Source organism: Zootoca vivipara, chromosome 15, assembly GCF_963506605.1.
Source record: "Zootoca vivipara chromosome 15, rZooViv1.1, whole genome shotgun sequence".
NCBI lineage: Eukaryota > Metazoa > Chordata > Lepidosauria > Squamata > Lacertidae > Zootoca > Zootoca vivipara.
In genome coordinates this window covers 43,021,144-43,078,008 of record NC_083290.1, presented here as the reverse complement: position 1 = coordinate 43,078,008, position 56,865 = coordinate 43,021,144, and the positions used below count along the sequence as shown (strand labels likewise).

General features: G+C 44.9%; 2 protein-coding genes across 2 annotated transcripts; both read left to right on the top strand.

The window, feature by feature from the left end:
- The first annotated feature begins 639 nt into the window (after positions 1–639).
- CHMP7 (charged multivesicular body protein 7) lies at positions 640–28,620 on the top strand. Its single transcript, XM_035139449.2, has 10 exons — positions 640–1,024; positions 6,721–6,895; positions 9,132–9,317; positions 10,475–10,608; positions 12,176–12,224; positions 14,406–14,525; positions 23,750–23,848; positions 24,893–24,953; positions 26,497–26,682; positions 28,392–28,620. The coding sequence occupies exons 1-10, from the start codon at positions 735–737 to the stop codon at positions 28,457–28,459; spliced, it is 1,368 nt and encodes a 455-aa protein (XP_034995340.2). The 5' UTR covers positions 640–734; the 3' UTR covers positions 28,460–28,620.
- Positions 28,621–38,513: 9,893 nt separating this feature from the next.
- LOC118096970 (D(1) dopamine receptor-like) lies at positions 38,514–43,440 on the top strand. Its single transcript, XM_035139450.2, has one exon. It carries the CDS (start codon positions 42,032–42,034, stop codon positions 43,397–43,399), a length of 1,368 nt encoding a protein of 455 aa, XP_034995341.2. The 5' UTR covers positions 38,514–42,031; the 3' UTR covers positions 43,400–43,440.
- The last annotated feature ends 13,425 nt before the right edge of the window (positions 43,441–56,865 follow it).

Genomic DNA, 56,865 nt, shown 5'->3' with positions numbered 1-56,865 from the left:
GCGGTATATAAATTTATGTAATCATCATCATCATCTGCCAGGCTAAAGAGGCGCGTCTTTAACGTGGAAGGCTCCAGAGAATAGCGCTTCTTCAGTAGGCTGGGCTTTCTGTTGTAACCTACAAACGTTTTATGAGTTTTTTTTAAAAAATTATTATTATTGGACAAGGATCTAAACTACCCTCTGCCCCTAGCGGGACTACACTGCTGGTTTGTCGTTGTGAGCCGCTGAGTCGCACAGTTTGCACGTGCAAGTTGCATCCGGACCTGTCTTTGCCTTGGAGTTTTTCGTATCTGCTACCCGAAGGGATGGCAGACAGCGCCGGCGCCGGTGGGAGGGCAGTTTTCGCCCCTTTAAAACATCTCCCGCTTTCCCGCCCCCACGAAAAAAAGCCTGTAATCGCTTTCTTCCAGCGCTAACTCTTAGTTTCGAGACGGAGAATTCACCGCGAACATGATGGATTTTATTATTTGCTACGCATAGCACAACCTGCCTAGGTGGGGTGGGGTGGCGGAGGGGAGGGTAATCGCACAAGAACCCGGAGGCTCCCGCTGCACACAACCGAATCGCACCTCTACACTTTTCTTTTCTCCGCATCTGGATTCCCGCGAAGCGCCTCGCCCCTGTGCGCATGCCGGACGGTGTGGAAAGGCGCATGCGCCCTCCCACCGACGAAGAAACGTTTGGCCGAGCGAGAGGAGATAGGCCGCGTCCGAAGCCGGGGGCTGGCCTAGATGTCTTCCCCGGAGGAGGCGCAGGTTGCGCCGGCCGCGGAGGGTGACCTGCCCCCGGAGTGGGAGACGGATGAAGAGCGCATGGCTTTCCTGTTCTCGGCCTTCAAGCAGAGCCGGGAGGTCAACGCCACTGAGTGGGATAGCAAGATGGTCTTCTGGAGCGAGCTGGTGCTGAAGTGGGGGCGGCGCCGGGGAGGGATCCGCACCTGCCTGCGAGAGCTCCAGCAAGCCTTCGAGCGGCGGGGGAGCGTCCCCCTGGGCCTGGGCACCGTCCTGCGAGAGCTGCTCAGGTACCGCCCCCCCGGGTGGCTTTTCTCTCTTTTCTCGGCTCCCGCCACCTCCTTTCAGTCTGCAGCTGTGCCTCTGAGCGCATGCAGAGTGAAGTTATTTCCCTGCTGGGAGACCCGCGCGCGGAGGGAGGGGATTCACTGCGGTGGGTGGGTGTGCTTCTAGAGGGAGGAGGAACAAAGGACGAAGAAAGAAGGGGGCAAGATAACACTTGTTGTTTGTTTATTACCCAAACTTTTCCCTATTAGGGACTCAAGGCGGTTTGCAGATAAAAATAACAGCTAAAGAACATGGGGGAAATCCCACAATCATTAAATAGCAATTAAACAGTTACATGAGCAAAACTATCAATATCTATAGCTCTCTATGTATCTATATAAGCTATTAAAATATACAGATAAGTACAATAAAAATAGCACAGCACCAGCTGTTTCATTAAAAGCAGTCTGTTCCCAAAAGCTTGTTGGAACAAGAAAGGCTTCACCTGCTGGCAAAAGGACCATAATATGTGATTTAGTAACCTATTAGTTCAGTTCTATTTAAACATCCATCAAGGCATGACTGCATATTAATGTCAACCAAAATATTTATGTTGATGGCTAGCAACTCCATTCAGCTCAACTCTTTGTCAAATAAATTAAAAAATTCATTCTAGTAGCACCTTAGAGACCAACTAAGTTTGTTATTGGTATGAGCTTTTGTGTGCATGCACACTTCATTTTGTTTTGACTACGGCAGACCAACACGGCTACCTACCTGTAACACGGCAGGTTACAAAGCAGCGTTGATTTTTATAGATGCAGAGAAGGCCTTCGATAATATTTCATGGAATTTTATGAAAAATTTGGAAAATATGGAGGTTGGACAAGGTATAACAAATGGTATAAGAGCAATCTATTCAGAACAAAAAGCTAAAATTATTGTGAACAATGTGGTCTCAGATGAAATTTGAATTGAAAAAGGCACCAGGCACCCTCTGCTTTTTATTACAGTCCTGGAGGTTTTGCTGAACATGATAAGAGAAAATGAAGAAGTGAAAGGAATAGTAGGTTCGAAGCAGTATAAATTAAAAGCCTTCGCTGATGATTTAGTATTGACTTTACAGGACCCGGAGACCAGTGCAGTAAAAGCCCTGGAACTGATCCAAGAGTTCGGGCAGCTTGCAGGATTCAAATTGAATAAAATAAAAACCAAAGTATTGGGTAAAAATTTAACACCAGATATTAAATTTTCAGGAGGTTACAGGTTTGACATTTGTTAAAAAGTTGAAATACCTGGGTGTAAATATGACTGCGAAGAATATTAATTTGTTTAAAAATAATTATAATAAATTATGGAATGAGATTAAGCATGACCTAGAAGGGTGGTCTAATTTGAAATGGTCCTTAATGGGCCAAATATCGGTGATAAAAATGAATGTATTGCCAATAATGCTGTTTTTATTTCAAGCGTTACCAATTGTTGATAATGTGGGTTGTTTTAAGGAATGGCAAAAGGTTCTATCAAAGTTCATATGGCAAGGGAAAAAACCAAGAATTGAATATAAACTTCTCACAGATGCTAAAGAAAGAGGTGGTTTCTCCCTGCCAGATTTGAAGTTATATTTTGAAGCTGCAGCCTTTTGTTGGATGAGAGATTGGTTTTTGTTAGAAAACGCTGATGTAGATTTGGAAGGTCATGATAATGTATTTGGATGGCATGCATATTTATGGTATGATAAAGTCAAGGTCCATAAAGGTTTTAAAAGTCATATTATTAGAAAATCCTTGTATAATGTATGGATCAGATATAAAGATTTGCTTGAACCGAGAACACTCAGATGGATTTCACCTTTAGAGGCTAAGATACAGAAAAGACTGAATATGGAAACCAAGTGGTTAAAATACAAAGATATTTTGGTGGAGGAAGGAGATCATATCAAATTAAAATCTTATGAAATGTTGAAGAATAATCTAAACGATTGGTTACAATATTATCAAATTAATGAAGTGTATAAAATCGATTAAAAAGTTGGTTTTCTTTGTTTTTGTGTATTTTGTATTTTTTGTAGTTTGTATTCTTTGTATGTTTCTGCTTTTGTATTTTTGTTTGTTACAAATAATAAATATATTTAAAAAACAAAACAAATGACAGGTAGGTAGCCGTGTTGGTCTGCCATAGTCGAAACAAAATAAAAAAAATCCTTCCAGTAGCACCTTAGAGACGACAAACTTAGTTGGTCTCTAAGGTGCTACAGGAAGGATTTTTTTATTTTGTGTTAGTTCTCTCTTGCTTTTTTGTTTCTCTGTAAGGTACTTAGGGAGCCCTTTGCCTAAAGAATGTGGTTAATAAATAAAATTAACTCTGCTGTTGTGAATAAAATTAGCCAAGATTTCTGGCCATATGAGAATTTTACTGGTCTTTAACATCATTATCATCATCTTCTTCTTCTTCCTCCTCCTCATCTTTAATATTCTACAAGGCTCTTGTTTTCCTGCCACTGCTACTCCTCCAGAAGCTGGTGTGCTTATCTTGTAGGCATTTGAGTGATCTTTGCATAAAAATTTCATGGACTTTAGCCCAGTTAGGGAATGCACATAACGCACTGGCTAAACAAGTGAAAGGAGAGCTTGTGGATAACTCAGCTCTGCTCTCCCTACAGGGTCCCTAATGTAGTAGCTCTCAACACCCTCCAACTCTTTTAAGGGCAACTATAGGCTTTAAGGTGGCACAAAATTGACTGACTGACTGACTGACTTACTTACTCTCCCATTCTTTTAGGGCTAGCCATTACAAAACATTTTATAATATATATATTTTTAAGAAAACAAAGCAATGAACAAACATAACAAAACTTGGCATATTAGGGAGCTATAATATCCCGGTCCCAAACTGTTCTGAGCTTTGTTTACATCTGGCATCAGAAGTCACCTGTGTGATACCTTTCATATATTATTGGACTACCGCAATTTTTTCTCAGGTTTTAGATCAGGGACCCCAAACTAAGGCCCAGGGGCCGGATGCGGCCCAATTGCCTTCTAAATCTGGCCCGCGGACAGTCCGGGAATCGGCATGTTTTTACATGAGTAGAATTTAAAATGCATCTCTGGGTTATTTGTGGGGCCTGCCTAGTGTTTTTACATGAATAGAATGTGTCCCTTTATTTAAAATGTGTCTCTGGGTTATTTGTGGGGCATAGGAATTCATTCACATTTCCCCCCCAAAATATAGTCTTCCCCCCCACAAGGTCTGAGGGACAGTGGACCGGCCCCCTGCTGAAAAAGTTTGCTGAACCCTGCTTTAGATAGTCAGTAGGGACCCTCTGTCTCATGGGCTCCCCAGGGCTCCCCATTTGGCCCACTAGGCTATTCTGGCTAAGCCACGCACACCAGCTCGGTGGCACTTGCAAAATTCTGTGAGTAGTATGTTGGGAGGCTCTCTACAAGCACTGACAACCAGCTAGTTGAACATGCTTGCAGGGAGCTCTGTGCTGTGCTTTGAAGGCCTTATGAGGAACGGTTGAAGGAGCTGGGTATGTTTAGCTTGGGAAAAAGGAGTCTGAGAGGAGATATGATAGCCATCTTCAAATATCTCAAGGGCTCGAACCAATGGCCTCAAGACAAGAAAGGAGATTGCAACCAAATATCAGGAAGAACATCTGACAGTATGAGCTGTTTGACAGTGGAATGGACTCCCTAAGGACTCACCTTCCTTGGAGGTTTTTAAGCAGAGCTTGGATGGCCATCTGCCATGGATGCTTTAGCTGAGCTTCCTGCATTGCAGGGGGTTGGACCCTTGGGGTCCCTTCCAACTCTACAGTTCTGTAAGGGGAGATAACAGTCGAACATCCCAGCCAGATCCAGCTCCCCACCCTGTCCTGGAGAGTGATCTGTCTTAGCGTGTTTATTTTACAAGCTGAAAACTTGGACTCCCATGTTTGCCTAACGTTTGGAGTTGGTATCTATTAATTGTTTCTAAAGAGCTTATGAAATGGAAAATTTTCTGTGGCGAAAATAAACACTGGAAAATGTTATGCCCCACATTACTGCTTTTCAGCCATTTCCAATAATAACGGGATGAAACAAACTCACTGCATTGAGATTGAGTTTGCAGCTTTTAGTATACTAACCTGCTCTGTCAAAAAAAGTTCTTCTGCCATTATTTTAAAGTTCCACCTTATTTTACAGACTAAACTTAAATCCCCATGCACTCACTTTCCTCAGCATCTTTCTCTGCGGGTGCAACGGGGGCATGCCCAGTATTTTCTTGTGACCCTGATATATTGTCCCTTATTGCTTCCTGCATTTGTTCCCACTTGTTGTTCTTACATTTTGATAATCCAAAGGTAAATTACAAATATCAGGAAGTAAGATACTCATGTTAATATTGCATACATTATTTGTATACATAAATTGTTTTAAATAACTTAATTGACTGAATAAATAATAACTTAATTGACTAAATAAATAAGAACTTAATTGACTAAAGGTTGATAGGTGCAATACAATAATAAATAAATAAATAAGTAAATAAATAATGTAATACAGTATTTGTACCCCGCCCATCCAGCTAGGTTTCCCCAGCTACTCTGGGTGGGGGATATCTCAATCTTCTTCGATGTGAAAGAATGAAATGCATAGCCTGTTAAAAGTTAAAGTTTCACTCTGTTTTCTATGTCTCCCATTGATTAAAAAAGGGTTTCTGTTCCTCCATTTCATTATTCTAATAAAATGTGAACAAGTTCCGTTGTTCCAACTGTTAAATACCTGATATTAGTTTTTCCAGCCCCCACAGCAACAATGTTTCAGTGTATTTAGCACTCAAATATTTCTTGGTCTTTTCCAATGGCCTATGTACTGCAGAACTACAGTCGTACCTCGGGTTACGACCACCTCGGTTTGCGAACAATTCGGGTTATGAACTGCGCAAACCCGGAAGTGTTTCGCCGTGTGCGCAGAAGCGGCACGCGCGGTCTGCGCATGCGCAAAGCGCGAAAATAGCGCTTTGCGCATGCGCAAAATGGCGCTTCGGGTCGCGTTCGGGTTTACGAACTGCGATCCGGAACGGATCGTGTTCGTAACCCGAGGTATTACTGTATACAGTGGTATCTCTACTTACGAATGTTTCTACTTACGAACGGAGCTCCGTCCGCCATCTTGGATGCGGTTTAGGTAGGATTGTTTCTACTTACGAATTTTTAGATAGGGTTGCTTTGACTTACGATTTTTTTCTCCCAATGCATTCCTATGGGATTCGACTTATGAATGTGCGTTCGGAATGCATTAAATTCGTAAGTAGAGGTACCACTGTACTTAACTCCGAAGTCCCCATAGTACAGGGTGAGTCTTTTAAAAGAGGCCCTGTGGAACATGTGTACTCTGTATCCACGGGGCTTCTTTTAAAGGACTCACCCTGCATCAACCTTTTAAAGTGGTAGTCTCATTTTTTAAAGACCTGGAGCCCATCTTTAATCCAAACCTCTACTTGGAGACCCATTCCTTATTATTATTACAATATGTTTGCATGGTGGTAGTGCTGCTGTTGCCCATCTTGAAGACTACTGTTTTACAGTATCCTCTGCATTTATCATACCCATACTTCTTCAGTACAAGACAGCAGTAGCATGGCCGTCACAGAAGGCTGATTATTGTCAATTTAGGTAAGTATTCCCTTTGGCTTTGCTGAAACTTACAGCATTTATATATTGCTCTTCCCTCAGACGTGGCAAATTGCAGCGGGAATCTGACTTCATGACCAGCGTAGACAGCAGCTGGATCTCCTGGGGCGTCGGGGTCTTCATTCTGAAGCCACTGAAGTGGACCCTGTCTAGTGTGTTAGGTGACAGCAAAGTGCCAGAGGAGGAGGAAATTCTGATCTATGTGGAGTTACTTCAGGTAGGCTTTCTGATGCTTGGCGATCCCATATCATGAGGATGTTGGGGAGAGCTGATGGTTTCTGTTATGCAATGGTGAAAAATATTGTTGAGTGTGTGGGAAACACTTGAAGGGACCTGTAGCTGAAGAAACCCGTAGTTGTTTTTGATATACAGTGTTACCTCAGTTTTCGAGTGTCTTGGAAGCTGAATGTTTCGGAACCTGAACACCGAAAACCCGGAAGTAATTGCTTCCGTTTTTGAACGTGCCTCAGAAGTCGAATGGCTTCCGCTGCGTTTTTTCCCTTTTTTCTCCATTGAGTTTGCTGACCGCCCCTTGCGCCTCGGTTGTCGAACATTTCGGAGGTCGAACGGTCTTCCGGAATGAATTACGTTTGACAACCAAGGTTACCACTATATGTTCAGGAAACCACTCAGAGGATCCCTCATACAGACATACCCAACAGTTCATAGCGCTGTTGTGGATTACCAGGAACATGGATATTTAATGAATGTGTACTGCAAATTCTCCTCATGCTTTTTCAGAGCTCTCTACCATACTTGCAAAGGATTTCCATCTTTATACCTTATTGTATTTCTTGATTAGTTTTAAGTTCAGGTATCTGCTCTCTGTGGTGCAACTTGAACCATGTAAATATAAAAAAAATTCCTTCAGTAGCACCTTAAAGACAAACTAATTCCAGGATACAGGTAGGTAGCCGTGTTGGTCTGAGTCGAAGCAAAATAGAAAAAAAATCCTGTGTGAAGAGCAGGAATTTTTGAAGAAGTGTGCATGCACACGAAAGCTCATACCAAAATAAAAACTTAGTTGGTCTTTAAGGTGCTACTGAAGGAATTTTTTTCTATTTTAATTCCAGAATGTCTTCAGTCAAGTGTAATTTACAGTAAGCCAGCCAATCACTACAGCTTTAACTCAACATTGCACTACGCTAAGAACAGCATATATCTTTCCTATTCAGTATCATCTTGCTTAAATATTCAAGTGACTAATTTTTGAAAGAAGCCTATTTTCTCACCTGTGTAGTTTGAGAATAGAATAGAATTATTGAATAGAATTTTTCCATTGCAATTTGTGATCATATTCTGACTGGGAATCAGTAGGAATCCTTCAGAAAGTGAAGGAAGAGCTGTAGGCCAGCTCACTTCAATAAACATGTTCCATTATATATTTGAGGAAGCAGAGAAATCTGCACCAGATTAGTAGTTCTCCTTGTCACCCTACGACCCTCAAGTGTTATTGTATCTCTGCTTTAATATTTAAAAGTTTCTCATTTGCTCTTCACACCCAGAAACCTTAAAGATGAAGATAATCTTAGGAAGTAGCAGAGTGAAAATTAATACCGTGTTTCTCATATTATAAGACATGTCTTATATTTATTTTTTCCTCAGAAAAAACCACTATGGCTTATTTTCAAGGGATGTCTTATTTTTTTCCTCCTCCTCCTGCCACGGCTGGCATTGCTGCTGCGCCTATCACTATGTCTTATTTTCGGGGTATGGCTTATATTCCTTGAATGCTTAAAATCCTGCTATGGCTTATTTTATGGGTATGTCTTAAAATATGAGAAACAGGGTACTATTTTTAAAAATCATTTTTATATTGTTCTGCTGCTGAAAAAACTCCCCCAGGTTGTTGGTTTGGGTTTTTTTTTGGTTTGTTTGTTTTTTGAGATCAGTAGTAAAGAAGATAGTCCTTGCTCTCAGGCTTTCAACCTAAAATACATGATACAGTAGGGGAAAGGGATGAAGATGTAAAACAGGTGAACTCAGCAACTTGTTTTTATAGTTAAATGGCTCTTATAATTGCCAGCTTCAATAGAAACAATTTGGAGAAAGGAGGAACCAAAGTGAGCTGGCCGCTTAGCAGAGTGGCCTTGCTTCTGGTCTTTCCCTGTGCTGGCCATAGTTGTTCTTTAACTGCATACCTTATTTATAAGACATGCGTGCTGACTTAAACTAACTGTTTATTTGCTGCAAGCTAGAGACCAGAAACAGGTGGGCTACCAATTATCTAATGATATTCAAATCTAGTCTGTAACTGAACAGTAAAAACAACTGATCTAAACTGTGGTGGGCTCTGTACTGTATTGTGAATGAGGTTTGAATGTCATGTGTAGCAATGCCTTGCCATTTCTAAGTCAAGTTAGGATATTAAGCAATTCTGGCTTAGTTTGTGCATGGTACCCACAACAGAGGCAGGGAATAAAGAGTTCAGTGCAAATGGTTATTTTCTTTAGGAAAAGGCAGAAGAAGTGTATCATCTCTACCAGAATTCCACGCTTTCTTCACACCCTGTGGTTGGCCTGTCAGAGCTGCGTTCCCTGTGCACTAACATTTGTTCGGACGAAAGGACGTTCTGTCTGGTGCTGCTGCAGCTGCAGAAGGAGAAAAGGGTCACGGTGCTGGAGCAGAATGGCAATAAGGTAGGGTTTTCATATTTTGAAGAGCAAGAAAGAGGACACATTTGCTGACTTCTACTTTAAACTATGGATTGCTATGATGAGATTCATTTTACATACCCATGAAAAAGAAGACATGTCCTGGAAAAAGAAGGATATATGGCAACCCTAATAAAGAGTTAAAATGTGAGTTGCATTTTTGAGAGTTGTGCTGTCTCTGAATGGAAATAAGTTGGGCCAAATAAAGCCAGTCTTCCATTTGCCCTGTGCTCACTCATTCGGCAAAAGGTTTCCTCCTCTAAAATGAAAACCCAAAGGCAGCATTAAAAAGGGAAACATGGGCTTCTGGGCAGGGGAAGGGTTGGTCATATCCTCATCTATAATATACTGTCATCCCACCTCCTCCAAATAATTCCGAGGTTGTGGGAATTTGAACTTATTTGGCTATGACGTATGGAGTGAACATCCTAATAGTTGAAAAGGCTTGGTGAGGATTGCAGAAATGCAGTGGAGGTCTTCTATTTTCTTCTAATCGTACTTCAGGCAGTATCTTGTACTGCCCTGAAATTACAAGATAGCTGATTGAGGAGGGATGGTGGGGTCTACTATATATACTTTAAAATGTGGTTCATAATTTTACAGAACTTGGATAATGTGAGATAGTCAGTGTTTCACAAATGAAGACAGAGACATGCTTGTAACAGCGTTGGTGCAAAAATTATTGACTCCCCAAACCTATGTTGCTGAAATGTCTTCTCTGATGGCTGTATTCACTTATTCTTCAGTACACTTCCCTCTTTAGATACCAAGCTGATGTTTGTTCTTTTGGTTAGAGATAGGCTAGAAAAAACACACGTTATCCTACAATTTGTTAGCAACATATTCAAATAGGAATGACAGCTTAAGCACTACATCGTGCCTTAATGGTCATGCATGTGCTTTTACATATTTGCATTAGAGATAAGATGCATCCACCTTGCAGCTCAAATTTTAATTTCTGTCAACCAGGGAAAAAGATGCTGAAACCTGAAGAAGTCCAGCAACTCTAATAAAGTATCTCTAAAATACAAAAATAGGGACATATACTGGAAAGCAGAAAGTCTTCCTGGGAAATAAGAGACAATTGGACCTTAAGATGATGGGATGAGATCTTACTATGTCATAATGAAATTCTCTTTCAGATAATGAAATTTGCTCGAGGTCTTCATTCCAAAGTATCTCCAGTGAATGATGTTGACATCGGGGTTTATCAGCTCATGCAAAGTGAACAGCTGCTGTCTCGGAAAGTGGAGTCCCTGGCACAAGAAGCAGAGAGGTAATATGGGGTGTGTGTCCTTTACATCCTTAAAGCTGTCAGTTATGTCACAACTCATGCATTGCTGAGCTGTGGTCCTTCAGGCAAGGGGCATCTTTTAATCAATTTTTATTAAAAGTTTTCCGCCAAACTAATTTAGAGAAAAGAAAAAAGGAAGAATAAGAATATAAAGAAGAAAGAGAAGGAAAAAAGAGAGAAAGTGAATGCAAAGCCCTCTATCAGAATTATATCTTGACCTTTATTCCACACACAGAAGAGTGAACTCTCCCAGCTCTCACCTGTGTGCTTCTCCTTCTTTCCCCAGCCTCCCAACGTGGGAGAGCCTCTCTACCCTGCTCTTCACACAGGGCCCCCCCATCTTCCGCCCATCACCTTCCTGTGTGTATCTTCATTAATCCAAAATAGGGAACTTCAAAAAGCAAAACATAAATGTAGATAGAATTAACCAAAGAAAAACAAGAATTGGAGATCATAGAAAGAAAAGAAAAGAAAAGAAAAAGAAGGGCAATTGTGTATATGACAGTTATTCAAAGTATGCACTCCAGAATAACAATCTAACTGTATTATACAGCTGTTTCTCAGTCTACTGTACTAGGTGTTATTTTCTCATTCTTCCATTGTGGACATCTCAAATTCACCCTTTCCTACTCAAAAGTCAAAAAGTAGCTCTTCAGTTATTATAATTAAATGTCTTAAATAGTCCTCTAATCTAATATGATGAATTTCCCCCCAAGGGTTCCGAGAAATCTAAAAAGCGTAATAGTTCATATTTATTTGCTTGTTGTGTCTTCATTACTTTGTACTCAGTTCCATATATTTCAGTCCCATTTCATGTTGACCATGCTTATTCTTAACTTAAAGAAAAAAGGGGAAATCCTTCTACTTTTTCCACTTTTCATCGAAACCAATTTTCAAAAGCTTTGAGGCTTTTTCTTCTTTATTCACTTCAATTTGTACACAAGGCCATTTCTCTCTCAGTGCCATCTCTGGTTGTCTCTTAATGTCCATGTTCATACATACATTCATTTCTTCCGGCATCACAACAACATATTTCAATTCATCATCTGCTGCTATCCATTTTGCCTTTATCTTCTCATATTCCATCAGAAGAGGTTCCATCTCTTTTTCCACAGGTCCTGTGTGTTCTTTAGTCTGATGCGTTTCTCATCCAATCTCTTTTAATGTTCAATGCATCTCAGCTCTTAATTTTGTCAGCTGTTCATCCAGCAGCCGCTGCATGACACCAACAATAGATGAGGCATTTAGCGTTGCCTTTTGCCATATTGGGTTCTATTCATCTCCCCCTTGGGCAGTCTCTGTATCCAGGAACTTGTGCATGTTCAGGCAAGGGGCATCTTCACTACTGAACTACAGTTAAGGCATTTGACCTGGTTTTTATAAAGCTGCTTTATAAAAGGGTACAAAAAATATGAGAGATCTACAATTGCTTCAGTAGTGATACTGAGATGCACCACATGTGTGGGGCTACAATCTCCCATCAGTCTAAGAATGACCACTTAATAAGTAATAAATAAGAAACTGAACTGCTTACACTTTGCTTTTGTAGATGTAAAGAGGAGGCCCGGAGTGCATGTAGAGCTGGGAAAAAGCAGCTGGTAAGTCCTGTGTTTTCTTAACTAAGCAACCCAAAGTTGTGTGGGATGTGTACGTCCAAAGCCAACCTGCTTCAAAGGTAATGTGTTTAGCACATAGGTTTAGCACATGGGTAGGCAAGCTAAGGCCCGGGGGCCAGATCCGGCCCAATCGCCTTCTAAATACGGCCTATGGACAGTCTGGGAATCAGCATGTTTTTACATGAGTAGAATGTGTGCTTTTATTTAAAATGCATCTCTGAGTTATTTGTGGCGCATAGGTATTCGTTCATATTTTTCCCCAAAATATGCTAGCCATAGCCTCCAGAAGATCAAAAGTGATCATGAGGTTCTGGGCAGGAAGTTGAAGCAATTAAATGCACAAATTTTCATCTCATCTGTCCTCCCAGTTGAACGACGTGGCCCAGGGAGAGGGTAAAATAGGGGAAGTGAACAACTGGCTTCGCAAATGGTGCAGGCAGGAACCTTCTAGCGCAAATGGTGCAGGTTGTGGGTCCCCTCTAGCGCTATGATTCTATGTTGATTGGTCAGAGTTCAAGGTTAATCAGGTGTTTCTGCAATATCTTAGAATCATAGAGTTGGAAGAGACCACGAATTCCTATGTCCCACAAACAACCCAAAGATGCATTTTAAATTAAAGGACACAAAAATATTCAATATCCAAAAATATTCAATATCCAGTCCAACCCCCTGCCATGCAGGAAACACCATCAAATCATTCCTGACATATGGCTGTCAAGCCTCTGCTTAAAGACCTCCAAAGAAGGAGACTCCACCACACTCCTTGGCAGCAAATTCCACTGTCGAACAGCTCTTACTGTCAGGAAGTTCTTCCTAATGTTTAGGTGGAATCTTAGGTGGAATCTTCTTTCTTGTAGTTTGAATCCATTGCTCCGTGTCCGCTTCTCTGGAGCAACAGAAAACAACCTTTCCCCCTGGGCACCACAGTTCAAGGAGGATACTGACAAGCTGGGACGTGTCCAGAGGATGCCTTATGAGGAACGGCTTAGGGAGCTGGGTATGTTTAGCCTGGAGAAGAGAAGGTTAAGGGGTGATATGATAGCCCTGTTCAAATATATAAAAGGATGTCATATAGAGGAGGGGGAAAGGTTGTTTTCTGTTGCTCCAGAGAAGCGGACATGGAGCAATGGATTCAAACTACAAGAAAGAAGATTCCATCTAAACACTAGGAAGAACTTCCTGACAGTAAGAGCTGTTCGACAGTGGAATTTGCTGACAAGGAGTGTGGTGGAGTCTCTTCCTTTGGAGGTCTTTAAGCAGAGGCTTGACAGCCATATGTCAGGAATGCTTTGATGGTGTTTCCTGCATGGCAGGGGGTTGGACTGGATGGCCCTTGTGGTATCTTCCAATTCTATGATTCATTTTGTAGTATGGGGTCTAATGTGTCTTCTGTCAAAGTATTGCTTCGTTTATAAAAATGTTGTGCTTTCTTGGGTGTTCAGAGCATAGTCTCTTCTTTCTTTAGCTAATAGAACTATTACTTTACCTGTTGAATATTTTTGGTGACAAGAATAATTGTTACCATTCAATGATAGTGTTGAAATAAACAAAACCCTCTTCCTTTTTTTGCTTTGAGAAACAATGCTGCCTTACTTGTACCACTTAGGCCAGGCTTAGGCACGGTCTGGGAATCAGCGTGTTTTTACATGAGTAGAATGTGTCCTTTAATTTAAAATGCATCTCTGGGTTGTTTGTGGGGCATAGGAATTCGTTCATTCCCCCCCCCCCCAGTATAGTCTGGCCCACCACATGGTCTGAGGGACGGTGGACCAACCCATGGCTGAAAAAGGTTGCTGACCCCCGACTTAGGCACTTCAGAAGAAACATACACACAAAGTAAATTGTACCGGTACTTTCCTCTGCCTCTTTACAGTTTCAGGACTTTTCTGTGTAACTTGCTAAATGCTGTGTATTTTACTCTCCAGCTCCGAAATGCACATTTACCTTAAAAAATAATAATATCAGCAACAGGGGCAATTACTTCTCCCTCTCTCCCAGCAGCTAGCAGACAAATGCAGTCTTAAGGATTCACTTAGCTGGATCAGCTTTGAAAGGAAGACAACCACTGTGCATGTCCTCCTGCACTGAGATGACTGTTTTAAATAGGGAGTTATTTCAGGCTGCTCTTGATGGCTGATCAAAACTGTGCCTTTATGTTCTTAGGCGCTTAGGTCTTTGAAGTCGAAACGAAGAACAGAAAGACGTATTGCAGAACTTCACTCCAAGCTGGACGTAGTACAAGGCATCCTGGACCGGATCTACGCCTCTCAAACAGATCAAATGGTATTGCTTTACTTGATGTGTCTCCATTGACTCTGCTTTGCTCTGTTTAATTTTTCTGTCTAAGATTGTGTGGCGATGCCCCGAGTCCTCCCCGCGAGAAATAAAGACACCAGACACAGGATATAAGGTTAATGGGCATGGAAAGGCCACAACTTTATTGATTACGACTGTAGAGGGGTATTGGCATAGGCATTGGATCTAACCGACTATATCTGACTCCAGCCCGCTCTGCTGGCAGTCTGTGAAGGGTTAACCACCGTTGGATGAGTCCTGCGATGCACATCAACTAGGAACTCATCCTGGGGCCACCATTAGGGGCGAGCCCTCAGGCCCTCACCTACCACGGCTTCGGACATGGCAACGCCCCGGACTCCTTAGGGGAGTACCCTTCGCATTTTGGGGAGGTGATGGCAGCAACCTCCCCCCCGCACCTGTACCTTCTTGAGATAATCCAATGCCTACCGCCAAAACCCCGAGTTGTGACGATTTGCATACGCGGCAGGCAAAAACCACAAGGCCAGAGCCAATTTGCCAAGTGGGAAAAATCCTACCAGGTCCCAGATGGTGACCCATAAACGTGCGCAGCAACGTCAAGAGCAGACCTGCCTAAAAAGAGGGTGGGTGGGTGGGAAAAGCAGATCGGGTCCGGAACCAAGAGGACGTCTTCCTGCCGCGCGCTCCCTTAAATACACAGCTAATCCGCCGGGGAGCATCCTGATTGGGTGAGCCAAGGGAGCGTCGCGGCAGCAAAGGAACCAATGGGCTGGGGGGAATGCTAGCCATTCCCCCCGCACGAGAAGGACTCGTGGGCCCACAACATCTCCTCCCCCCGAAGAGGGAAGAGATTTTGTGTGGCGATGCCCCGAGTCCTCCCCGCGAGAAATAAAGACACCAGACACAGGATATAAGGTTAATGGGCATGGAAAGGCCACAACTTTATTGATTACGACTGTAGAGGGGTATTGGCATAGGCATTGGATCTAACCGACTATATCTGACTCCAGCCCGCTCTGCTGGCAGTCTGTGAAGGGTTAACCACCGTTGGATGAGTCCTGCGATGCACATCAACTAGGAACTCATCCTGGGGCCACCATTAGGGGCGAGCCCTCAGGCCCTCACCTACCACGGCTTCGGACATGGCAACGCCCCGGACTCCTTAGGGGAGTACCCTTCGCATTTTGGGGAGGTGATGGCAGCAACCTCCCCCCCGCACCTGTACCTTCTTGAGATAATCCAATGCCTACCGCCAATCGAGCCCCGAAAGGGGTTCGCCGCCAATACCCTTACAGTCGCAACCAATTCCTAATAGCACCTAGTATATCAGAAATCCAAATGTCATTCCCATCATCAGAAAGATGGACGCCATCATCACGGTATAACGAAAGCTCATCGAACCTAATGTTCGGGTGCGGTATATAATGTCCATTCGAGGCCAAAACCTTTCTGGCCACAGCGATATCCAGAAACTTCCTTGCTTTGTTTACAGCAGCGGGCGAAAAGCAGTCGCGCCAAATCCGCCTCTCCATCAGTGAGGACCAAAAGATTGTCACATTGGGGAAATCCGCCAGCAAGCCATCAAAGTCCGCAAAGATAGTCCATTTTAAATCCTGGCCAGAGCGATAAGCCAAATCATTTTCGCCCAGCTGCACCACCATAATATCGGGAGGGCCCTGCATAGCGGCCCTAGACTTCACGGTTGGCAGGAACTCATTCCAACGCATTCCCCGTCTCGTGATCCAGGACACTCGAACCCATGATGGCAACCCTAGGCTGGGCCCCAATCTCCGATCGTAAGCGCGAGCCCGGGCCCAATGCACGATGCTATGACCAACGAACCAGATGTTTACACGTTTTTCTGCAAAGGAAACAAAGGGAACGTAAAGGGACGTCAGACAACAGCCAAAAACGGAAGTGCTTATTTTGAAGATCGGAGGTACCCCTTGTACGCTTTGGACTTCCAACGGCCTAGATCTTTTATTCTCTCTGCCGACAAACCCATATGTACTGCAGTTGTGGCGGCACCAATACGGAATGAATGTGCTGCAAAATCAGAGGGAGGAAGACCACATGCGGCAATAGCCCTGCGCATAACGCGGGTAAATTGGTGGCGGGCTAAACAGGACCCGTCCTGGTGAATTAACAACGGACCGGGTGAGGCGGGCCTCAAATGGAGAAAACGCCTAGTATCCTTTACGGGACAGGGGCCGCAATGACCTGTAGCTGGCAAGCGCATCAAGGTGCCCTTACCCAGTTGATCCGTTTTTGATTGGCGAATGTGAATTAACACTTCCTTTTCCATCAACGTTAGGTCGGATAACAAGATACCCTTGGCGGTTTGGGCGGGGGATCCTTCGCACACCACCTCCCCAACCCTGAGCGCACCAAAAAAGGCTAACGAGTAAGCTGCTGAGAAAAGTCTTGCCTCATATCTTGACCAGCACAGCTTCCTGAGCTGTTTGTGAATTTGGAATAGTAAGTCAAAAGTAATGGGTTTTCGATTATCCCTGCGCGGAGGCTGGAGCCTGCGCCAGCCCTCCAAAGCTTTGCGCACCAGAAAATCCGCGCAAGGGTCCGTTGCAAAGCTTGCCTTACTAAAGAAGGAGATAGCGGCTGTTTGAATGTGCAAGGTTCTGGGTGCTCTGCCCAGTCTCCTTAAGCCGGCTAAGTACTCTAGAACCTCCTTCCTACTGGGGGGTGTGTCTCCATTTGAACCCGAGGTCCTAACGCGAAAGGACCGGAAATCAGACCAGGCCTTTTTATAGGTGTTAAGAGTGGAGGGGGCAACCGACGCCAGTACTCCCTCTAGCACGTCTCGTTCCCAAGTTTCCATAGATGTTCCGGGAACGCCTCCGGCAAGTGCTGAGCCTCTGGAGCAAGAGAGCGGAAGCGGTCCATCTGGAAACGAGATAAAGCGTCCGCGATATCATTATTAACACCGGGTACAAATTTGGCAGAGAAATAGATGTTCAATTGCAAGCAGAGCAACACGAAGGCCCGCAGCAAAGCGGACACTCTGGGAGATCGTGAAGATTGTCTTGAGAGAACGTTGACCACCGCCTGGTTATCGGTCCAAAAGCATACTCGATGGTTCTTGAACTCGTCTGCCCACAAATGAACCGCTACAACTATGGGAAAAAATTCCAGAAATGTTAGATCGCGAATGAGGGGTTTCTTCTTCCATTCCGGAGGCCAGTGCTGGGCGCACCATCTGCCCTTAAAGTATACTCCAAATCCCAGAGATCCCGCAGCATCAGAGTGTACCTGGAAATCTACTCTTAAACTCAAAGTGTCCTGCCACAAAGAGATGCCGTTGAATTTTTCTAAAAACTGTAACCAAACCTTCAGGTCGGATTTCACGCTTTTATTGAGGCGCACCCTATGGTGGGACGCGCGCAGTCCTGCTGACAGTCTAGCCAGCCTTGCGCAAAAGGGACGTCCCGGGGACACCACTCTGCAGGCAAAATTAAGGTGACCCAGGAGGGATTGGATTTGCCGCAGAGTCACTTTCCTGAGTGGAAGTGTTTCCGAAATAATTCGCTTAAGGGCCGCTAATTTTTCTGGGGGTAATCGGGATGTTTGTGCAACGGTGTCCAACTCGATACCCAAATACGTTATGGTAGATGCCGGTCCTTCAGTTTTTTCTGCAGCCAAAGGTACGCCCAGCTCTGCGGTCAGGGATGCGAAGGCTTCAAGGAGATAAGCACAATCCGCACTCAGAGCCCGCCCGCAAAAAAGGAAGTCATCCAGGTAATGTGTGACGCCCTCAAGGCCTGTTCTAAATCTGAGTGCCCAATCCAAAAATGTGCTAAACGATTCAAAGGCTGAGCATGCCACTGAGCACCCCATGGGCATTGCTTTGTCAACATAATACGCCCCCTCAAACTTGAATCCCAGCCACCTGAAGTCGTGAGGGTGAACTGGCAGCAAGCGGAATGCAGATTCAATATCACATTTTGCCAATAAAGCACCTCTGCCAAATTTCCTAATAAGCTTTATTGCCTGGTCAAAGGAGGCGTATTTAACGGTACAAAGCTCCTGGGGGATACCATCATTGACTGAGGAGCCTTTGGGATGAGATAAATTGTGAATTAATCTAAACTCACCTGGGATCTTTTTAGGGACAACACCCAGGGGGGAAACATGAAGATCCTGCAGCGGGGGGAAGGAAAAGGGGCCAGCTATTCTATTCGCTCTAATCTCCTTATTAATTTTCTTTCTGGCTACCTCGGGCATATCCCGTACTGACTTTTGATTTGGTGGGTCACCCGAAACTGGTGGTACTGCTACTGGAATTCTGAAGCCCATAGAGAAACCGTCCCCCAAATACCTTGCTGCTTGCCTATCGGGATATAGTTTTAGTAATGATTTTAAAGGGAGGAGTTTGATAGGAGAAAACGCCAAGGACAGGGACAAATTAGTATCTGTTGGTTGTGTGAGCCGGTCCTTGGGCTGCTGCGCTTTTTGGGCCCTGCCGAAAGTTCCCGCGACCCCCACGAAAGGACTGCTGACCCTTGAAGCAAGCGGACGCTGGGTGGGCTCCTTGGCACCTTTCGCACTCGTGACTATATTTGCAAAACGCTCTGGTGCACGTGCCCTTATTAAATTCCCAGCACACTAGTCGGCGGGTTGGTTTCTTTGGTTCGAATTTCGTATACCGGGATGCCTCTGGGTGTTTCTTTTCAATGTAAGGGTTAACGTGCTCACCCCAGAAGTTCTGGTCACGCAGGTCCCAACGGGTGGTGGCCAAAAGGGAGGCGTTCCTTCGAAAATCCTCATCATACAGGAGAGCCGGTCCTTCCCCAGCCAACTCGTAAGCACGTCTCACATGAGCCATATAGGCCACGAGGTGCATTGCCCTCTTTGGATAACAAGCCACTATGGTACCCATATATACCTGAAAACCGTCCAGCCAGTTTTCGAAGGTGCGCTCTGCCCTAGGCTCCCTATATTTACGTTTACCATATGTGCGTTTCTTTTCCCCTTTCCCCTTTAACTTTGCGGGTGGCAAGAGGGTAAAAATGTCAACAAAGTCCCCATTCAGGATCTTATTCCTTTTCTTGCTAGACAAATGATTCCCAATAATGAAATCAGAAGATACGAAAGTGGAAGTTTTTACATCTTCCAACAAAGCCCCATTCTTCCACTCCAATGTGCCATTAAAAGTTTTGCGGTGTGAGTTAGCCCTCCGCTCGTGTGCCCAAAGAGGCAAACCAATCAGATCTTCCCCCTGGCCCCAGTACCCATCTAGAATTCCTTCATCCTCATCAGAACTAGAAGAGGAAGTACCTGAGTCACCCTCCGGCTCCGTGTGCTTGGTCTTCTTGGTTTTCTTCAGACCCGTCTTCTTCGCGGTCCTCTTCTCCTGGTCGCCCTGCTGAGCGGGGTCCTGATGAGACTGCGCAGCTCTCCCCTGATCCTGGGCATCACTATCATAGGACGTAATCGACGAGAGACGCCTGGACCTATCATGGGAATCAGGCGGCTGGGTCCGCAGACAAGCAGGGGTACCTGGTGACAGCTGGGAAATATAAGCGTTACCCGCGGCGGGAGAGGGTGTCTTGTCCCTGGCACCGGCAGGGGCCGCATCCGCAGTGGCAGATTGGGATCTGGTTTCCATGCGCCTAGACTGTTCCTGGGAAATAGCCGATGAAGGCCCGGGGCGCGAAGCTTCACCCGTGGGTGTCCCGGCAATGAAGTCAGGAGACCCTTCCGTGGGGACTTCTTGGATGGTGACACCCGGCCTAGAAACCTGCTGAAAGAAACTCTGGACGCCCGAGAACAAGCTAGCTAAAGCTTCGGGTGAAACAGAAATAGGGGTAAACGCAGGAGTGCTGGAAGAGCTGTTGCCATTCGTAGTGCGTCTTTTGGCGGGCGCTGCTGCGGACTCCTTCTGTTTGCGTTTTGGGGCCATTGCACTTGATAATTGAGAAAGAGGCGTCTGAGTAACCTGAATGAAAGATGACTGTAGGCAAAGTGAGGCAGGAGAGCAGTATAATGCGCCAAGCGAAAAGTCTTAGTAAGCCCTGAGCAGACCTTAACTGTGAAATGCCTGAAAATCAACCTGGCCTGATAAAGGCCCCGGCTAAATGTATAACTAAATAAAGTGCAAAATAAAACGCCCTTCGGACCCCGGCTTATGGCCCCGGATGAGGTGAGGGCAGATGAGGCAAGGGCAAAGGTAGTAACCTTACCAATTTGATGCCAACTCAGGCAATAAGGTTAATTTCGAAAGAATTTATTTATTTTTATTTGTTATTTAATTTTTTATATGTTTATATAATTATGTATTATTATTATTATTATTATTATTATTATTATTATTATTATTATTGTTATTATCACAACTAGTAATGTTGAAACTAGATGAACACCCTTTTCTAGAGACAAATAGCTATATATATATTGATATTGTTATCTCCGCAAAGAGACCAAAATAACTGCTTTAGGAAACAAAGCAAGCCTGATTATACAGTAAAACAACAGAGCAAAGCTGACAAGGCAATACCAGGGAAGCAGAACCCAGCAGGCAGGCTGCTACTGTGTAAAAGGCACCGCCCTTGCTCTGAGAATAAATGGGAAAGGAAACTTGCAACAAAGGCAAGGTACCCGGCTGCTGCTTGCCAGAGGCTAAATCTGCATGCAACTGTTGCCGCTTGAAGCTGCTACTGACTCAAATAGAAGGTAAAAGTTAAATCACCAGGCTCAGAGCTAGAGATCCGAGAAGGGGGCAAAAGGTAATTGCAACAAAGAAACTAGAGGTCCGAGAAGGGGGCAAAAGGGAAATTGCAACAAAGAAACAGTGAGCCGTAGGCGATGCAGACAAACAACAAGCTAACGCGATCAAAAGAAAGCCCCTTCTCAAAATGGCGCCGCCCACGTGGCCCTTCAAAATGGCGGCCCCCACGTTGCCCTGGCAATCCAAGAATCAAAATGGCGGCCCCCACGTTACCCTGGTAACCCAAGAAACAAAATGGCGGCCCCCACGTTACCCTGGTAACCTAACAACAGGGAAGTCAGAAGCAGTGATTAGCTACCACACAACGGGAGACCCCAGAATAAGCAAGAATTCCCTAATTAACACGAAACCTTAAATGGCGGCGTTAGCCCGGGTGGCCCCAAGGGATCCCGGGCGACTGACCTGCAGGAAGCGTTGCCGAAGCAGGGGCTGCAAGCGGGAGCGTAGCCGTTGCCGCCTAAGCTGTGAAGCAGGCTCGCGGGCGTTGTTCAGTCAGGCTGGCCGTGGTTCAAACGCCCCAAGCACAGGAGGACCGGCGATTAAGGCCAGGAGCTGTTTGGCGCTTCGTGAGGGAGCGCCCCAGAGCAGAAGTTGGCCGGAAGACCGCTGCGGCTATGGCGCCGGGCAGACACGAATCGGGTGCCCCGAGCGCTGCACTAAATGCCGGCGAAGAAAACAGCTGTTAGGCGCGATGCGGGGAAAGAAGGTGGCCGCGAGCTCCAAGCCGCGAGAAGAGCCGGTCTGGCGTGCAGCAGGCGCGCCGAGCGCCGCGAGACCGGTGGCGGGGGGAAACAGCTGTTAGGCGCCTCGCGGAGAGGCGCCGCGACGGAGAAGGTGGCTGCGGCGTTCCCTGAAGCCAGCCGCCACGCAGGCAAGGCGAGGATGGTGTTGCCGGCCGGCGCCGAGCGCAGCAAGGACTCGAGAAGCCCGGCGGCTACGGAGGCGGCAAGAGCGATCCAGGGAAGCAGCCTGTAAAGAAAGTTGGCGTTTAAAAACGCCGTTTAATGATTTTCAGCTCAGATTTCTTCCTGTGAAGAAGCGGCGCTGAGGGACGCTGACCGAAGCAGGATCCAGGTCCAAAAGCAGATCGGGTCCGGAACCAAGAGGACGTCTTCCTGCCGCGCGCTCCCTTAAATACACAGCTAATCCGCCGGGGAGCATCCTGATTGGGTGAGCCAAGGGAGCGTCGCGGCAGCAAAGGAACCAATGGGCTGGGGGGAATGCTAGCCATTCCCCCCGCACGAGAAGGACTCGTGGGCCCACAACATCTCCTCCCCCCGAAGAGGGAAGAGATTTTTCTGCTTGAAGATCTGCTTTATGTTGGAAATACACATTCTTTCCACTGCAGTGTTGACTGATTTGTCAGTCTGGGACTTGTTCACACACTTCTTACCCCTTGCAGCTATAATGGAGGTAGTCAGTGTGGTACTGTCCACGTATTACAGTCCAAGTCAGCATGACAGATAGTCAGGCCTGATGGGAATTGTACTCTAGCAGCATCTAGAAGGCATCACGTGGTCTTTCCTGAACTCAAGTATTTCTTCCTTTCTATCCAATTCTCTTTCTGACACAGAGCATCTATGGCTGGTTGATCCCCATTTGCCTGTTGCTCTGTGTCACTGCTGTTAGCAAGCTGCCTCAGTAGACATGTTTTTCATTCTAGAAGCTTTATGAATTATAAGCTTTAGACATTGGCAGTAGCAGCTCTTTTCAGATTTACCCAGTAACTTAAACTCACATAGTACTTAATTTATAGGGTAGGATATTTATTGGTGTACATACACATCATCAGTGAGGAATTGCTCAGTAATGATAAACATTTCCTTGATCTGGGAGAATTAGCTGATTAATTTTAACCAAGCAGAAGCGTGCAAAGCGTAAAAGGAAATGGAATTGTGTGTATGAAACGCAGCTTAGGAAGTCATGCTAACCTGGTCTCTCACTGGGTTCACTTTGCATACTGAGCCTCAGTCTAGGCCTAATCAGGCCTATGGCAGGGAGGACCCATGAATGGCTTCTGAAATACGGACACGTGAAGATAGGGGAAAGGAGCAGATGTGGAGGCTACAATTTGTAGTGAAAGTACCTCTGGAAGACAGGCTAGGGAGCAAGCCTGGTGGGGAATCCTGAAGAAGAAAGAACTGGGTGGATTGAAACTCCTTTCAGAAAAATGTTGAAGAAAGCAAGTCAGAGGTCCTGAAAATGGCTCCTCTGCAAAAGTTCACTCTGCCAAGCATATGGCTTGCAAGATATTTCAGTTGAGATTACAACCTTAACTCCCTCATCTACTTTTCCATCAGGCCTCAAGCGGCCTCCTGACAATGTAAATCCAACTGAAGCCATTTTTAAAACCATATAGGCAATATTGAGGTGGAGTGCCTCCGAGAATCAGTATTATTTATTATTTATTTAGAGCATTTGTACCCCGCTCTTCAGATTACTGAAAATACTTGTAAAATAACAGGCTGTTCTCTTTCCTCCCAATAAGGTATTTAATGCTTACCAGGCTGGAGTTGGAGCTTTGAAGTTATCCATGAAAGATGTCACTGTGGAAAAGGCAGAGAACCTGGTGGATCAGATTCAAGAGGTATTATAAAGAGGATGTGCATGTAAATTACTAATGCATCAGTTGAAAAACAAATCATCTCTATACAAGTGTTAGTTAAATGAGAAGCACATTGGTGCTGCAGGTTGCTTCTTAGCTTTCTGTTAAGTGGTTTCCATATCTGCCTTTGTTTAACCCCTCTTGGCAGGCTTTATTTCAGATGCCAGGGTGGTGTAGTGGTTAGAGTAGGGGTCAATGATCTCCCTCCAGTCCTCTGTCTGCCCCTTCAGACTTTCCTCGATCTACACCCCTCACTGGCTCCATCATCCTGTGGTTATTTTGGAATCTGTCCTTGTACTGCAATAATGGAGAGATGTAAGTTTAGAACCCTCTGAACTGTTTGTGACTAGACTGTAGTCATTGGAAGGTTGCCCATGAGGGAATGTGTCCCTCAGGCTTGAACAATGTTCCCCAGCCCTGAACTAGAGTGTTGGGCTCAGCTAGGGAGATCCAGGTTGAAATACTTGCTCACCCATGAAGCTTGCTAGATTGCTGTGGACAAATCACTATGGTCTAGCTCAGCGTTTCTCAACTGCTGTTCCGCGGCACACTAGTGTGCCGCGAGACGCTGGCTGGTGTGCCGAGACGTGCGGCGACGAGAAGGGCGATTTGCATTGTCACGTGCCTGGCGGCCGCCAATAATCAGCACTGACCCGCCGGAAAGCAATATTTCTCCTCTTTCCCAAAGCTCAGTGCAAACGAGCCTGGCAGCCGCCAATACACAGCGCTGACCCGCCGGAAAGCAATATTTGGCAAGTGTTTCTTACAGTCATAATTATAATATAGGGCGGCACAGAGTTAAATGTTTTAACTTTTTTAATGGTGGTGTGCCTCGTGATTTTTTTCACGGAATAAGTGTGCCGTGGCCCAAAAAAGGTTGAGAAACACTGGTCTAGCTTAGCCTGCTTTGCAGGATCATTGTGGGATTAAAATGAAGTAAAATGAAGGATTTGATGTGTGCCAACTGAGCTCCTTGGAAGGTGGATTAAAAGTGTAATAAATGACAGTATCTGCTGTTTTTTTCAGCTTTGTGACACCCAGGATGAAGTAGCGCAAACCTTAGCAGGAGTTGGAATCAATGGCTTAGGTGAGTCCAAACTCTTAAGCCACCAAACCCTTCTTGTTAGGTTTTCTAGCTTACAACCTCATCTTCAGACATTTGAACACAGTCTTCTTCAAATGGTAGTGCTGGTGAGCATGATGGGAATTGTAGTCCAAAACATCTGGAGGACAGTGGTCTAGCATGGGTTGCCAGTGCCCTAGGCAAGGCAAGTATTGTGCCCCCTAACCTGTGAGGAGAAGCAATCCTACATCACAGGATTGAGGGAAAAGTTTGCGGAGTCCCACCATGCGACCATGCGAGAGTCTGTCCCTACTCTGCACTTGAGGGATATGTGGCATCTAGGACCAACTGCTGACATCACAGGTTATGGTGAGCACAGATTAACCCTTCAGATGGGAGAAGCACTCCAGTGGTGCAAACCTTTCCCTTGTCGGCATGTACTCTGCAGAAGCTCTGTGGCTCCTTTTCGTGCATCCGAGGAGAGCCCCACGCTTGGAGAAAAGGTGGTAGTGACAGTGGATTTGGTTTTGAAGAGTGGCACATGGCAGCAGAGTGCCGGGCCACCAGGGCTGTCCTTGAGTGGACTGGGCAGCACCATCCCCACTGGAGTGGGCTGAAGCAAGTGGGAGTGTCTCTGCCAAGGCTCAGGACAATGGGCGGAGGAAGCTGGCAGCAGGCAGGCAGGATGGAGGTGCTGGCTGCCACTCAGCCATCAAAGCGTCTTCATGCAGCACTGCTGCTGTTGCTAAGCGGAGCCATGGAGCAGCGACAAGACATGCATCCATACCTCCTGAGGCTGGGGTGCTGCCACCACTGCGAATCTTGCTGCCTGCCTGCCTCCCTCCTCCTTTGACAAGGCGCTCGCAGCCAGCCTGTTGCTGCCTGACAGTGAGTTGAGGTGACCCACTTGTAGCTTGCGCTGGTGCAGCAGACCTGTGCTTGAATGGGAGAAAAAAGTGAACGAGAATTCCAAGGGTCCAGTGCATGTGTTGCACACAGTCATGTTTCCTCCCCTCTGCACACACAGAAGGAAGCCTTGAGGGCTTCGTCCTTTCGCCATAGTGGTGGCGAGGATCAGTTTCGCGAGCAGAAAGAAAACTTTGAGAAAGGAGTTGAGCCGCCACAGCAGCTGAGGCTTGGAGGTGGGGAAGCATCCCTCACCCAGCTTGTCACCCAACACATACTATGTGTTGAGGAGACCTAGTTGGGACAGGCTGACAGAGTGCCTCTTGTGGTCTGTAAAAGGCAAGAATGAGGTGGGTCCCATTCCCAACTGTAATATATTGCCACTATTTGAAGATTTTATTGTTAGGAAAAACAACAAGAGCGCATTCTCAGTAGGGCTGAGCAGAATGAGAGAACCTTCTTCAAGTTCTTGCCCTTCTTACAGATCTCAAGAAGCTTACAGCTATGTGTCCTGGAGCTGATCTCTCCTGTTGAGCATGTCTTCTAATCCTATGTGCAGTTAGTAGGGAATAGGCACTGTTGAACTCTGTGGGACTTGATTCTGAGTAAATTCACCAGGAGCCCAAGCTGTATGTTTAACTGGAATGTATTTGTTCTCCAGTATCAGAAGCTGATGCCGAGGAACTGGAAAAGGAGCTGGACACTCTTCTCCTAGACTCCTCAAAAGATCTTCTGGACCTGCCTTCCGTTCCACAAAAGCCATTGTTTCCTAAGTCCGTTGTGCTTCCTAGCATCTCAGATGCTGAGCTTGAAGCAGAGTTGGAAAAGCTCACTCATTCAGTTGGAGGTATGTTTCTGTAATACTGTTTTCCAGAGTCTAATGTTGCCTCTTTGGGACGCAGGTGGCGCTGTGGGTTAAACCACAGAGCCTAGGGCTTGCCAATCAGAAGGTCGGCGGTTTGAATCCCCACGACGGGGTGAGCTCCCGTTGCTCGGTCCCAGCTCCTGCCAACCTAGCAGTTCAAAAGCATGTCAAAGTGCAAGTAGATAAATAGGTACCCCTCTGGCGGGAAGATAAACGGCGTTTCTGTGTGCTGCTCTGGTTCACCAGAAGCGGCTTTGTCATGCTGGCCACATGACCTGGAAGCTGTATGCCAGCTCCCTCGGCCAATAACGCGAGATGAGCGCCGCAACCCCAGAGTCGGTCACGACTGGACCTAATGGTCAGGGGTCCCTTTACCTTTTAATGTTGCCTCTTAATGACCCAGTTTGCAAATCCCAGTAAACTATAGCTAATTGACTACCATGAATGTGCTACTTGGCTTCTTAATTAATTCCACGCATTAATGCATGGAAGAAAGAAGCCACAATTTCTGGCTTTGCATTTATGTCCGAACTGGAGGTTGTGGTTGGTTTTGCTAGCAAACCACAATCTGCAGCCATGATTTATTCTTGGCTTACTGAAAGTGATTTGTTTGAGCAAAACAAACCACAATCCCTGGTTTGGACATGATGCACAACCAGGGATTGTGATTTGCTTTCCCTTCAGCCTAGTGGGGAAGAGCAAAGGTGGCACAGTCAGCATGTTTGTGGTAAACAATTGTGACATGCAAATAAGGCCAAAATACGTAGAGATCCCATCAGCAGGCTCCCTGCAGAGTTATGCTCTCTTTCTTCCCAAGTGTGTTACTCTGGGCTTCTTAGCTAAGTTGATTGCATGCCAGTACAGAATTCTTTTTCTAGAGGATAGTCTGCTTCTTTGGATAATTAAAAGGACCTGAATCTTTTTCAGTTCCACGCCTCTCTCTAGCTTACCTGGTAGTGTCCCTCCCACTCCTATAGCTCCTTGAGAGCCAGTATGGTGTAGTGGTTAAGAGTGGTGGACTCGTAATCTGGTGAACTGGGTTTGTGTCCCCGCTCCTCCACATGCAGCTGCTGGGTGACCTTGGGCCAGTCACACTTCTCTGAAGTCTCTCAGCCTCACTCACCTCACAGAGTGTTTGTTGTGGGAGAGGAAGGGAAAGGAGATTGTTAGCTGCTTTGAGACTCCTTAGGGGAGTGATAAAGCGGGATATCAAATCCAAACTCTTCTTCTTCTTCTTGTGTTACACAGTCATCTCATTTACCCTCTGAGAATAATATTGGCTGCTTCTCTGTTGCCCTTCTTAGGATTTAAATCTGAGCTTGGGTGCAAAGGTGCATGAAGGCTAGTAGGCCAGGCATTCCCTGGCCACAGGTGGGAGGCCTACCCAAAGACTTGGGTGTGTAGTAGATGTGACCTATTGCCATAGAACCATACGGGCAGACCTTCCTGCTTTCGAGCTTTGAAAAACTCTTATATCCAACAAAGAGCTGTTTAACGGGATATGCATATACTTTGTTATTCATGTAATTGTCAGGGGAAATGATGCTTTACAAAATAATAAAGAAGACAGGCCTCTTCCCCACAAGCTTAACAATGTAAATTTTAATTGAGTGTAGGCATACTGTACTTAAATTTGTTTCTACCACGGTTGCAAGTGTGTTTGACCTTCTTCCTTTTTGCATCATTTACAGGATTGGCACTAAAGACTGACTCAAAGGCCTCTGAGCCCAAAGGAGCTCTGGAACTGGAACATCTCTAATGACTCAATACCACCTTCGTGCTAGGATGATGTCTTAAATTTTGGTGATTGGAACTACAAAAGTAACTTGTGGAATGTGGGCTTATGTCCCCTCCTTGCTAGATTGCACTTTTGTAAGAGACAGGATGTACCTGCCATGACAATCCATCATCTTTCAAACAGATCCCAACTGCTGTTGCTGTTGTCTTTTCAGTGCCAAACTACAGTGTCTCCAGTTGACATGTTCACCTGTGTTGCCAGTCATGGTTGCCCTTCCCTGGCAAGTTGACACTCCTGCTGAGATTTTAACTTGTCACACAACACCCTGAAGGCCCTCTTTCCACTACATGAAACTGAACCTAGTTGTGCCAGCTTTGGGGAGAATCAGAAATGCAATAGGATCACAGCTTTCCTGGCATCCAGCTGTTCCGTGTGTCTGTGCAAAACACTTGCTGCACGTGAGAAAGATACTGTCTCTGGTAGCTCTCGCTGGGCAACAGGCACACAAACACACACACATGTTGATGGTCTTTCTGTTCTTCTTTATCTGTGTTTGCACGATGTGGACAACATAGACGTGTGACAGTTTTATTGTAGGAGACTTTTTGTTGCTGTTTCCACAAGGGGGTAGTATCTGCAAGCACAAAATGCCACTTAACCCCTTTCCAACAACAGTAGTGTAGCCTTAAATGGGACCTGCAAAGGATTCTAAAATGTAGGGGTTTAGGGCTTTTTGTTGCTGCTTGAAGATTATAATCTTTTGATGTTTAAGAAAGTACTTTTCAGTTTACCTGTAGGAAGAGCAGGTAACATTTATATTCTGCTTTGGTGGAATGCTCCCTTTAATACTTCTGATTTAGGGTGAGCTTTTTAGCCAGAAATTTACAGATGATGGCTTCGTATCTTCTGGGAGGCTATTCAATCATGTATGTTGGAAGACCTTTAAAAATGGCAGAGCTTTGTATTGATGTATTTCTTGATGTATTTATTGAGGAGAGTTGCTGTTTCCAATTAACACAAAAAATGATGGAATGCAGGATGGAAAAGCTAGTGGGCAAGTGCTAGTTAGCTTATTGAGATGACTTATTCATCTGGGGGGAAATGCAGTTCTTGCCCTCTGCAGAACACCTTTTACAAAGTAAATTATATTCTGAGTAGAACCATTGAAGTGAATTAACCAGAGTTAGTCATGTCCTTTAACTTCACTGGGTTTACTCTCAGTATGTAGGGCTAGCATTGGATGCAGCGCTATGGAACAGGCCTGCACTTTTTCTGGATGGAAGTTGTTTTCTAGCCACATTAACTGCAAGAGGAAAAAGTGGCAATTTGCTTGTGTGTCAGTGCGCTGCATGAAGCACACAGGTGGTGGGAACCAGTTATATAATGAGAAACTGTGGGTCAGTAGTGGCTGTTGGTGAACTTGCAGCCTATTCCAAGACAGAGTATACACTCTAAGGCACTATGGTCTGGGTGGTGTTTGCTGTTGAGCAAGCTGTGATTCTGGAAAAGTGAAGCAAAATGGTTTTTTCAAGGAAGAGATCTGCCTAAATTGGGGAAACAGCTGGCCTTGCCTCCTCAGTGTGCTGTGCTAGAATCGATACTTTCCTGATTTCCTGCAAGACACTTTTTATGAAGGCACATGGCAAATGGGAGTTGCATTGGATAATTTTAATGCTATAATGTTCATTTGTTAGAAAAACGGTTAAGAGAGGGAGGAAAGGTAATCAATATTTAAAATAACCAATTATGTAATAAAGGAGAGGAAAGACTTCAGTTCCTCTCTATTGTTGTTTAACATGCTTCTTTTTGCATATTATTTTCCCTTCATGGTTTCGTTTATTTGAAGCAGACTGCCCATTTAGATATAATGAACAGGGCTTGGAGAACGCAGCCCTTTGAACAATCAGCATATTGGATTTCATGACGCATCTAAACCTTTTCTTCTCTCGTAATGAGATCTCGTCTGTTGCCTCTAACTGGAATTGCTATTTACACTTTGTGGTGTTTGTTTGACTATTACCAAGTTCTGGAACTATTTATTTCCCACACCCAGCACCAGAAAACACCAGTCCATAGTCTCCATCTTGGTAATTTGTGGACATTGCCAAACAAAATTCATTTGGGCTTTTCCTCATGGATATTCACTATTTTTGCACAGGCTATGCCCACCTCCTTCTTCAAAATTTTAGATGCAAGTCTTCATTTCATAAGTTGTGCTTTTTCCTTTGCTACTTTTGGACAGTGATCCTCATTACAGATGCAGGTTGATTTTTCTTTGTACAAAACTAAAGGAAAAAATGATGCCTCAAAATTGTGGAACGCTATAGGAATGTTGAGTCTTACTGTGAATCACAGAAATGTCTGGGTTTAGGTGTGCTGAAAAGAGTTAGAAACCTGACAGCACTCCTGGTTTCTAGAGCTGAACTAAATGTGATGTGTGGTTCATAGTTCAGCATTGCATAGCTTCTCTTTCACAGATAGCTGAAGTGGGGACCTCTGAACTGAAATGGAGTCGTAGGGGGGGGGGCGAGAAATTTTATTAACCCTTTGCTCCTGCTCTTGTTGACCTGATTGGAATTGTGCCTCCTCTCTTGCAACCTGCTGTTTGCAGTGGAAGGAAAGCATAAATTCCTTCCATTGCAAATAGTAAGATTGGAAAGGGGGTGTGGGTGTAGTTTTTGATTGGGACGGTGGCAAGAGCAAAGGGTTAACCCCCACCCACCCCTACCACAGTCTCAGTCCAGATCCCCCCCCATCTGCACTGGCCACTGTGAAATAAGAATGAGATTTGCAATGTCAAAAATATGTGTCAAAGGTCACATCTCATTTGCCTCTATGCCTGCCTGTCACAGTATTCTGTGGCAGCTTTACTCCTCTATCCCAGCAGCACTATCCCAGCAGCACTATCCCAGTCTAGTTTGGATAAATGGAAAATAATATGTACCCGATCTTTTTAGCAATTTCATTAGGGTTGCTGCGAGGTTGACCTGCAATCCCAGTTTGGAACCAAGCAAGCCCAGTGAATTCTCATTGAGGCAATAAACCTCTGCAGGCCCACTCATTCACCTGCAGGGAAACCCTGGTTGCCTGTTGCTGCTGCGCTAGTACAGTGGTACCTCACAAGATGAAAATAATTTGTTCCGCGGGTCGTGCTGTCTTACGGAAATTTTCGTCTTGTGGAAACAAACGGCAGATGGCAAAAAAGCGGCAAAAAAAGTCTTGTGAGCCGCGGCCATAGAAGGTTTCGTCTTGTGAGGCAACAAAGAATCGCTAGACGCTTTCGTCTAGCGAGTTTTTCGTTGCGCAAGGCATTCGTCTTGCGAGGTACCACTACTTAAAACACACAAAGCTATCCTTTTGTGCACTGTCCTTAAAAACAAACTACAATTCTGTGCCTCAGCAATCCAAATTCTACTTTCAGGTGGGGAGTTGAATTATGTGACCCAATTAAGCAAATTCACACAATTCTGCAGTGTGTGTGTGTGTAATAGTTACTTTTTTTTGCTACTCACGGGAGGAGGAAGGATACTGAAATCCTGTTGCCAACTACTAGAAATCAGATTCAGCCAGGTTTCTGCCTTGTGAGACTTGTAAGGTGTCAGTGCCTGCACCCTTTTAAACCCCGTTTTAAAAAATCAAAAGAAAAACAGATTCCAAGAACGCTGAATTATTTGCCCACCACAACAAAATGCCATACATTCATGCACAGTCCTGCCAATAGGCAATAGTTTTAAGAGGATTTGAGTTCCAAATGCACTGTAAACAGCTCTATTCTATAGTTCTCATAGCAATTTACTCTCTAAAGGAATAATTATTTTCCTCAAATACTAGTTCATTGGGATCAGTCCTGATTTTCTGCTGCTTTCAGAACCAGGTCCTGCTTCTCTCTCTAATCTGTACAACATGCAAGAAGTGGAGGTTTTATTGTATGTGTTCCTACTGTGTTCGTATCTAAAATATTGCTGCTCAGAGGGCTGGAAGAGGCATTCAACAGTTAATATTGAACAGCTTGTTCCTTTCTTGAAGTGGCTTGTAATTTTCATGCTCCAGCACCAAGCGGGAATGTAATCAGGATGAATGAAGAGAAAGGAAATCTAAAGTCTCAATTGTTTAAAAGTGGGCAATTTGTAGAGAAGGCAGTTATGTTGGATGTGAGAGAGAGATTAAAGAAACTGCAAATTTAAATAGTGTCCTGGCGGTGGGTGAAACCTGAAGTGTACTGCATCATAGTTATGCAACCACACAGAGGCTGGAACTGTGTGTATTCTTTTACTCTCACCCCAATCCAAATTCTATACCAAAATATCTCCAGCTTTGTGCTCCAAATGTATGCAAACATCATCATTTTCTTTGTAGCTAACTGGAACTGTAGAAGTGTGGAGTTTAGAGGGACCACAGATCTTTTGCCCAATGTGGAGTTCGAACCCACAACCTTGAGATTAAGAGTCTCATGCTTTAGCAATTGAGCTAATTGGCATGTGTGTTGTGTGAATTTGAACTTTTTGGGAGAATATATTTCAACTAAGAAACAAATGGGAAGGATAAGAACAATACATGGGATCCACTGATGGGTGAGGAGTCAAGTAAGGAATGTATGAGGAAAGAAATGGGACTTAGTGATTGAGTGGGCGGCATCAATAGTCCAAGAGTTCACAGCTTTGCTGCCCCTTGGGGGCATGAACCCTTTGCAGGCACTGCTTTGCATCAGTTCTCCCTGCTCCAGCCCTCCTTGCACATTGTCTTTGTCTTTATTTCTGGCCTGAGATTGACTATCCAGATCCAAATTCTGCAATAAAATACGCTATGCAGATTGAGCTCTCTTGTCCAAAGCTGGTTAAATTGGAAACCATGTGCTCTTTTGCCATTTTCTCTTTTTTTTAAAGATCTTGTCTGCTGTTGAGAAAAACGTCTCCGGAAATGGATCTGTAATTGTGCTTTAGTCAAACTCCAATTGAACCAGCAGTTGTTACCTTTTCTTGTTGGATATGAAAATGGTGTTTTGATTCGCCCCCCTCCTGGATTTCAAAGGAAATCTGTGGCTGGGTGCACATTCCTCCCCACTATGCCAGAGGCATTATTGCCTGTGCTATAGACACTCAATTCACTGTAATCTCTCCTACACATGTTTTTGTGGGTTTTCATTGTGCTTAAGACCTGCTTGATCAGAGAGGATTGTGGGGCACAGTGTCTGCACACAAGAGGGAAGGGCGCCTGTATGGCAGCTTTCTCAGCTGCAGCCTTTGACGTGCGACCCCTGTATTGCAAAGGCAACACACCAGATGTATAAGCTTTCTTTTTCTTTTTTTAAGAAAAAAAGAAAAACTTTTCAAATGGTTTGGTGCTTCTTGTTTCAAACCTTTGGCATAACATCAATGCAAGATGCCCAAGTTGATATACCTGTTACAGAGAGATCGTGCACACAGCTGGGTTCAGTTCTTCAACATTCTTCCTTTTGTCTGCAAAGTAACCTGCATTCCAGAACCAAATCACCTTGTTCTCACTTTAAGGAATCTAGTCACTCTTTCAGATCACTGGGAAGGAAGTTGTACACTGGAGCTGAAAAGAGGCTGTTTTCATGCGATTGGGTAAAAGGTTGTTCAACTAAGGCATTGGGGGGGGCGCCTGTGTGGGTTGTCAATAGGACTGCTGTTTCCTTTGGAAGAGGGCAAACGTTACAAGCTCAGATTAAGGTCACCCTGAAGTGTTGCAGCAAAAGCCAGGGTAATTAGAGCAAGGATAGCACTGCAATGTTTTTCTTGGGGCTGGTTTCCAAGGGAAAGCTTCCACCGTGTCACTATTTTTCTTAAGGAACTTGCTAAAGTACGGGAACTGCCAAACCTCAGAAGTTATTTTTCCTTACAGGAACAATGAGCAAGTTGCTTCCTATAGGGTAGGTGCAATATGGCTTCGCTGTTGTGCTATGTGTTAACATGGCACACTTAACATGCCCCCCCCCCAAAATATATATCGAGTATGGAGAGGTGGTTTTCTTTGGTAAAAAAAGCCACTAATTGTCAAGGAAGACAGAAACAAATGCCTCCACAAGACATCATTAACTTCTGAAATTAAGTGCTCCGCAGTGTGGTGTGGGGCACAATATGTTTTATTATATAAAGGGTTAGACCAGTTAGGAACCTGTCCTTCAGTTGTTCATCTACCCCAGAACAGTCTCAGCAGCAGCAGCAACAACAGGCTATTGGGTGCGAATCTCCCACATCTGCTATGTTGGGGGGGGACTGTTTGCCAGCAGTGAATGTGGCCACCCCACAGAGACTTGGAAGGGATTTACTGTAACCAACAACCTGCAGGTTATATGTTGAAGTGAACCTCTTGAAAAGCCAGCTCCCAGCACCAAAGGCATGTCTGTGAACTATAGCAGGGCTCAAGCACCTGAGAATTGTAGAATTGGAAGGGAGCCAGGGGGTCATCTAACCCAACCCCCTGCAAAGCAGGAATCCCACCTACAGCTGTTCCTGGATGGGCTCCACTCACCAACCTGATTAACAGCCAGACACTATAGAGTTGTGCCAACGGGTTGGCCCAGACACGTGCCAAGTAAGGCAGACTGCCAAATGTGCAGGGTGAAGGCATCTGTTCTCAGCAACAGGAGCACCACTGGGTCTTGGGTGACCCTGCTGTGCCCTCTGCTTGTGACTCTAGTTCCTCCACTCCTAGCAGGGGGTTGACACCCTCCCCCCCCATCCCCCCATCCTACTGCTATGCTCCTTTCCCTGGGAGAGAAGAAGAAAGGTGGGAATCCTGCTTGCCCAGCCAGTGGCCATATCCATGGAGGGGGAAGTACCTCTTCCCCTCCCCCAGCCTCTGTTCTCCAGTCTCCCCGCCCCATGTCATGCTCCTGTTCCCCCTCTTCATCTGCCAGTTTGCCACGCTACTCTTGAGCCTGGCAAAACCTCAAGATTTCTGACATGAAAACTCTTCCATGTTTAAAACAACTCACTGCACATAGAAAACTAAGTTAACATTTAAGCAAGTGACTCTCTAGCACTCTGCCTGTTGTGATTTCACCCCACGTTATAATTAGTTTTGGGGAATATTTAAAAAGGTGGTCTTTACCCCACCCTTGCCCTGCTGTCTCAAGTGGCAAGTCTATTCTTCTACCTCATTCTGCTTTGCATGTAGACTCAGCATGGCTGTTAACAGTTCTTATGTCTGCCTCCCTGAATTTGGGGGGTGGAGGCGACACGAGTTATTTTTCTCTCTGTTGCTTTTGTTTTGTTTTAATAGCCAAAGGGTACAATGTTTTTAAAAGGAACTAGTTCTAGTTCAGCATGTCCAAAAAGGAACTAATTCCAGTTTGCTTTTGGCCCTTTGCAAAACGAACTACTATAATTCAGTTCAGTTTAAGTTTACCCAGAGGATCCTCTGCAAATTTTGTTCTACAAACTGCTGTGCTGAAGTATAAAACATACTTAAGATGACTAAGAAAACATCAAAACACATGCAGGGTGGAATGTGAATTGTTTATTTCCTCTGACAATTATGATTTTTAAGCCTAGCAGCCCCAAGAGTCTGAAAAGTAGGGGGGAAATGGATAAGGGAATTATATAGAAGGTGATCTAGAAAACATCTAAAGTTCTACCCCAAAACAAACTTAATTCACATCCAGGTCACCCAGCAATAACGGGAACAACATTCGAGTGTAGTTCAGATGTTTTTGAACTATAGTAATTCAGTGAACATTGTTAAACAAAACTAGTTCATTCTAAGCTCTGATATTATCTATGCGCTCGGAGGGGGGTGGGAATAGGCTCTGTATTCAGCTGGTAGAAATAAGCTGAATATATGGGGGACATTATATATGTAGCTGAATAAATTATTCAGGAGCCATTGTTTGAAGCTTGTGGTTGTTGTTTAGTCGTGTCCGACTCTTCGTGACCCCATGGACCAGAGCACGCCAGGCACTCCTGTCTTGCACTGCCTCCCGCAGTTTGGTCAGACTCATGTTCGTAGCTTCGAGAACACTGTCCAACCATCTCGTCCTCTGTCGTCCCCTTCTCCTAGTGCCCTCAATCTTTCCCAACATCAGGGTCTTTTCCAAGGATTCTTCTCTTCTCATGAGGTGGCCAAAGTATTGGAGCCTCAGCTTCACGATCTGTCCTTCCAGTGAGCACTCGGGGCTGATTTCCTTCAGAATGGATAGGTTTGATCTTCTTGCAGTCCATGGGACTCTCAAGAGTCTCCTCCAGCACCATAATTCAAAAGCATCAATTCTTCGGCGATCAGCCTTCTTTATGGTCCAGCTCTCACTTCCATACATCACTACTGGGAAAACCATAGCTTTAACTATATGGACCTTTGTCGGCAAGGTGATGTCTCTGCTTTTTAAGATGCTGTCTAGGTTTGTCATTGCTTTTCTCCCAAGAAGCAAGCATCTTTTAATTTTGTGACTGCTGTCACCATCTGCAGTGATCATGGAACCCAAGAAAGTAAAATCTCTCACTGCCTCCATTTCTTCCCCATCTATTTGCCAGGAGGTGATGGGACCAGTGGCCATGATCTTAGTTTTTTTGATGTTGAGCTTTAGACCATATTTTGCACTCTCCTCTTTCACCCTCATTAAAAGGTTTTTTAATTTCTCCTCACTTATTAAATGTTCTCATGTTCTCACTGATAACAGTTCCCTGCACTTAAATATATGTTTCTTGATTTTTTAACATTTGGATGCTGTTGTTTCCAGGGCATATTGTGACATAAAGCACAATAAAATAAATTAGGAAAATTATATGCTGAAATTGCCAATAGCAACCAATAGTAAAACAGAGGTTTAAACACTGAATTTTTATTATCTTTTATTTGTACCTAAGGTGAAATTTTTAATCCACCTTTCACAAAATAATGCCTGGACTGAAATGCTTCAAAATAAGCACTTCTTTGAAATTTTCAAGTAATGTGTAGGAAGTGCAGATAGTAGGTTGAAGTATACCTAAAAATGCATATATTGGTGAAGATAACATAACAAAAATGCATTGGATGTGGGGGGAAAGGGCTTTCAAAAATGGGTGTATGATGCAACATTGTATACAAAAATGCATATACAATATTAGAAGAAATTTGCACTAAGATGCTGGTGAATTTTCATAAAGACGTTTTAAAAAATCACAAAGTGGCATGGAAATGTGGAAAACCGAGCTTAAGACTAGAAAAATAAGAAACTGACACTGTCAGATTTGTCCCTCACTCAGAAGGGAGAAACGGAAAGTGTTGGCCCCTCAGAAGGCCTGAAAATGGAAGGCTCATATGAGAGGAGAGGCTTCTGCAGTCTCCTTAGTTCCAGGCCATGGATGGGCTACTGGTTTGGGTAGTGACTTGCACCTTTTCCTACCTTAGCAATCCTTTGGAATGTGTTGTAATTAACAACCTATAAAGTGCATATAATAGGGAGCATAGATGCCTTAAAAAGGTAAAGGACCACTGACAGTTAAGTCTAGTCGCGGACAACTCGGGTTGTGGTGCTCATCTCGCTTTACTGGCCAAGGGAGCCGGCATTTGTCCGCAGACAGTTTTTCTGGGTCATGTGGGCAGCATGACTAAGCCGCTTCTGGCGAACCAGAGCAGTGCACAAAAACGCCGTTTACCTTCCTGCTGGAGCGGTACCTATTTATCTACTTGCATTTTAAGTGCTTTCGAACTGCTAGGTTGGCAGGTGCTGGGACTGAACAACGGGAGCTCACCTCGTCGCAGGATTTGAACTGCCAACCTTCTGATTGGCAAGGCCTAGGTTCAGTGGTTTAGACCACAGCGCCACCTGCATCCCTAATAGATGCCTTAAAGGTAAAGGTAAAGGGACCCCTGACCATCAGGTCCAGTCGTGTCCGACTCTGGGGTTGTGGCGCTCATCTCGCTCTATAGGCCAAGGGAGCCAGCGTTTGTCCGCAGACAGCTTCCGGGTCATGTGGCCAGCATGACAAAGCTGCTTCTGGCAAACCAGAGCAGCGCACGGAAACACCGTTTACCTTCCCGCCGGAGCGGTCCCTATTTATCTACTTGCACTTTGATGTGCTTTTGAACTGCTAGGTGGGCAGGAGCTGGGACCGAGCAACGGGAGCTCACCCCGTTGCAGGACCTCGAACTTCAGCAAGCCCTAGACTCTGTGGTTTAACTCACAGCGCCACCTGGGTCCCCTAATAGATGCCTTAGGAAGCCCATTTTTCTTCTACTGTATAATAACAACCAAGCCTTGTGGGTCACATCAAACCCTGCAGGAACCCAAGTGAAATGAGGACAGAATATGGGTCATTAATTTGAAGACTAACCTGAACTTGAATGAGGTCAGTGCTGCTGAATCCCAGCCTTGTTTTAAAGTTCTGCTGCCAGAATAGTGGAAGAGAATCTCTTTCGACTACTAGTAAATGGTGCTCTGGAGCTTCAGCCTGGCTTCAACATCTTTATCAATGACTTGAATGATGGGCTTGAGGGCATCCTGACCAAGTTCACAGATGACACCAAATTGGGAGGGGTGGCTAATACCCCAGAGGACAGGATCACACTTCAAAATGACCTTAACAGATTAGACAACTGGGCCAAAGCAAACAAGATGAATTTTAACAAGGCGAAATGTAAAGTACTACACTTGGGCAAAAAAAAAAAATATGAAAGGCACAAATATAGGATGGGAGACACCTGGCTTGAGAGCAGTACATGTGAAAAGGATCTAGGAGTCTTGGTAGACCACAAACTTGACATGGGTCAACAGTGTGATGCAGCAGCTAAAAACGCCAATGCAATTCTGGGCTGCATCAATAGGAGTATAACATCCAGATCAAGGGAAGTAATAGTACCACTGTATTCTGCTCTGGTCAAACCTCACCTGGAGTACTGTGTCCAGTTCTGGGCACCACAGTTCAAGAAGGATACTGACAAGCTGGAACATGTCCAGAGGAGGGCAACCAAAATGGTCAAAGGCCTGGAAACGATGCCTTATGAGGAACGGCTTAGGGAGCTGGGTATGTTTAGCCTGGAGAAGAGAAGGTTAAGGGGTGATATGATAGCCATGTTCAAATATATAAAAGGATGTCATATAGAGGAGGGTGAAAGGTTGTTTTCTGCTGCTACAGAGAAGCCTACACGGAGCAATGGATTCAAACTACAAGAAAGAAGATTCCACCTAAACATTAGGAAGAACTTCCTGACAGTAAGAGCTGTTCGACAGTGGAATTTGCTGACAAGGAGTGTGGTGGAGTCTCCTTCTTTGGAGGTCTTTAAGCAGAGGCTGGACAGCCATATGTCAGGAATGATTTGATGTTGTTTCCTGCTTGACGGGGTTGGACTGGATGGCCCTTGTGGTCTCTTCCAACTCTATGATTCTAAGATATTGCAGAAACACCTGATTAACCTTGAACTCTGACCAATCAACATAGAATCATAGCGCTAGAAGGGACCCACAACCCCCTTCAATTATTCTATTATAGTTAATTTCACCTCAGGTGGGTGGTCCTGCATACCTGACATAATTGGCCCTCAGGGGTGGGGGAGGGAGATATGTCCTGAGCCGTATTGAACCCACCATGCTCACCACTTCCTGCAGGATTTGGGAACTGTCTGGTGCACCAAAACGGAGCAGGATAAAACTTCCTGTGTCTCAGCTGATGTGCAGAGGGTTCAATCCTGCTTTCTGCCTGATCAGTCATGCCAGCCAGTTGCTTCCTGGCGCACCCAAACCAATCAGGACTGAAATCGCTGCGCATCATCTGATGCATGGGGAGCTATCCTTCTTTATGCAAACGCATCTGTACCTGCCCTGGTGCCACATATCACATCTGGTTGTGGGAAAACAGCCCTGTGGGACAACTGGGAAATTCTGGCAGGCAAAGTCTGGCTCACAAGCCAGAGGTTTCCCATCCCTGCTTCGGAGTCCAGCTAAATTATTGTAGTCTGGCCTTTTTGCTGGGTGTCATCTCTCAAATGAAGGGAATAAACTGTAGGAAGAGGCTGTGGGATTTCTTGCATTAAAAGTTGCTTATATTCACGTTCATTAAAAAAAAGGGAAGGATCAGATTACTCAGTACTGAGGGAGATTATGAAAAGATATACAAAAAAACCAAACCCCACAAACCTGAAGTTATTCTGCTAGGGATTATAGGTATAGAAAGGGGGGGGCAGAGAGAGATGGTCAAGTTCTTTATGTATGTAACTACAGCAGCTAGGTTCTTTTACGCTCAGAAATGGAAAGATAAAGAAGTTCCCACTAAAGAAGAATGGATAAGTAAAGTAATGGACTATGTTGAATCAGTGAAGCTAACAGCCAAAGTAAGAGAATCTAATGATTTTTTTAAATAAAAAGAATGGAAGCTTTTATCAGATTATTTAAAGAAATACTACAACATGAATCTGTGAGCAGGTTTTGAAGTATGAGCAACAAACAACTTAATGACTATGCTAAAAAAGAGGTAAGACAGGCTGGAGTAAAGGGGGAGATAAGAAAAACATCACAGAAAATGGGATAATATAAATATAAAGTCAATAATATAAATAGAATTTTAAAAAAAAATACTGAGGAAGGCAAATACCTACCACAGCAGCAGCAACGACGACGGCAATCAATCCATTTCCTAATACTGTACATGTATGGAATCCAAAGTTCCACTTGGAGGAATATTCTTATTGGAAGTAATTTAGTAGAGTTTATAGGAAATTCAGGGACCACAAAGCAGTGCAGAGATTATGGGGCAAAAGGGAAGGGGAGTCTGTAACCAAATTATTGTATTCCCTGTACTGACAGTAGCTAAGGGGACTTGCATTCTGTAAAAAAGGGGACCCCAGCTGCCTCTGTTCCCCCCTTAATTCACACACTGAACACAAGCCTCTTCTGACTGCCCTGTTCTGCTTCCTCTCCCTGCTGCCTCCAAGAGTCTTTTACTGAATTTGAATTTCCACCCTTGACTGCCACTAAATGAAAGACACTGCATCTTCTTCATCCCTCTAACTGCTCATTCTCTTGCTCCTCGCCCTACTCTTCCTGAGAGCCTATTTGTCTGCTAAAATGCACCTTGCCTAAGGTCCCTGATACTTCAGAGCAAAGAGTGCACAGAGATAAGGAAGGATTCTCACCAAAGCCTAACAGGAACAGGAGCAACAGCAGCCACAGTGAGCTCAAAGGCAGAAAGAGCATCCAGCATCAGCAGCAACAGCGGAGAATTCTCAGGTCTTGTATTCATCCCATATAAAGCCTCATCCAAATCCTAGCCAGCACAAAGGGGTCTAGTGCTTGGGGGGTAGCATAGAGAAGCTGATGAGCTGCTAAAAATATAGAGGGGAGGGGAGGTAGGCTTGTTATATTAGAATCCACTCAGCAAAAAGTGTAGTAGGTGAGAACTGGCTGGCTTTGAGTGGCAGGCAGTCTGGAAAGCAAAGGGGGTGGAGGAAATGCCAGGCTGCCGGTAGGAATCTTGGAAAGGAGGGAAAGGTTGAGCATTGCTCCTTTGAGCTGGAGATCTAGCGGAGATCCTGGGGGTTGGGGAGCCAAGTGTTTGCTTCCGAGTTTCAAGCAAAGAAGGAGAGGAGCAGGGATATGATGGGCTGGTGGTGATGTAGCAGAAGGTGAACACTCTGGATGCTTGAGGACTGCAGGTAGGCATGGGTGACCTTTACCTGCAAAGAGGAGGACGTGGTGGTGCATCAGCCATGACTAATGATACCCTCAATAAAGAAGGCCAAGGAGAGGCAGAGCACTCAGATATGTCCCTACGAGTGGTGTTGGCCACTTTGCTGCTCCTCCTCATCCTCTCCACCCTGCTGGGAAACACCCTTGTATGCATGGCAGTGGTCAAATTCAGGCACCTGCGCTCAAAAGTCACCAATTTGTTTGTCATCTCCCTGGCTGTGTCAGACCTCTTGGTAGCCATGCTGGTGATGCCGTGGAAGGCGGTCACTGAAGTGGCTGGCTTCTGGCCTTTTGGAAGCTTCTGTGATGTCTGGGTGGCTTTCGACATCATGTGCTCCACGGCTTCGATCCTCAACCTGTGCATAATCAGTCTGGACCGCTATTGGGCCATCTCCAGCCCCTTCCGCTATGAGCGGAAGATGACCCAGCGAGTGGCTTTTGTCATGATTGGGGTGGCTTGGATGCTCTCCATCTTGATCTCATTCATACCCGTCCAGCTGAGATGGCACCAAGCCAAGGAGCTCCCTCCTGCCCACCAGAGAGACTCCAACATCACCTGGAGCTCAGAGGAAAACTGTGACTCCAGCCTCAACAGGACCTATGCTATTTCCTCCTCCCTCATCAGCTTCTACATCCCTGTTGTTATCATGATAGTGACGTACACCAGGATCTTCTGCATTGCTCAGCGACAGATAAGGAGGATCTCCTCTCTAGAGAGGGCCGTGGAACACGCCCAGAGCTGCCAAAGCAACGAGTGTTCCCATGAAGTGTCCTTGAAGAATTCCTTCAGAAAAGAAACTAAGGTCCTCAAGACCCTCTCCATTATAATGGGGGTCTTTGTCTTCTGCTGGCTTCCTTTCTTTGTACTCAACTGCATCATCCCCTTCTGTGACCACAACCTGCACCAGCTGGCAGAACTACCATGTGTCAGTGACACAGTTTTCAACATCTTTGTTTGGTTTGGCTGGGCAAACTCTTCTCTCAACCCAATCATCTATGCCTTCAACGCTGACTTCCGAAAGGCCTTTGCAACCATCCTGGCCTGTGGCCGCTTCTGCCCCAACAATGCTGTGGAGACGGTGAACTTCAGCAATGAGCTGGTTTCGTACCATCACGACACCACCTGCCAGAAAGACCTGGTGGTCTTGAGTGACCCACAGCTTCTACCCCACACCATGACCCTCCAAGGGGAGGATAATGAGTTGACTTTTGACAAAGTCTCTGAGATCTCACGTGATACCTCCCATGATAACAAGGGAGCTGCTTTGTCAGCTATAGTGCATGTGGAGTATGAGACTGATACATCACTTGAGAAGATTGCCTATAACACGCTGGATTAAAAAAGGCAGACAGGTGGCTGTGTGAAGGAGGATGGGACACAACGAGAGAGCCTCTTCACATTTAGTCAAAATTATGTGTCGTGTGATGGGGAGGGGTTGATGGAGAGGGGGTGGTTTTTGGGGGGGCGGTGGTGGCAAATAACTGACTCTTTGATTGGAAAATAATGTGTTTCCAGAAGATGCTCTCAGAGCCTGGCGATATATCCAAGGGGGAGAATAAGGTACAGCAGGGGTGCAGAACATTTGTAAGCCTTCCCATCTGGGCAAGGTTCCAAGGGTGGTGGGCCAGTGGTGCGCAGGGTCAGAGGCAAAAGTGGGTGGAGCACTGGATGTGCATTGTACCTTCATATAGTAGGCTAATTTCTACACATGCGTGCACACCCCTCTATCCTCCATCCAGGCAAGCAAGAGACATTATCAAGAGGTGAAGGACACATTCCAGTCAGACAAAAGCACCCAAGGTGGGTGGAAATAATTTAATACGTTCTACAGTGGAAATTCATTTAATTCATTTGACAATGGAAGTGCAGGCAGTGGCTCACAACTAAAGCATCTTTGATGGAAACAATATGCACAGAAAGCTTGTTTGCAGTATTGAACGGCTTCTGTACTTAGAAGATTGTTCTGAAGTTTTAACATTGTCTTTTTGTTTATATCACCTTGTTGATCATTCTCAAAGCATGCTGTAGTTAAAAATGGCAAAATAGTGACAATGGGACAAAGACGATGATCAAGCTAAGAACAGTAAACAAAAGGCCTTTCTGTTATAAGAATCGTGGAGTCCTAAACCATGATGTTGACTTGGATGCTGTGATCTTAGTGACATAAATCCACGGTTCCTTATTGCAATTCTATTTTTTAGAGGCCAGAACTAAATTGCCGTAACTGGTGTGTGACTGAAGGTGACAGAGATGGAGAAAATGCCTGCTGTTTGATCCCAGCTTAATAAACTATGTGATTTTATTACTTTAGAAAGGTTACATGTGAAGTGGCCGAAAGCGTTCCTAAATTGTTATAACTTGCTTTTGAAGAAACAAATTCCTTTTCTTTTTCTAGTGTGAGACATAACTGCTTTCCATCTTCATTTGCGTTTATTATATTTTTGGGAAACACACACATTTCCTTTCTTTCTAAGAACCTTTCCCAATGGATGCTGTTTGCAGACAATAAATGTGTCCAAGTTAATAATTTGTTACAGAGTCCCTCTCCATATATATTTTTCCAAGGTATTTTACTATTTGGGCTTGTCAGTTCCTTGTTCCAAAAGACTGCAGGGTGGTCTATATGGATGCTTTAATTTTATCCTCACAACAACCTATCCTATCTCACTGTGTGAACGTCATGGCACAAGGAGGATTTGAACCCAGGTTTCCCTGATCCAACCCCAATATTAGCCACTACATCATGTTGGTTTATGAATTTTTCTGTGATTTAGCTGTGGTATTTTGTTACCTGTAAAAACCAACTCATCCTGGCACTATGACATCTTTTGTGATTGTATACTGGTATTATACTATATATGTATATATGTTTTCATATATATATATATATATATATATATATATATATATATATATAAACATATATACATATATAGTTTTATACCAGTATATATATATATATGGTAAAGGGACCCCTGACCATTAGGTCCAGTCGTGACCAACTCTGGGGTTGCGGCGCTCATCTCGCATTATTGGCTGAGGGAACCAGCGTATAGCTTCCAGGTCATGTGGCCAGCATGACAAAGCCGCTTCTGGCAAACCAGAGCAGCACATGGAAACGCCGTTTACATTCCCGCTGTAGCGGTTCCTATTTATCTACTTGCATTTTGACGTGCTTTCGAACTGCTAGGCTGTCAGGAGGTGGGACCAAGCAACGGGAGCTCACCCCGTCACAGGGATTCGAACCGCCAACCTTCTGATCAGCAAGCCCTAGGCTCAGTGGTTTAACCCACAGCGCCACCTGGGTCCCATATGTGTGTGTGTGTGTGTGTGTGTGTGTGTGTGTGTGTGTGTATATATATATATATATATATATATATATATATATATATATATATACACACACATATATCAACATATATGATGAACACATTTTTATGGTTTCCAGCAACTGGCATTCAGAAGCAGTGTTGCCTCCAACTGTGGAGGGAGATCATAGCCATCGTGGCTAGTAGCCATTGACAGCAGTATCCTCTATGAATTAGTCTAATCCCCTTTTAAAGCCATTCAAATTGGCTTTCCCTCAAAGTCTGATTGTCTCATTGAAACCTGATTTCATAGGTTTAACCAATTAATATCTTTTTGCATTGTATATCTTGTAAACAGCTAAGAGATTATTGTAGTTAAGCAGTATGTAAATTGTTTAAATAAATAACTCTGTGAGGGGTGAACCACAGTGCCCAGGGACTTCTGGTGAGGCAAGATGGCGAGCGCCATGGCTGTGCAGAGCTCATAGGCACCTGCAGGGCTCTTTGGCTGGTCCCTATGCTGCCAAAGCTGCCACCATTTTAATTTTTTTAAAAAATAAATCTCTTTTCTAACTCAAGAATTAAAATGGCAGCACCCATAAAGGAGTCCTGAAATAACACAGGCCACTTCCTGGGGCCTCTGCTTCAGCCCTGACTTCCTCTTCTTTTTTATTTCTCATTTATATATAGAATATATTAAGGCAGCGAGTCCGTCAAAGTCCTTCTTTATATTTAGCAATAAGTCCACACTCTTCCTGTAGCCAAGATCATTTTAGCAATAAGTCTGGTTACAGGTAGGTAGCCGTGTTGGTCTGGGTCGAAGTAAAATAAAAAAATTCCTTCAGTAGCACCTTAAAGACCAACTAAGTTTTTATTTTGAAAGCTCATACCAAAATAAAAACTTAGTTGGTCTTTAAGGTGCTATTGAAGGAATTTTTTTATTTAGCAATAAGTCCACGCTCTTCCTGTAGCCAAGATCATTTTCCCCCAGCTGGATAATGATGATATTAGGGGAACCGTAAGCAGCAGCTCGAGCCAGCACAGCAGGCATCAGCTCTTCCCAGCACATCCCGCGCCTTGAAATCCAGGAAACACACACATCCACTGGCAAACCCAGGTTGTTGCCAATGCCACGATCGCAAGCCCGCACTCGCGCCCAGTGCACGATGCTGTGCCCACAAATCCAAATTTGAACTGAAGGTGAAGCTGCGGAACAAAACGGAAGGAGAAAGAGAGGTAAGTGGTTGCGGGTTATAGATTCTTACGTATGTACCCCTTATAGGCGTTCGACTTCCAACGGCCCAATTCCTTGATCCTGTCTGTAGGGAGGCCTAAATGTGCCGCAGAGGTGGCAGCCCCTATCCTGAAGGAATGGGCGGCATATTCTTTCGCAGAAAACCCGCATGCGTTAATTGCCATACTTAGGACCATAGCTGCCAAGTTTTCGCTTTTCTCGCGAGGAAGCCTATTCAGCATAAGGGAAAATCCCTGTAAAAAAGGGATAACTTGGCAGCTATGCTTAGGACATGCGTGAATTAGTGCCTCATCAGCCGAGAGCTGTCCTCCTGAATGAATAATGGGCCGGAGCCAGCGCCTAGTGTCCTTTACAGGACAGGGACCTTGATGCTTGGAAGCTGCTAATTTTAACCAGGCACCCTTGGCACACTGATCTGTTTTTGAACTCCGAATATGCACTAACAGTCCGGAGCTAGATAGCTGAATGTCATTTAAAAGAAGGCCACAGCAACCATTGTCTGAATGTTTTTAATTGTGTGAAACAAGCACACTTTAATTTTATTCACATAATTAACTTCCTGTTCGGTTGCAGCAGTCTGGATTTACCAGTTAGCCATCACAGCCCTGCCTATCTGAAAAAAATTCATCAGGGCTGCTGCCTGAAGGCTCTCCATACACCAGGGGGGCGGTCTCATTTCAATAACAATGACTTTTAAAGTGGCTTTTCCTACTTGTACTATTTAATTACAGTACTGTCTTCTTTGCATAATCTCATCCTGTCTGATAGCTTCGAGTGGCAGATGAAGGGGGGAAGGAGGGCACCTGTCACCATTTAATTGTAAAATGTGACAGGGGTTAGGTTTCATTTTATTTTTTATTTTTTTAAATATACTTTGAAAAGCCAAAGCAGAAAATGGCAGATGTGCAGGTGCGATTCTCTTGCCTTCCACCGTTGTGGGACCTCTCTAGTGCCATTTCTTCCCCAGTTTCTCCTTTCCAACAAACTTTTAATAGAAAGAAAAAGATGAAGGTGATAATTACTGAGTTAACTGTAATGACTAAATACACCCCAATTACAGTCATGTTGCTGCTCAGCTGGTGTGGGTGGGTGGTTTTGATGACGCTCTGTGGGGACCATCCTGATTTCTCCTTGTTGCAGCACTGACAGATCTGCTCTGTTTAATCAGCTGTTAAGAAAGTGAAGCTGCTGTTCTCTCCCTTCCCTCATCTCAGAAAACGGCAACCAAAATTATTCAAGAAACTCCCCTTTTGGATTTTTCAGTTTAGAGAAAAGGGTCAGCAGGTGATGGCTTCTCCCATACAAACCTGCCCATGGTTTAAGACAGGGGTGCAGAAATTGGCCCTCTGGATGACAGCTCCCATCATGCCTGACCACTGCCCTTGAAGGCTGGGGCTGATGGGAGTTGAAGTCCAACCAGTGGCGTCGCAACAGGAGGGGGGTGGTGCGCCCCAGGTTCCATGTCTGTGGGGCTGACAAGAAGTCACCCGCGGAGGCTCACGGGGGCATGAGCAGCCATCGCGCCACTGCAGCCGCATGTGGAGGATCCTCCATTCGCAGCTGCAGCCGCGAGCAGAGGAACCGCTAAGTACAGCGCATGTGCGGCATCACATGCATGCCCTGTACGTAGCAATGCCGCACATGCGCTGTATAGCAATTAAAGCTTCGCTGGGCAAACACTTTTAAAACTTTGCTTATATGGCATGCTTACTTGCCCTAAGGCCCCAAGATAGGCTGCACAGACAAAAATTACAATTGCAAAATCTTCAGTAGTCTGTAATCTGTGGGTCGTATTGTTATGCATTATTTCATGACTGAGAGGCGACTGAAACCCATCTCAAAAAACTGGCCCATGTGATGGTACTGGAAGCTGCTGAGACGGCCAGGGCAGCTGCACTCAGAGCCATAGCTAGGTGATCATGCACCCCTAGCAGAACCGTCCAGATTGCGCCCCCTAGCCATGGACAAATGAGCTGTTCTTTCCGCCTCTCCACCCATTCAATTCACCCACTATTTAAAACCATTTCTCATATATGAATGAGATCAATATTTATATTTATGGACATATTTTTAGCCGATTTTGCGCCCCCCCCCAAATTGCCTGCACCCCTGGTGGGGGCCCACCTCACCACGCGCTGGCTATGGCCCTGGTTGTACTCCCACCTTGTTAATGACCTGCAGGAATGCTACCCATCTCTTTATTATATTAAATTATTGTAATATAAAAAACTCTCATCTTTCATACATAGGAACAAAGGCTTTTGCAAGGCTTTCAGCTGCGGCTCCCAAGGAACATAGGGAGTTGCCTTATAATGAGCCAAACCGTTGGTCCATCTAGCTTAGGACTGTTGACTACCAGGGACTTTCCAGAGTTTCAGAGAGGAATCTTTCCCTGGGGATTGAACCTGGGACCTTATGCGTACAAAGCAGATGCTCCACCTCTGAGCTATGGCCCTTTCTGGAGACTTCTGAGTGGAAATGAGTAGGCACAAGGGGTAAAAGGAATACAATGGCTGGCTAATGCAATTTCTTGCCTGAGGAAATTAAGCTCAAACAGCACCTCAGGCGGGACAGGGTCTTGTGTGAGTGAGGGGGGAGAACAGGGCAGCTGATGTAGATTTGAGGAAAGGGGAACAGTGTTAGCTGCACAAACGTCCAGGGGGCTGACTGGAAACAGCCAGATTTAAATCAATCAATCATCATCATCACCATCTCCTTAGGTTCCTTTCCAAATTGGAGTCCTTAGAGGCCGTTCTCATCAGAGGCAGGTGCAGAGCGAGGGTCTGGCTGCAAGCTAGATCTTGCTGAAGGTCATGGCCACTTGAAGCAAAGGCTCTTGAGCAATCACAGGCCAGGATTTCTCAATCTGTATGGTAATTCGCAGCAATCAGAAATGAAGAGAGAAATGCAGAGAGAGATTAACACTTTGTAGGCAAGAAGCTTCTCAAGAGGCCGGCCATGGAAGAGAAAGGTGGAGCCTGCTGGCTTATTGGGATTTGTCCTAGTGCCTGATCGCTCCTGCTTCACTCCCTGTCTGGCAAGAGCAGGAGAAAGAAGCAGGAAGCTGCAATTAAGTCTGGCTTCCTTGCAATGTTTGTATATGAGACCATGCTTTGGTTCTCTCTAGGATTCCGGAGCCAACAACACACCATGGCGTGATGCTGGTGAAAGACTCAGGCTTCTTGGAGAGAAACAAGTAACGACCCAAAGTTTGGATGTCACAGGGAAAGCGCTTTTACATGCAACGTTCACGAGTGTGCATACTCTGTGTGCAATAGTTGAGCTGTACAATCAACCAGCACACACTCTTTCACACAAACACTTGCAGATGTACAGAGACAGTTTGTACCTGTGTTCAGTGTAACATGTGAACAAGGCAAGCTTAATTGTGGCTTCCTGGCTTGTTTCTCCCGCTCGTGCCAAGGCAATGGTGCATGCTGCATGTTCACAATAAACCACAGAAACCCAGCAATCCTAACTTATTGTGATGTGTGAATTCAGCCCTCACTATCTGCTCACCCAGCAGGGTTGTGGAGAAAAGGATAGTGAAACCTCAGTTTTGTTTCGGGATCCTGTGAAAGATGCATAGGGTGACTGGGAAGGAAATAAGTCATACAAAGCAATAGGAGATAAAGACAGCAACATATGTATAAAGCAAGCAGCAGGAAAAAGTTTAAAATAAAAAGAAGCACTAAATTTCCAGTATATATAGCAATAAAAAGCAGTTTGCAGTAAAAAGGTATTCAAGGTACATTTAACTCAGTCCTATTCAGCAATTATAAAGCAATGGAACATGCCACAGCTTGCTTGTTCTTTCTTTTATATCTCACCCATCATATATAGTTCCCCCCCTCATTTTATCCTTACAACAACCCTGTGAGTTACCGTAGGTCTTCATTGCAGAGTAGAGATTTGAACCCTAGTCTCCCAGGTCCTAATCCAACACTTCAACCACTATACCACACTGGCTGGATTGCATGTTTTCTTCAAAACTCTTATAATATAAAACATTCCATAACCCCTCAGTTCCTCCAGTTTCTCCCTGATTTTATACAAAATAAAAGTGCAGATCCTTACAGAAAGAGGGTTTTGGTTTCAGCTCATTTCAAAGGACTAATGGCTGTGAGATCTGGTTAGCTTGTGCATCATCTCTAGGGATAGTCTTTCTCTAAAACAGCACTTGCAAACTGAGATGGGTTTCAGTCGCCTCTCAGTCATGAAATAATGCATAACAATACAATCCACAGATTACAGACTACTGAAGATTTTGCAATTGTATTTTTTGTCCGTGCAACCTATCTTGGAGCCTTAGGGCAAGTAAGAAATAAGAAATAAATGCATACATAAATAATAAACAAATAAAAAAGAATAGCAGTAGAAACAAACCCCAACATAATAATAATAGCATGATGGATTTTGCAGCAGCTCTGGGTACTTTGTCACTCCCCAGGGAAGGTGCTCCCACATTAATCAGTCCATGGAATGGCAAGAAGCACTGCCCAGGTACAGGACCATGATGCACATCTGCATATCATCTGCATATGCTAATTCATGTCTATATGGGCAGCTGGGCTCTCATTGGCATTGCATTTTGCAGCATGCCATAAAAGCAAAGTTTTAAAAGTGTTTGCTCAGCCAGCTTTAAAGTCAGCAGCACAAAAACTGTTTTGGGATTTATGTTTTTATTGTTATGCTTTACTGATGGTTAAGGAAACAATTGCAAAGTCATCAGTCTCTGTCACTCACCCTGAGAGCCTAGGCTGAAGGGTGGGCAAGAAACTCCAGTAATACAAAAACCAACAACTAAGGGCAGTAGAAACAAAATCTAATCTAATAACAGGATAACATATACAGCATTATTGTCAGCTTGAGGTCACATTCATGCTATTTATCCATTGTTGCCTGTCATACTTTCTTCCAAAAAACTGCAGGTAGGAAGTTATTCTTTCGTTTGCTGTTACATATTTTTGTGCTTTTATACTGTAAACCACCCTGTGATCCTTGGATGAAGGGCAGTATATAATAATTTTTAAAAAATAACATTGAGTGCAGGGATTAATGTGGTGGTCCCCTGAGTGCCCCTGGCAGAGGCCAATATGATGTGATGGAATCCAGCCCACCACCACCCCAAAGGGGCCTAGTGGTGAGAAGGTTGGACTAGGACCAGGAAGGCCAGGGTTCAAATCCTGAAGCTCACTGGGTGACCTTGAGCTAGTCTCAGGCTGCTCTAACCCTTGTGGTCTCTTCCAACTTTACCTCACAGGGTTGTTGTGAGAATGAAATGTGGAGGGGGACCAGCCATGTATGCCCCCTTGAGCTTCTTGAAGGGAAGGTGGGAGAGACATGAAATGCAACAAACAATGTTTTTGTAGACTCCTCAGGTCAGATTCACAGATCTGGCTTGCCACTGTGGGATACTGGATACAGGACTAGGAGAATTTCCAGACCCACTCTTTTTGGGTGGGGTTAAATTACTTCCTGAGGGACCCAGGTAGCTCTGTGGGTTAAACCACTGAGCCTAGGGCTTGCTGATCAGAAGGTCGGCGGTTCGAATCCCTGTGGCGGGGTGAGCTCCCGTTGCTCGGTCCCAGCTCCTGCCAACCTAGAAGTTCGAAAGCACATCAAAATGCAAGTAGATAAATAGGAACCACTACAGCGGGAAAGTAAACGGTGTTTCCGTGTGCTGCTCTGGTTCGCCAGAAGTGGCTTTGTCATGCTGGCCACATGACCTGGAAACTATACGCCGGCTCCCTCGGCCAATAATGCGAGATGAGCGCGCAACCCCAGAGTCGCTCACGACTGGACCTAATGGTCAGGGGTCCCTTTACCTTTACCTTTAAATTACTTCCTAGCAAGGTGATTTGGAGCTTTCCTCCAAAAGATCAGAATGAACGAATGAATTTATTTGCAATAAGGAAAGTGCACTGGCAAATGTGGAGTAACACATGCTTTGAAACAACTGCTGTCTAATTTCCCCACGAATAAATCAGGATGGATGCTCACCAAACAGCTGACACCATCTAATCTCTCTGCAAACAAATCAGATGGAATGCTGGTTATGTAGGATTGGAAGCAGGGATGTCAGAGGGAAACAGAAATGGCTGAGGTCCGCTTGCTTGCTTGTCCCCAAATGGAAAGGTGAGTATGTTTGTGTGAGAGAATGAATGAATGAATGAACTTTGTTTGTTATGTGTGCAAATGTGCACAAATATGTGTGTGTGAGAGAATGAGAGGGATGGGCACCCCCACTCTCTTTTTGCTTTGGTCCCTCCCATTCACCATTGGCATGTGGCCCCCAGAACCTTAGTAAAAAGGGAACCTGGCTCTCTGGGCTAAATATGGACCCTGCCTGGAGCAACAGAGAAGCAAATCATCCTGAATGTCTTCTTGTGCACAGCATTGAAGTCTGTCCAAGACAGTTGTGGGATTGCAAAAGGCCCTTTTAAGGGCCCTTTAAGACAGACAATGGGCATTCTAGAATCAGGGGAGGTTCCAGGAATGTTGACCACAGAACAACTGAAACAGCTTAAGGGACTACCACCCTCTATCAACTGAAGTTCGAGTAAGTTTTCTAATAAAGGGGGCTATTAAACATTAAACGCCAAAACTTTAGTAATTCCTGTGTGTCATGGGCAATGATCTGATATTGTTTTTAACTGATACATGTGGCTTAACATATTACATAAGAATGGGTACCACCGAATGTAGGGCCCATCGTGGGAGATGAGGTGTGGTTTGAAGGAACCTTATCTTTCAACTTCCAGCTTCAATTTTTAAAAAAACAAAAGCAAAACAGTTGCAATTTTTATTTTATGAGTCTCCCATTCTGTCAGACTGCAAAGAACTGGGTGTATATGATTTTCAAAATATTTTATTAAAGTTTAACAAATAAGTATTCAACAGTTTCTTTACCCTAAAGTTGTCTCATACCAAACTCCAGTTGCAAAGATTTGTAAACCGATGTGACAAGCAAATATTTATTTCATAAATTCTGACAATCCAAGAGTTATACTTGATGTACTGGTATTTCTGTACAAGGTGTTATTCCTCTTTTTAAATGGGGTTGTCACTAAATTCCTCAATTTGGTCCAGTTACAGAAAAATCCCTGCTTCATTTCACATATTGTAGCCGGTGAATTTATACAGCTCAATTATTACATTTCTAAAAAGCAAGAAGCCTGACCACAGCTCAAGGATACACCCCATCCAGGCAAAAGCTCTTCAGGGCACAGAGCAGAACCAGCGAAAGATGTGGTCTGGAAGGAGGACCACATTTGGCTCACAGGATCCCCATCCCTTCTCTTGGGCTCAGGCCCCCTCCATTTGGCCAGCCTGCCCCCCGCCCCCGGTGCCGCCTCCACTGCGCCTGTCAGCTGTGCGAAGCTCCAGAGGCGTGCGGGGAGCGCGAGCCTGGGGCCACTTTGCCGTGCGTCTCTGCTGTTCAGCGGAGGCAGCCCCAGGCTCATGCTCCCCGCGCGTAGCTCCGGAGGCGCGAGCCTGGGGTTGACTGCCTCCTCCGCGCCTGTCAGTGCACTTGAGCGGCTTCAGGCTGCTATCCCGAGGCGTGCACGTGCCTCTGGAGAGCGGCCTGAAGCCGCTCAACAACAGCTGATAGGCCCAGTGGAGGGGGCCCCAGGCTCGCGCTCCCCGCGCAAAGCGCGACCCTGGGGCCACCTCGTCGCGCCTCTCAGCTGTTTTTTATTTTATTTTTATTTTTTATTTTTTCTATTTCTATTTCTATTTTTTCTATTTTTATTTATTTTTTATTTTATTTTTTTTATTAAGGGGGGGGCACCAGAAGGTGATAAAAAACCCTGTGCTTTGCATGTGTAGAACATGGAACATAGGACTTTGTTGGATAACACAGATACAGTGGAACCTTGGGTTACGTACCGTTCTCCTTACGAACGCTTTGGGTAACGAGCTCCGCTAACCTGGAAGTAGATGCTCCTTGTTGCGAACTTTGCCCCGGGATGTGAGCGGAAGTCGCGGTGCGGTAGCAGTGGGAGGCCCCATTAGCGAAAGCACACCTCAGGTTAAGAATGGTTTCGGCTTAAGAACGGACCTCCAGAATGAATTACGGTAAGTTCGTAACCGGAGGTACCACTGTAATGAGTGTCCCGAATACAGGACTATCATCATTGCATGAGAGTTGCGATGTTTTAACATCCATATTGCAGCGCTTCAAGAAACTAGAAGAGCAGCAGGTGGACAATTGAAGGAAGAAAAAGGAGGCTATACATTCTTCTGGAAGGGTCTACCTGAACAAGAATGTTGAATACATGGAGTAGGCTTTGCTATCAAAAACGATATTGTGATGCTCTTGTCAGAAGTCCCTACTCGCATTAATGAGCAACTTTCAACCCTTCAAATAAAACTTGCCAAAACCCAACAGGCTACTATTTTAAGCACTTATGCACCAACACTGGGTGCTGATGAATACATTAAATAAATTTTTTTATTCCTAGCTGGATGCCATCCTATCAGAGATGCCTAAGGTTATCATCCTGGGTGATTTTAATGCAAGAGTTGGTGAGATTTCGATCTGTGGCCTGGGACTATTGGGAAAGAAGGAATTGGCAACAGCAACCAGAACAGAATCTTACTTTGACTATATGTGCAGTGCACGATCTTGTTATTACCAACACTTTCAACAAAAAATAAATTTAAAACATCATGGAGGCGATTGGTTCCGGTTCCCGCCTGCAGGAATGGCGGACCTGTTTTCCATCCCTCCGACCTTCGTAAGGAATTTGGCGGTTGCTAGGGGAGTAAATGGCAACCCCCTACCCTCTCCGGGGGTTACGGAGAGGGGCCGCTGGCCCGCGATGCCCCCAGACCCACTCCGACTGTTTTTGGAGTGGGGGGAGCTTGGGCTGAAGCACTTACGAGGGCCGGGACTCCCGGACGCTAATCTGCATGGCGGGGATTTCCATGGTTAAAGAAGATAATTAGGCTTAAATCTATGGACATACTTCAGGAGGAGGGGAAGAAGCGCTGTTTACTGCTGAGAAATTTATGCTGCTGAGGGAGAGGAGTCAAAGGCTGTATTTCATCTGGAAGAAGGATTGATGGGGACGGAGCGATAAGGGAAGTGAGTTTTTTTTTTACTTTTCTTCATATGAGTTACTTCGTACCTTCCCAGACGCGATGTCCTGGCTTGTTTGGAGTGAAAGAGAAGCAAAAGACTGTGTGAGTTGAACTTTATAAACTGTTGTTACTGAGCATATTTTTTAAAGATGTGGAGTTGCCGACGAGAAAAGCCCCCCTCTAGTTGGACGGGAGGAGTGCCTGGACGCGTTCGGAGGATTTATGAGCTGTGACGCACTTTGAATTGGAGCAGCGACCTGAAGCTAAGTTCAGCTATAGGGCAAGGAGATCCATTAATTTACCAAGAGTTTATGGTTTGATGTTTGGATCTTCTGCCTGGAAAAGCTGTAAATTTTACAAAGATCGTTAATCTACATGGTTATGAGAGAAAACGAAAGTGATTTGAGTTTTTTAAGATGGCGCTGCTTCGTGTTGACGACGCAACAGGGAGCTCCAGACCAAGAAGATTTATGGGGAGGCTGGACTGATTAACCCACACAGGAGAAAGAACATTTGTGAAACCTTGTTTGATATTTATCTCAGCAGCTGGGAAACAATCGGTTGAAAGAGGAAAACATCTATGTGACTGTAAGGGAAAGATCTGGATTATTATGGACCCGGAGAGACGATTTGAATTTTAGAAAAAAGACGGCAGTAGATGGTTGCGAGGAATCCCCAATTTCTTGAAGCATGGGAACCCCCAAAATTTTTTAGATGATTTGGTATAACATTCGGTTTGATTGATATATATGTGTATAATTTGAAATAATGTGATATAATTGGTTTTAATTGGAAAAATTAATAAAAATATATATTTTTTAAAAAAAACATCATGGAGGCACCCTCAGTCGAACCACTGGCACCTCTTAGAGTATGTAATTATCCATGCTAAAGATCGCCATGGTGTGCTCCTTACCAGAGCTATGACGAGTGCCAACGACTGCTGGGTCCAACTAACCAACTAATACGCTCCACGATGACTATCAAGATTATACCTCAACACAGGCTTCAAGGAAGGAAACCAAGGCGCAAAATGGCAAAATGAACACTCAAGCCCTTCAAGATCCCATTAAGCGGGATTGCTTCCAAATGACTCTTAAGGACCATCTGCTTTCAGAATTCCCCGATAACATCAAGGAACACTGGACATTA

Excerpts from the sequence above, each read along its gene's own strand:
- CHMP7 (XM_035139449.2), top strand. The coding sequence starts at position 735 with ATGTCTTCCCCGGAGGAGGCGCAGGTTGCGCCGGCCGCGGAGGGTGAC. Across the intron at positions 12,225-14,405 it reads GAGCTGGGAAAAAGCAGCTG|GCGCTTAGGTCTTTGAAGTC; the intron begins GTAAGTCCTGTG and ends TTATGTTCTTAG. Across the intron at positions 26,683-28,391 it reads GCTCACTCATTCAGTTGGAG|GATTGGCACTAAAGACTGAC; the intron begins GTATGTTTCTGT and ends CATCATTTACAG.
- LOC118096970 (XM_035139450.2), top strand. The coding sequence starts at position 42,032 with ATGGGTGACCTTTACCTGCAAAGAGGAGGACGTGGTGGTGCATCAGCC.